At 31.8% G+C, this 72,089-nt stretch overlaps 2 protein-coding genes and 1 long non-coding RNA gene across 4 annotated transcripts; 1 reads left to right on the top strand and 2 right to left on the bottom strand.

Annotated features, from left to right (window-relative positions):
• Nucleotides 1–41,340: 41,340 nt before the first annotated feature.
• LOC102618200 (WUSCHEL-related homeobox 1) lies at nucleotides 41,341–44,303 on the bottom strand. Its single transcript, XM_006490770.4, has 4 exons — nucleotides 43,334–44,303; nucleotides 42,915–43,250; nucleotides 42,535–42,611; nucleotides 41,341–41,982 (listed from the first exon to the last, which is right to left on the bottom strand). The coding sequence occupies exons 1-4, from the start codon at nucleotides 43,485–43,487 to the stop codon at nucleotides 41,491–41,493; spliced, it is 1,059 nt and encodes a 352-aa protein (XP_006490833.2). The 5' UTR covers nucleotides 43,488–44,303; the 3' UTR covers nucleotides 41,341–41,490.
• A 1,027-nt stretch (nucleotides 44,304–45,330) lies between these two features.
• Nucleotides 45,331–50,608, top strand: LOC127903150 (uncharacterized). The gene is made up of 4 exons (XM_052443884.1): nucleotides 45,331–46,527; nucleotides 47,106–48,188; nucleotides 48,242–49,891; nucleotides 49,973–50,608. Exons 1-4 carry the CDS (start codon nucleotides 45,331–45,333, stop codon nucleotides 50,606–50,608), a joined length of 4,566 nt encoding a protein of 1,521 aa, XP_052299844.1.
• Nucleotides 50,609–68,540: 17,932 nt separating this feature from the next.
• LOC102620404 (uncharacterized) lies at nucleotides 68,541–71,830 on the bottom strand. 2 transcript variants are annotated; one of them, XR_008055724.1, is made up of 4 exons: nucleotides 71,537–71,830; nucleotides 70,603–70,656; nucleotides 69,730–69,884; nucleotides 68,541–68,745 (listed from the first exon to the last, which is right to left on the bottom strand). It is a non-coding gene; the product is annotated as an uncharacterized LOC102620404 (long non-coding RNA). The 2 variants fall into 2 exon arrangements; XR_372007.4 differs by lacking the exon at nucleotides 70,603–70,656 and having other exon boundaries at nucleotides 71,537–71,805.
• Between the last annotated feature and the right edge of the window lie 259 nt (nucleotides 71,831–72,089).

Here is a 72,089-nt window from a genome sequence, read left to right as displayed (position 1 = left end):
TTCAAATTATGGTTATAACACTTTCTCAAATTTTATATTTTGCATTTCTTTTACCAGTTAGTTATTATTACATTTAATTTTTAACTAACCATTAGTTGAAATACTATCTAAGCAACCCAAGAGGGGGGTGAATTGGGTTTTTAAAACTTATGCCAAACAAACCACACAATAATTTAATCTATTGTCTTAATAAGAACAAAAACAATAAATTTAATCAAGCACAATAATCAAAGAGTAAGGGAAGAGAGATCAAACACGTGATTTTTACTTGGTTCGGCTAACTGTGCCTACGTCCACGCCTCCAAGCTCACCGGGCTTGAAGATTCCACTAAGTAAGCCTCCATGGCTTCAAGAACACTTATAATTGACTTAACATGTGTCAATCAACCTTTACACTAAGAGATTATCCCCAATATCTTAACCTAAGTATATCCTCACACTTACAATCACTCAAAACAAAGATTACAAAAGTGTTTCTCTCTCACACAAAATATATGATTACAAATCTATGCTTAATGTGTAAATAAATCAAACAAGAACGAATTTAAAGCTTAATGAATGTTTATTCTCGTTTACAAGCTCAATAATAACGTTGCGCTCAACCCTTGTTTGAATTTGATTGAGCTGAACTTATTTATAACTGGAGTTGAAAAATAGCTGTTATTGACTTTCTGCTCAAAGTCGGATCGCCGTTAACTAGAAGTCGGATCGTCGTTTTGACTTGAGCAAGTGACCGTTGGACATATTTTCAAATTATCGGATCACCATTTTGCAAATGTCAGATCACCGTTATCTTTCAATGACTTGCAAGGAAGCTGTCGGCTTACCGTTTTCAAGAAGTCGGTTTGCCGTTAGTTTCCAGAGGCTAAACTTCAATTTTGTTTGATGTCGGTTAGCCGTTATCATGAAGTCGGATTACCGACAGTGTCCAGAGGCTAATCTTTAATTCTGTTTAATGTTGGTTAGTCATTATCAAGATGTCGGATCGCCAACATTGTTCAAAAACTAATCATCAAGTCTGTTTGATATCGGTTAGCCGTTATCATACTGTCGAATCGCCGACAATGTTCAAAGACTAATCACCAAGTTTGTTTTAATATCAGTTAGTCATTATCATACTATCGGATCACCGATAGTGTCCAGAAGCTATTTTAATTAGGGCATGAATTTGGAAAAAAAACTTTGATAAAATCATTTTTCATTTAAGTGTATATCTTTGCTATTTCAAAAATGATGATTCATTTAAAAAGTATGAAAATTGTTTGAATTTTTAAAGACTTAATCAATCTTTATCAAGTTTGTTATCATCAAAATCAATATTAAAGATATATTCATGTTAACATTAGAGATAACTCAAAAGAAAAAAAAATAATTATAGTATGTAATGTTGGTAAAAATTTGAACTATTACTTAGTATTAGTCAATTGTGTTATAAAGGCTAGAGAGTTATTTTTGATAAATTAAAATGTGTTATTAATAATGCACGTGATAGTAAAATCCTATTTGTTAAAAATAGATGCATAAATGTATAAACCATTGATATAGATTGTGACATTATCTCATGATAAATATTTTTTCACATGACATGATGATAATTGGTTACAATACAGAAGACTAGGTCATGCAAGCATGGATTTGATTTCAAAGATTTTTAAAAATGATTTAGTTAAAGTCTTCTAAAAATTGGTTTAAAAAAAGTAAAGTATGTGATGCATGTCATTTTGGAAAACAAATCAAAACATATTTCAAAAACAAAAATCATATTTCTACTTCAAAACCTCTTCAACTTCTTCATATGTATTTATTTAGACTATGTAGATATGCAGGTCTAAATAGAAAATATTATGTTTTTGTAATAGTCAATGATTTTTCTAGATATACATGTGCATTATTTTTAGCAAATAAGGATGATGCCTTTAAATGCTTTTAAAATGTTTTGTGAAATGGTTCAAAATTAAAAAGGGTATGTTATTTCTTTCATTAAAATGATCGTGGTGGAGAATTTGAAAATAAGGATTTTGAAAGTTTTTGCAATAATTTTAACATTAAACATTAACTTTCATTACCAATGACTCCACAACAAAATGGAATTGTTGAGAGAAAGAATAAGTCTATTTAAGAAATAGATAGGACCATATTAAATAAAAATTCTTTACCAAAATATTGTTGGGTCAAAGCAGTTAACACTGCATGCTATATTTTGAATCGTGTGTTAATTAGGCCATATCTTAACAGAACTCTGTATGAGCTTTGGAAGAATAGAAAATCCATTATTAGTTATTTCAAATTTTTTGGATGCAAATGTTTTACACTAAATATAAAAGGAAATTTATGTAAGTTTTATCCAAAATCCGATGTTGGTATTTTTCTTGGATATTCAAATACAAACAAAGCTTATAGAGTGTACAATAAATGAACCTTGGCTGTTGAAGAGTCCATGCATGTTACATTTGATGAATTTAATCTTTCTTTAGGGAGAAAATTGTTGTTGACGATGATCCAGATATAGAGAAAAAATGAAGAATCGCAAAATGATGATTTTTCGAAAGACAAACATGATGATCCATTACATAAGAATCAAGAGCGGTAATAAGAAGAACAAGCTAAACTGGATCAAAATGAAAGTAATTATCAAACACACCCCAAAGAATGGAGGAGTTTTCATCTTGTATGAGTAAAGAACTCGAAATGAATATGATGGGAGAATTAAAGTGCTTCTTTGGACTTCAAATTACACAAGACAATGAAGGAATATTCATCAGTCAAGCCAAATATGTGAAAGATCTACATAAAATATTTGGCATTGATAAATGAAAGACTGACAGCACTCTAATGAGCACAACAATCAAGCTTGATAAGGATGAAAAATGTAAAGAAATTGACATGAAACTATATCGAGGTATGATTGGATCTCTAATTTACTTAACCGTTGGAAGACCCGATAATATGTTTAGTGTATTTTTATGTGCAAGATTTTCATCATACCCCAAGGAATCTTATTTGTCACTTATCAAAAGAATTTTTTGTTAGTTAAATGGAACTATTGATCTTGGTCTTTGATATCTTGGAGGAACTCATATAAATTTAACATGCTACTTAGATGCTGACTTTACTGGTTACAAAGTCGATAGAAAGACCACTAGTGAAACTTGTCATTTTCTAGGGCACTCACTTATTTCATGATTTAGTAAAAAGAAAATTTCAATTGCACTTTCAACTACGTTGTTGCACATAAGCCATTTAGATGAACGAAACTCATAGAGACTATGGGATAAATCTTGATCATATACCTATCATGTGTGACAACACTAGTGCACAAATTTGTCAGAGAATCCTATTTAGTATTCTAGGACCAAGCATATAGAGATTTGACATCATTTTTTATGAAATCATAGTAAAAAAGGGGATATTGCGTTAAGATTCATTTCAACTAAAAAGCAACTTGTTGATTTCTTTACAAAAGCCCTGTGTGATGATTAATTTGTAATAATTCGACACGAACTTTGGATGATGAATCATTCGCATTAGCATATCATTATGTGATATTGATACTACTAACATGAAATTTTTTTTTTTGTGATGATCGTATGATTTTGTATTTGTTTGATTGATCATCATCATGTTTTATCAGAAAATGGCTTTTGGAGATATTTTAGAATCACATAATGATTTTGGAATCAATCAATATTTAGCCGAAAATCAAATTGGTGTGCAAAATATAGAGCAAACAGCTAGTAAGTCAAGTTTTAAGGCAAAGAAAGGAAAGGGGAAAGGCAAACAACTAGCACCGAATCAAAATAGGCACAACATGATGATGATAAGGTCGAGTACCCCGACTTCGAGTCAACACACTTTCCAATTCCACCAATGGCCAGCCATTTCTTCCCCAAGTTTATGTTGCGTATGGTACTTATTTCTTATTATATAGAATTGGATTGCATGACTTCTCTTAGGATTAATAATAAAAATTTGGTGGATTTGTTGGAAAGAGTTGATTAGGCTAATGCTTTAATTATTGAGGAGAATGTGTACCCAAACTTAAATAAGATGTTTTACTCAAATATGGATGTTTCTACTGGATGTCAAATTGAGTAATCACTAATATTGGTTGTTTTCCCATGGAATTTGTCAGAGGTGATTTGAATTTTATCCGAAAGACTCCAGGTGATATTCATGAACCTTCTAAAAAAGCTATAGTGTTTTCTAGTTACATAGATGTTGATGCTGTTAAGAACATTATTAGGCATGTTGATTTAACTAATGATGTTTGTAATATCCATCTCTGTGCCTAATGTCTATGCTTATAATATTGTGTTCTATATAGCATAACAACATGTTACTCTTAGGAAGAGGCATGTAGAAGGGACAACCCGTTTAGATGTGGCTTTGATAGATTGTCTGATATTAGGTTGTTTGGTTAATCTTGGGTACACTATTATTCATCACATGCTTAGTATTCTTACCGTCACTAATTGCTCATTTCCATATAGTAACTTTATAACTAGCACACTTAAGCATTTAGGGTGCCCATAAACGAACCTACTTTTAAGACCACTAAACCTTTAGGGGATGAGGTTGTATTTAGTTTGGGATTTGACTGAAGGAATGGGCAATGGGTGAAGATTTCCAAGAATAATATACTTTGATTTCTCGTGGTGACAAGTGTACACTCAACGATGTCCTATCTCTTGATTAGTTGCCCAGCTTTTCTTTGCCACTATAGGCTCCATGTAGACATTCAGATTCGTCTCTTGCAGCATATGATCCAAACGTATCTACTTCTATCGTACCTACTTTGGACACACATGCTCTCGAATAGGTTACCCTTCAGTAATTGCTTGACTAGGTTCCGACACTCTCTCTGCTGCAGACTAGTTTTAAGTAGCATATTCTTGAAGAGCATCAACATCTCTTTCTGCAGCAATAATAGATACTTAATAGACTGCGACACCTATTTAAGGCCCGTGGGGTTCCCTCTCCCTTTTCATCACCTCCACCACCTCAGTGGACTGTTTTATGTTTTGCCTCTGTACTTTGCTATGACAAACCAACATTTTTATTTCATTATCATTTTCTTATTTATGGATATTTAGTATTTATTTTTAGATATTTTGATGTGATCTGATTGCAATTAGCTTGATCTATGATTATATTATGAAAAGTGATGCATTTCTTGAGATTGTGATGACTAATAGGGGGACCTCTAGTGAAATTTTCTGCTTTGATATTGCGTACTTTCGGTAAATTTCTATTTGCTATATACAAGTTAGTTTTTTTGATGATGAAGGAGGAGATAACAAATATTTTTTTTAAGTGTAAGTTTATGTGCTAGGATGTATTTGTTTGAGTGTGTTTTGGATTGCATAATCATGACACACATGCACACACGCTGGGGGAGTTGTGATTTAAATTTTACATTTGTTGTATGGTTTAGTTTGAAATGCATTTGACATGTTGTGACACGTGCACATACTTGGGGGGAGTTTTTGTTATAAAATTCAAAATACATGACTTATTTTATCATCATAAAAAAGGGGGAGATTGTTAGTTTATGGTTATATAGTCAACTTTGATTTGATGACAATAAGCCACATGTCAAGGGTAAAATAGGAAATGCATATATTCTCATAAATTGTTTTTAAACGAGTAAATGAATGAATGTGTGATTAAAGCTCTTAAAATGTTTTCATTGTATTTTCAAGAAAAATTATTTTAAATGGATATATAATCTTATCAAATATGTTATTCTTAAAAATGGGTATTTTTTCAATTCTAAAAATAAGCTTGTTTAATTTTTGTAAAAGATTTCGGACAAAATTTCATTTCTTTGTAGAACAACAAAGCGCTAGATTAAAGCGGCAAACCGATTGCATCTAAATGACTTTTTGGAATCAAACGGTAAATTGGCAAACTTGAAACGGCAAATCGATTGCATCTAAATGGCTCTTTGAAATCAAATGATAAACCGGTAGGCTTGAAACGGCAAACTGATTGCATCTAAATGACTCCTTGGAATCAAACGGTAAACTGAAAGATTTGTGATTGCATCTAAATGACTATCTGAAATCAAATGCTAAACTAGTAGACTTGAAACGACAAACCGATTGCACTTGGGTGACTTTCTAGAATCAAACGGCAAACCAACATCTTAGAAGCGGCAAATTGATGAAGCTAAAATTTAAAACTCAGCCATAATAGTAACTTATCACATAAGCAAATGGAAAGTCGTTTCATGATAAGCAATAAACCGATTATGCCCAAAATGTCAACAACAACTAATTTTATTAGTCAATCTATAAATAGCCGAGTTTAAAAAAAAGAATTTTTGGTGATTTTTATCGAAGTTTAAAGAGTCTTGAGCTTTTATTTGCTTATAGCATTCACTAATTTATATTTGAGCTATCATTTGTAAACATACACTTGTGAGAGTGCAAAATTGAGTGATTGTAAGTGTGGGAAAACACTTGGTGAAGGAGGTATGGGGTCATCTCTAATTGTAAATGTTTATTGACACATTAGAAATTAATTGTAAACTTCTTGAAGCCTTGGATTGTAAGGCTTGAATAGTGGAATCCTTAAGCTCGGTTTGCTTGGAGGCATGGATATAAGTGGGTTTTGCTTAACCATGTAAAAAATTACGTTTGCTTTCTTCTCCCTTATCTCTTTAAACTTATTCATTGTTATATTTACTGTTATCGAGTCTCTTAACACATTAGTTTGATTTTTTTTTTGTGATTTCATTTGTTTAAATAAAAAACAATTCACCCCCTCTTGGCTTGCTTAGCTAGAATTTCAATAGCCATAATAAGCGAAAACACAATATACACAAAAGTGATGAGCTAGACAACAATGAATTGGAAATTTTAGATGATAGTGAAATAGACATATATTTGCAAGATTTCATGAATGTAGAAAAAGAGAAAGAATGCTTAGACTATAGTAGATGGCCTGAGGATATTAAGAAAAAAGTTGAAGAGTTAAAACAATTAAAAATAATAGGAAATAACCCAATTAGAAGAAAATAATAACCAAGTTTATAAGTTAGAAATAATTAATTGGACATATCAATGAAAACACAAGATTTAGCAAATAGTTTAGAAGATAGAAATGAATTTAAAATGTACATGTATTATTAGAATTAAAAGTAATAAGAAGTAGTACTAGTAGACATGGAAGTCCCACATTTATTATAAATAATCATAGTGAAAAAAAAAGAAAAAAATAGAATGGTAATTAACTATAAACATATTAAATGATAATATTTTAGACAACAGTTACAAAGTACCTAATAAAGATGAATTAATAAACTATATACAAATAGTTAGATACTTTTCTAAATTTGATTGTAAAAGTAGATTTTGACACATACTCCTCTATGAAAAATATGGACAATTTTTAGTCGTACAGAAGGACATTTTCAATGACTGGTAATGCCACTTGATTTAAAAATTGCTCCACAAGTATTTCAAGATAAAATGGATAAAAAAATTAAAGCCTTTTTCAAAATTCTATATAGTTTACAAAGACGATATTCTTATTTTTAGTCAAAATAGATCTATGCAAATAACCCATTTATATAAAATTTTAGATTATTTTAAGAATAATAATATAGTAATCTCTCAAAAGAAGATTTAATTACTAAAACAAAAAATAGATTTTTAGGACTAACAATTGATAAAGGAACTATAGAATTATAACCACATATAGTTAATAAAATATTATAATCTCCAAACAAAATAAAAGATGATAAAGAATTATAAAATTTTGAAGATTATTAAATTATAATAGAGAATTTATACTAAATCTCAATACATTAATTAGACCATTTTGTAATAAATTAAGCAAAAATAGAAGACAATATTTCAATAGTAAAGATATAAAATTAATACAAAAACTTAAAGGAATAGTTACAAATCACAAGCCATTAGCTTTACCAATAGACAATTATTTTAAAATTATGCAAACTAATGCGAGTAGTTTGGGTGGACAGGGATATTAGTACAAAAGCCTAATAAAGATTGTCTAAGAGAAAAAGAAGAAATAGGTATGTACACAAGTGGTAAATTTTAGAAGAAAAAAGTATGAAATCCAATATAGAATTAGCAATTTTGAGAATAATAAATTCTTATAAATTCATTCCATTTATACATACAAAATGAAACTTTTACAATAAGAATAAATTGTAGTAATATTATAGAATTTTACAAAAAGGTACAAAACTTTTGAAAGAAAAATTCTTTTAATATTAAATAATGGATATATTAAACAATGGATATATTTTTTTAAAAAGTATTACTAAGACGAGAATATAAAGTAAAATTTGAACATAGTAGGTAAACATAATAATTTAGATGATATTATTTCCAGATTAATTGTTCAATGATTTTTTTTTTTTTTGCAGGAATGGATTTTGGACCAACATTTAAACAATTCCCTTTAGAAACAAATTTGAGTCTTAAAAGTAAATTTAATTTATTAGACAGTCAGCAATGCATTTGACACAATTTGTGGAGTTGTCATAACCCATAGGATAAAATAAAAGTACTCAACGTATTTATGCATTATTTTAGAAAAATAATGTTGGAACAAGGTAGTTACTTTTCATGAACCAACTGAATACGCTAGAAAAGAGATAGATCAAATTATTATGTTAGCCATTTAATTAAGCTTTTAGACAGTGCACCATCATCTCGTTGTCATCATCATCTATACAATTTTACAACCATTGTGAAGTCATGACACACACAGTTAGAAAGCTTAATAATATTAGATATCATTTAGCAAGTGAAGTTGAAGCATGTACATAGAAGATAATTGCATTAGAAAATGCTAAAATAGAATTACAAGTGATAGGAATTTAGATCTATTACAAATAGATGTAGACAATTAAAAACTTAAAATTAACAATTTAATTAATTTTTGAAGATACTGTTCACCGTTACTGTTTACGAATATTGTTCATCCGAATAAAAGTTATTAATTTTCAAAAAACAAAATAAATTACAGAAAATAAATGACACAGAGATTTTCATGTAGTTCAAATTAATCAATCCCACATCCACGAGGCCACGTCCAGATGAAAAGTAATTCACTAAGTTGAGATGTTATTACCTATAGATTTATCAAACTTAAGATTCTCACTTACAGTTTATCACCATACAGTTTACTCAACCTTAGACTGAATCTGCTTCTCTTGAATAATTGCTACCCCTCTTGGTCCACGATCCTCAAGGCACTTCGCAAAGTGATCAATAGCAATTATTCAATTCTTCAATGTCTGGTGATCCAAGATCCACATAAACTCTCCATAGAGATGAAAAGAAGATAAAAAAACAAATCAGCACAACATCGTCTGCCAAATCTGGATTCTTTAGGGCGAAGGCCAAATTTTGATTCTCTACTTTATGCTTTGTGTTGTGCGCCTTAAATTGTGAAATACCTCTCTTTACATAGCCACTAGGGTTTCACAAAAATAGTAAAACTTAAAAGATTTGGATTCTTTCCAAATAAAAATTTCTTTCCTCTTATAATTCCTATGAATCTGAATAGGAATAAATCTGATCTTTTTACCTTACTTGTCTCCCAAGAAATATCTAGAGCATTTAATGAACTTCCTATTTAAAGCAACGTCTTACTCGAAATAGATCTCATGCGCCAATTATAGAATCACATCATTATTTGACTTGCTAAATTAGACATCTAATTAAATTAGGAAACAAATATTCCTAATAAATTGGAATCTCACTATGTTAGGGAATTAATAAATTAATCCCTATTACAATATATGCAGTAAATAAAATTCTAATTTAAATAGACTTGCCATAAGATGCCAACTCTTTAAATAATGGACTTAACAGTCTCCCCCTTTGCCATTCTTGTGGCAAAGCAATCCAACACAAGTCTTCCATAAAACTTGGCGCTGAAATATGAATCTGAAATAAGCATAAACAACAAGAAGAAACTAACCAAAATAATTGGCAATTATCATGTTAGTTCATGTAAATAAACCAAGGGAATAACAAAAATAAAATGCTAATTTTATTGATCAATAAATAGAAAGGCAACATTAAGCAAAAAATCAAGAGCAATAAAAAGATAAACTCCCCCTAAGAACTAGAAATCTGAAAATCTAAAAATTCTTGAACAAAAATAAAAACTCCCCCTAGAATGGAAAATACTACTCCCCCGAACTCATTGCATTGAGCAACTGAAGATTTGAAACAAATTACTCCCTTCTTTTGCCAAAAGATTGCAAAAGGGAAGAAGTTTGGCATGCAATTCAACAAAACGAGTAGAAAGGTCAGCAATATCACTCTCTTGTTTCAAAATGGTAGCCTCGAGATGGGCAAGATTAAGAGCAAAAGAATTAGATGGAGGAGAAGAGCGAACCGAGACTGCAACAAAAGTAGGAAGATCATGAAGAGTACTAGGAGGAGCTCCACTGGGGACGGCGCATGAGAGCGCATGTGGTGGCAACTGGTGGTCGATGACAGCAACATGAGTAATGACGCCAGTGGTGGTGATCCTAGGGTCAAAGGTGGAAGGTCCAGAGTTAAAACTATCTTCAGTAGGATCACTTTCCATGGAGTCATTGTCACTTGAATGCATGGATTCTTTAGGAGGTATTTGTCCAAATTTTAGACTAAAATCCTCATCACCATAAAGCATATGAATCCATGAGGTTGTCCATAACCAGAAGAAAGGTAGGGTGAAAGAGTGTAACGACGCTTGGAATTAGGTTGAACATGAGAGCTCTCACCTACCTTAAGTTTAGAGAGAGTGTGAGCCATGGAAGAGGAATATTAAAAACAAGGAAAAATTAAACAAGAAGAATAAAAAATTTTGGACCAGCCGAAAGAAGGAAGAAGGAATCCACAAGCGTGAATGCAATCTACATACCGTTGGCAAGCTTATTAAATCATCTTTTCTCATGATTTTACATAACGGAATTTTGAGTTCTGTAGAAAAAGTTATGACCAAAAAAACATAACATGCTTAGTTGTGATAGGCAAAAGCTTGGCAATGGACTTAGAAAACAAAAATTTGAGTTTTGCTTAAAAACATGTAACTCTTAAAATCTAAAAACATATCATCATCTAAGAACATGAGAATGCACATGCATCACGAATTTTTTTTATTTAAAAAAATGCATTAATAATGAAATTGAACAAGAAAAAAATGTGTGGAAATTTTTCACAACAAGCATTAATTCATGAAATCAAGACTCAAATTTCCTCAAATAAGTAAAGATTAGAGAACTTTAAGCTTGTGTGTGTGTGCAAACAACTCAATCTAAACATTTTTCCCAAAAATTAAGCAATTTTCATAGTCAAAGTCTTAAATATAAAATATAGAGTTGATCAAACTAAACTTATCATCTTAATCTCCAATTTTTGACCATTTCAATTGTGACAGACCTTTTTTTTTTTTATATAACAAAGCCTCTTTTTAAAAAAAAAAAATCTAAGGTCAAGAGTTTTACTCTACCCCTTAAGGTAGCTTTCTTCTCATGGTAGTTCGTTCTCTATCATATTGTGATACGCAGACTCATATTACTTAAGAATAGCTTCACTCTTAAGAGTTATAGGTAGCTATTTCTGACCATAGTGTCTATATATATTTGAGGTCTTCTGACAAGATAAGAATCAAGGCAAACAGTCACAACTCAAGTTAAATATTCTCAACAAAGACCATGTTAATATCAAAACCTTGAGTCAAAGTAAAGATTGAATTGTCATTCATGTGCATTTGAAGAAAGGTTAAATAATTTTAATCAAAACTTATTCAAGACCTTCAAATCTTTAACAACATGAAAAACTGCTTGTCGATTATTAATCAAGACTTAATTTTTTTTTTAACAAAACACAAAAACAATGATTTGAAAAAATAAAAACTCATAAATGCATGTCCTATATCTAATGCACAAATGCATGATTTAAATCTAAATGCAAAAAAAGAAAATGACTTACATAGAACACACATCTAAAGCTTTCCTTAAAGATTCAAATCGTTTGGAGTCTAAAGCCTTGGTGAAAATATCTGCAAGCTGTTTTTCTATATCAATGTATTCTAAGGACACGGTCTTGCACTCTTCTAAATCTCTAATGAACTGATGATGAATATCAATATGTTTAGTCCTAGAATGTTGAACAGGATTTTTAGAAATGTTGATAGCACTTGTGTTATCACAAAATACAGTCAAGGTATCCTGAACCATACCATAATCTACAAGCATTTGTTTCATCTAGAGCAATTGGGTGCAACAACTTCCAGCTGCAATATATTCAGCTTCAGCTGTGGAAAGAGAAATTGAATTCTGTTTCTTACAATGCCACGACACTCAGTTATTTCCAAGATAAAAATATCCTCTAGTGGTGCTTTTACTATCATCAGCATTGCCAGCCCAATCTGCATCACTATATCTTGCAAAACTTGAATTAGTGTCATTAGTGTACCAAATACCATCATTAATTGTTCCACTGACAAAACGAATGATTCGTTTGACAGCAGCTAAGTGTGACTCCTTTGGATTTGCTTGGCACCTAGCACATACACCAACACTGAAACATATGTTAAGTCTACTTGCAGTCAAATAAAGTAAGCTACCAATCGTGCTTCTGTAAAGACTAGAAGCAACATTAGAACCACTATCATCAATAGTCAACTTAGTATTTGTACCCATAAGAGTTTTCATGTGTTTTGCAGAATCTAAGCCAAACCTCTTAACTAAACTCTTGGCATACTTACTTTGATTAACAAAAATTCCAGTCTCCATTTGCTTCACTTGCAAACCCAAAAACTACGTCAATTCTCCCATCATACTCATCTCAAATACCTTTTTCATTTGACTCATGAATTCTTTCACATGAGCAGAAGAAGTAGAACCAAACACTATATCATCAACATAAATTTGAACAACTAAAATCCCTGAATTAAGTTGCTTAATAAATAATGTTTTATCTACTCCCTCTCGCTTATAGCCATTTTCAAGCAAAAATTTGGTCAACCTTTCATACCAAGCTCGAGGAGTCTACTTTAAACCATACAAAGCCTTTTTCAGTTTAAAAACATGGTTTGGGAAATGGGGGTCTTCAAAACCTTTAAGTTGTTTAACATAGGCCTTTTTCATTTAAGATGCCATTAAAAAGGCACTCTTAACATCCATTTGAAATAATTTAAAGCCTATTAAACAAGCAACTGCAAAAAGTAAATGAATAGATTCAAGTCTAGCAACAAGTGCAAAGGTTTCATCAAAATTAACACCTTCAATTTGCGTGTGCCCTTGTGCAACCAACTTAGCTTTATTTCTTACTATGTTACCAAATTCATCAGTTTTGTTCTTAAAATTCCATTTGGTTCCTAGAACATTAATGTCACTTGGTCTAGGTACTAATATCCATACACCATTTCGCTCAAATTTTTCTAATTCGTTTTGCATAGCTTTAACCCAAAATTCATCAACCCATGTATACCTAGAGAAATCACTTACACACACAAATGTGTACCTTTTTTCAGCTAAAATTTCAACATGCATTGGTCCTATAAGGTCCATATGAAGTAGTTGTAGCACCTTTGATGTTGCTCTATCCTGAATAACTTTATACGACGCTCTTTATTTTTTCCCAAATTGACATGAACCACATATTCCATGTTGTTAAGCATTGAAACCCTTTTTACAGCACCGATTTTCACAGTTCTAGTAAATAATCTGTAGTTCAAGTGACCCAACTTTTGATGCCATAATTCTGTGTCATCAAGAGTGGTCTTATGGCAAATAATCGAACTAGTCAACTTGTAACAATGATAAGATGATTGATGTCCTTCTAAAATGTAATTTCCATTAACATCGAGAACGCGACATTTGTTCCTGTGAAAGTTGACAAACAAGTTTTGATCACAAATTTGACTAATGCTAAGTAAATTTGCTTTGAAATCCTCCACATGCAGAACACTATCAAGTTTTGGAAAACCTTCCACATTCAAAGTTCCTTTTTCCAAGTACTCAATTTTTTACGCTATCAGCAAAAGTTACATTTTCTCGATCAATAGCTTTACCTTTTTGAAGATATGAAAATTTAACTGTTAGTGGAGAATCTGTAAGTTGAGAAGCTTTTACAAACACACATTGAGAATTTGAGTCTTTACCATCTTGATATCCAAGACCACGATAATCTGAGCTGGACTTGCCAATTGACAAGATATGATCTAACTTTTGAGTTCTAAAATTCATCATTTTGAGTGACTTTTTGGTGTTCTCTAATTATGTGGTCACTACAAGTAATTAATTATCTTTATCAGTTAGTAAAGACTTGTAATGAATTACCTCATTCTCAAATTTCGTCTTATCATCCAAAAGATTAGATACTTGAGTCAACAAGGTCACTTTCTCATTGTAGACTTTTTCTCATTTAGCGAACATCATCTTGAAACTTTTATGAAAAGCTTTCTTGTCATTTATCTCAATGTCACTGATGTCGCTATCTAAATCATTATTCTTGTTATCATGTTGCACAATTGTGTCAAGACAGGAATCAGTGTCTTCCTTACAAGAAGTTAAGTGCAAGACTTTAGATGTGGATGCACCTCTGATGTTTGATTTCTGTTCATTGCCATTAGTACTTTTTGACATATCATTATGGACATCAAGTCCTCCAACAAGGTCCTCTTCATCAATGCTATCATTAGAATCATAATTACTCCAGATGGATTGCATTGCTTTCTTTTTAATGAGAGTGTTATCACACTGTACTTGTATGTGCCTTATGCCTCCATATTCTCTGCATGGAATACCCTCAAGCTTGTTAAGATCAAATAATTTAGAATTAGGGTAAGAAGAACCTTCTTGAGCTGTTGGAGCTACTGATGTAAAAGTCTTCTATGGTTTGTTGAAATTCTTTTTCAATATCTTCTTGAAATTCTTTGCAATGAGTGTAAGAGAATTATCAACGTATATATATAGATCATCCTTCTCACTTGGTTTGGCAACGGGAACCTATGTTTTAGCCTGCAAAACAATACTTTTTTCTTATTTGAAATTCAAATTCAAGTAGCTAGTTTCATAAACTATCAATTTTTCTATAAGTAAACCCCTAGTCATGGTAGACATATCAGCATATTCTTCAATGGCCAAAATTTTAGGATAATATCTAGGATGGACATATTTTAAGATTTTTCTACAAATTTCTTCCTTAAAAATAGGTTTTCTAAGAGCAAAAAAACCATTAACCATAGTAAGGATTCTAGAATTAAATTCATATATGGTTTCATGTTCATGCATTTTCAGGTTTTCAAAATCAGATGTAAGTTTTTGAAGTTTAGAACGTTTTACCATATTGTCGCCTTAAAAAGTATTTTGGAGTATATCCCAAGTAGCTTTAGATATCTTACATATAGAAATTAGTTGGTGTTGAAACACATCAACTACATTGACAATGGCATTAAGTCATTTTGCATTATATCCAGATTCATCAAGTTCATCATTAATCCATTCTCTGACTGGCTTTGGAGATTCTACGCCATCTTCATCAATTTTGATAGGTGGAGTATATCCAATGAGTATACATTTCCAAACTCTTTCGTCAATAGCTATCAAATAAATTTCCATCATTCGCTTCCAATAAGCATAATTCCTCCCACCTAATACAGGAGGACGAGCCAAAAAAACCTCACTCTCTTTGCAAACTCATACCTACAAAATAGATCTAGGTTCCAAGAATCTCACTGAATAAATAGTATGTGTCCCATTCTGATACCAACTTATAGGAATTTAGATCTATTACAAATAGATGTAGGCAATTAAAAACCTAAAATTAACAACTTTATTAATTTTCAGAAATACTGTTTACTGTTACTATTCACAATTACTATTCACGGTTATTGTTCATCCGCATCAAAAATATTAATTTTTCAAAAACACATTAAATTGCAAAAAATAAATGACGCAGAGATTTTTACATGGTTCAGATTAATCAATCCTACATCTACGAGGCCACGCCCAGATGAAAAGTAATTAATTAAGTTGAGATGTTACAATCTATGGATTTACCAAACTTAAGACTCTCACTTACAGTTTATCACCATACAGTTTACTCAACCTTAGACTAAATCTGCTTCTCTTGAATAATTACTACCCTTCTTAATCCATGATCCTCAAGGCACTTTGCAAAGTGATCAATAACAATTATTCAAATCTTCAATATCTAGTTATCCAAGATCCATATAAAATCTCCACAAAGATTAAAAGAAGATAAGAAAACAAATCAACACAACATCATGTGCCAAATCTGGATTCTCTAGGGAGGAGGCCGAATTTTGCTTCTCTACTTTATGCTCTTTGTTGTGCACCTTCAATCGTGAAATACCCCTCTTTATATAGGCACTAGGGTTTCACAAATATAGCAAGTCTTAAAAGACTTGGATTCTTTCTAAAAAAGAATTTATTTCCTCTTATAATTCCTATAAATCTGAATAGGAATAAATATGGTCTTCTTGCCTTACTTGTCTCCCAAGAAATATCTAGAGCATTTAATGAACTTCTTGTTTGAACTAACTTCTTTGCTTTAAATAGATCTCATGCGCCAAATATAAAATTTCATCATTAATTGACTTGCTAAATAAAACATCTAATTAAATTAGGAAATAAATATTTCAAATAAATTGGAATCTCACTAAATTAGGGAATTAATAAATTAATCTCTATTACAAGCTTTACAATAAATAAAATTCCAATTTAACTAGACTTGTCATAAGATGTCAACTCTATAAATAATAGACTTAACAACAAGATAAATATCATATTCTATTAATTAATCATTAAAAAAACAAACTTTAACCATAAACATGCGCTAGAACAAATATTTAACCATGCTCCAGCAAGGCAATTAGTAAAAATCCAAAAACCAAAAATTTTCTCCCCTCACCAAACAGTATAGACATTGTAAAAGAAATAATAGTAAAAACCTTATACTAAGACTTCGTTTTAGTAGCCAATTCCAAATGTTCAATAGCTAGATGAATTTCTTAATTGAGTTCAGACAGAAGGTCAAAACTAAGAAACATCACCACTCTTAGACATAATTTTCCAACCATCTCATTTGATTATTCCTTAGCTAATGAAAGACTTATTATTTAAAACTTGAAGTTTTGTAAAGGTATGAACCATTTATCTTTTTAGCCTAAATAGATTTAAATTCGTTCCACCAATCCTAAACAGACCCCTATCTATTTTAAGACTGATACCATTTTTAATAAACTTTAATTCTTTACCACCAATGGCCCAAATAATCAATGAAAAGAAAACAAGTTTGATACTCCCCGCTTATCACGTCATTTTAATAAGCGAACGAGGAAAAAAGTTCAGAAGGAGATACTATGATGATAAACAAGCTTCTCTGAGAAAGACATATGCAGAAGAATTCATGAAATTGCCTTATGACAAGATCATAACTCAAGGACAAAATTATACTATTTTAGCCAAACAACATTTTGTTCATGAAGTCCAACTTATTCTTTCATTGCAGCTCAAAGTTGATAATATTAAAAAATGTGAAGAATATTTAAATGCAATAATTGAAATCAATGACATGCCATCATCAGGAATAGAAGCAGAAGCTATGATTCAGCGGTCTTTGGATGAAGCTGTAGCAAAAGCTATTGATGAAATAATGGATAAATAAAAGACAACACAAAAATAATATTTAGCTAGCCATTTCAGACAAAGTAGTCATAAAAGTCAAGTAGTTAGCTTTTTCTTTATTTCATCTTAATAGATGTCCTTCTTTTACTCACTACTTGACAAGAAAAAAAAATGTGAAGGCGTCTTTTTAGTTTTGTCATTTTGTTACCAATACTTAGTCATTATTAAGTTGGCATAGAAAGCCAAGTTTTCTACTGTTTACATTTTATTTTAGTTCTTTGGTGAATTGTTGTAAATGCAATATTTATCTTTTGTAATTAGAGTTAATTTTTGTAACAAGAGTCAATTTTATACGTGTGTGTGTGTGTGTGTGTGTGTGCGCGCGCGCGCTAAGAAAGAAAGGAGCTTTTCTAGTAAAAGCAGCACCTTGTATTCATAAGTAAAAGCAATAAAAGTTTCTTTTTTCATACACACTTAGTAAAATCTTTAGACATAATTTGGAAAGCAATTAGCAAATAAGTAATTTTAAATTTTTTATCTTATTTGTTTATCTTTCTAGACAAGAAGTCTTGCCTAGTTAACGAAAGTATAATTTATATATAAATTGTAAACAAAAGGCAAGTCCATGTTATTATTTAAGAAAAAAAGGTTTTTGAAAACAAGTTTTTGTTTCACAAAAATAATAATAATTTAGTAAAAGTTTTTGCTGAATTTCTGAAAACTTCTTTTAAATGCAGTCTTCGTTGACCTTATTTTGTTGAAAATATGTTGTTGCATAAGGTATTTTAGGCATGAGTCATGAGTTTTAAAAGTGTTTTATTAGCATATTTTTAGAACCAAGTTTAATAAACTTTGAAAGGCTAATTTTTACGGAGGCAACTTCCTTCTTCTTTTGTCTTTTTTTTTTGTATCAGAGCACCTTTTTTTATTACAAAGCAAACTTCATTTAGTTTATGAAATATTTTCAAGATGGATAACTCTGATGATGATCTTGTTCGATTTTATAAAAATTTGTTTATCATCTTTGAAAATGATTCTAATACTTGGTTACAAAATAACCCACACACAGATAAATTAGAAATTGCTTTAAAAATTGTAGAACTTGAAGTAGCAAAAATTAGTGTGGAACACTCAATTCTAACTAATTTGATAGAACAAAACTTCCAGTATACTACACATCTCTATTAGGCACCGAGACAAAAAGAAAAATTAATGTTAAAAATTATGCTCTTTCAAAATTATCCATATTAGATAGCTCTTATAATAGACAATTAAATTCATTAAATTATTATGAAAATATAAATCGATTAAAAGACTTGAGTAATTCACAATAGTTTATTAAGACTTGAAGTAGCAAAAATTAGTGTAGAACACTCAATTTTAACTAATTTCACAGAAGAAAAATTAGGAAATATGAAACTTCCAGTAGACTATATCTTTGGTAAGCCTTGAAAGACAATATAATGTCAAACATTACGGTCTTTCAAAAGTATCCATATTAGATTTCTCTTATAATAGAGAATTAAATTCATTAAATTTTTTTATGAAAATATAAATAAGTTAGAAGACTTAAGAAATTCAAAATAGTTTATGAATTTTCACATATTAGAATATTTAGATCTAGAAACTGATAAGCATAGAAATGTAAAAGTAAGTTTAACCGAAAGAATTAAAGCTAATTGTAACAAAAAAAACTTAGAAAACCAATTTAAGCATATTCCACATATTAGTAATAGTCAATAAAACGTTTTTGTAGACTTATTAATTAATTTAAGTCATCACATAGAAGTCATATTAGAAAAACTTGAAGAACTCCTAGTATGACTAGGACAATTATTTGAAACTAGTAATATAAATATATAAAGAAGAAATTTAGACTCTAGTAAAGAGTTATTATCTTATTCTAATAGTAAAAATCAAAAGATTCCCTAACAAAAAGAAATAGTAGAATTAATACTACTATTAGACGGAAAAACACCTAAACCTATGGAATTAGAAATCAGAAGTCTTATAGAAACTTTAGAATATGAAATAGAGAATATTAAATATACAAAAAAAAAGATTGACAAAGACAATTAGACTCAATAAAATTAATAGTAAGTAAATGAGTTTAGAAAAATAATTAATAGAATCCTTAATAGAATTAAGACATGCATTGCCAAATATTAATCCAATAGATTATAGTTCGAAAGAATTTAATCAAGAAAGTAATAATATACAACAATCCCAAGCTAATATTAAATTAAATTATTAAATAAAATTTGTAACAAAGTAGAATATTTAGATGAAAAATCAATTATATAGGACACTGATTTTCAAACCTTTAGAAAAATAAAAGAAATCGTATCACAATTAGAACTTAATAATTCACTAGATAATCTAGATAAAGAATTAGACATATTAACAAATAGAGTTGAGAGATTAAATTTTGGTGGACTATCGTAGTTCCTTGAAAAGTAGATATAAGAGGTATTTGAGGACCTAAAATAATATAAAAAAGCAATGAAAGGAGCAAGAACTAGTAGTGTAGACGACACTTTAGTAGAAGAATTAGAAGATCACTGCTGTTTTCCAGTTAAGGTAAAAAAATCATAGAACGGACAAAAGATATTATAAACGAAGAAGGTTTTGAAAAAAATTAAAAAGAAAAAATTAAGTAGTGATGGATTAATGTAAAAAATTAATACTTGTTTATATAATATACAAATGAAACTATGTTAGCAGTAGCAAATAAAAGAGAAGAATTAACATTAATTAGTCTAATAGGAAGAGATTGTCTTAGAAAATAAAATTTTACATACATACATATGGGACTAATAATCATAGGAATTCTTAGCCAAGTAAGAGAAGGATTAGGCACCAAGGACATTTATATTTATATGAAAGTAGATTTTATGACTATGAACAAACAGAAATAACTGGTGCAGAGATAGACATAAAAAATAAAGTAGTAGTTATAGGCTATATACTTAATATTGAATAGACATAAATGAATTTTGTAAGCACATTAAGGCTCCATTCAGTACAACTTTTGAAGTAGAGCTTATTTAAGTAGATTTTTTGTTACTAGAGTTTTTATAAATAGAGCTTTTACCTAAGAAATTTTAGTTCTTTGGTTGTGAATTAAAGTCTTTTATTAAAACTTTATGAAATTACTTTAATAGGTAAGTTTTTTAAAGTTATGTTATGAAAACAAATAAAATAAGATTGTCAAATAAGTAGAGAATATTTTAAATATTTTAACATTTAAAAAAAAAATTCAACCTCTACTCTCAAAAGTCTAAAATTTGAGCTTTTACTAGTAGAGACAAAATAGCTTATTTAAACTTTAAAAGCTCTACTAGAAAACAACCAAACAACAATAAAAATTATGATAAGAGCTTATGGGATTAAATAAACACTTATGGCCATTAAATAAGCCATACCAAACTAGCACTAAGATAAGTGTACAAACTAAATGATATAAAATGAATGCAAAATACAAGAAACTTATAAAAAAAATTCTTGGGAAAATTATATAATAAATATCATAAAAAATTTAGATTTGAAAGTAAAAATGTTGTAAATTTTTTTTAAAAAATCAATATATAGAAATGATAGTATCAAAGAAATTAAATACAAGTGAATTAAATGGATTAATATGGACATTAACTAAATTAGAACAGGATAATATGTTAGAAGTATTAGACACTAGTTACATATATATAAATAGACATAATTAAGTTACACATAGATTTATTCATTATAGAAAAGGAAGTAATCTTGAAGTAGAAGAAGATGAAGAAGAAATAGAAATACACATGGCAATAAGCAATAAACTTTACTTCATAATAGAAATAAAATTATAGAACTAACATTCAATAATCCTAGAAAATATTTAAAAGAAGAAATATTTGAAGAGTTATGAGAAGAAATATGTGAAAAGTTATGCAATAATGATGAATTAACAGATAATGAAGTAGACTATTGTTGTAAATTTTATTGAAGTCACAAGCGCACGAACCTATTCTAGTATAGATTAATGGTGTCGAGTATCGATCCGAAGAGAATGTAGATTTAATTATTTATAGGGTCAACTTTTCAATTTAGTATTTGAATTGGTTGGATGGTGATTTATTTTATCCTAAGATTTAAAATAAAATGGGGGAAATGAATTAAGGATGAAACAATGTGAAAGAAGCACTTAAGTCTCTAGATTCACACTCAACAATGCACGTGGGATTAATGTTCCTTTTTAGAACTAATTTAAGTTGGGAAGGTGGGATTTCCATTCCTCATAAAGCCTTATTCTAATAAATATGATACCAAGCACTCATTGTGCTAGAGAGTAACGATCTTCTATTAAATTTGGTATTAAATACATGTTGTGCCAAACGATAACCAATCCTTCTGTCAACAACGTGGTGGGACTGTCCACTAAATTCACTCTCTGTTAACACCGAGTCAAGATGACCCATACATAATAGGGGGGAGTCTCTCTGTAATAAATATGGTAAAAAGTTTTCATCGTGCCAAACAGTAATGATCTTTCACTAGAAGCCGATCTACACTACCATGCATGTAGTAGATAGGAACTATATGTTAGTAATGAATCAAATCAACCTACATAAATAAGAGAAGGGGAGTGAATAACTTATCAAGTTAAGCCCATGGATCATGTTAAGACTTCACCTTCAACTAAAGTTAGAAATTAAATTAGCTACTCATATTAAACTAGGGTAAAATGGTAATTTTATACTAAAATATTTTATACATAAAATACTCAAATTATAATAAAGTAGACAATCAAAGTTTAAGTGGCTTAAAAACATAAAAGTAGAGATGTTAATGAGACTTGGGATGCAAAATGATGATTTATCCTTTATGAATATACACTTTCCAGCACTCAATATGGATAAAGAACTTATAAAACAATTAGATTTTAAGAAATTAGAAATTGATGAAATTTATTATTTACAACAAGAAAATGAAATTTTAGTAGGAGACGAAGACATGAAACGAGAGGTAGGAGAGAGTAATTATCGACCAATATTAGAACTAATAACCGAATCATCTAATGTAGAAAGTTTTTTAAGTGAAATAGGAGTCCCAAATAGTAAAGAAAAATACATAGAAGCAAAAAGAGTTTTTAGGGTTAAAACAAAATTAGAAAATTGGAAATTATTACTACAGGTCAAAGATATATTATTATTAGAATTAGAAGAATATAGACTAGGTGAGTGGAAACAAATATTTAATCAATAGGAAGAAAATTTACTTAGACGTTCAATGGAAGCCCAATCAGTAATAGTAGACCCAATTTATAAAGTAATTAGGAGCCAGAGAAAAACAAATATATTTAGGATGGAGAGATTAGATAAAATGAAGTAGAATAAAATAGAAGAATTATATAGTTTCAATACAAACATTATGATAATCAGTATTATAGACCTAATGAGTAAATTAACATTACGAGCAGATGAAAAAGACGATCTATTAGAAATATAGAGCAATTAAAAATTTGTGATTTAAAATATTTTGATGAGTATACTAATTATTTTTATAAATATTCAAGTGAAATAGGAAGATCTTTTGATGAAATTTTATTACTAAAATTTGTTGACAAATTACATAGAAAAAATGTATTTTGAGGTATACCCCAATGATCATCTTGTAAATCTAATCCCTCGCGAATAGTGTGTCAAGTGGCCCATTACTCCACTTTAATTCTGAACAATCCAAACCCAATTTAGGTAGCTTATCAATAACTAAATTGCCGTAACGATAAATATGCAAACAATGGACGTGAAGTTTTACAATTGTAAGATTCCGTTTGGTATACTTTTATATGTAGAACCTAATTAGATAAAACTTTCAGTAGTTTAGTTTTTATAAGTTTTTATCAAAAGAATTTTTAATTGTTTGGTTTGCTACAAAAATATTGGTCATTTGCAATGACGCTTTTAGCGACAAAAAAAAAAATTGTTGCAATAAGTGCTTTTTAGCGAAAAAAATTTTGCGCTAAATTTTTAGTTGGGGAAAGGCAAAGTTAATTATCACCTTTCGCGACGAAGGATTCATCGCTAAAGATTGGATATGGAAACCAAAATATCATTTTGTTGCCAAAAAATTTAGCACAAAAAAATGTTGGCGCCCGGACTTTTAGCGACCAAAAATATACATTTTGCGACTAATAATTTCCTCGCTAAAATGACATATTCGGCGGCCACCATATGCGATTTAGCAATAATTTATTTTATCACTAAAAGCATATTATAGCAATGACCATTGTTTTTGTTTCAAAAAATTGTTTTTAGCAACGAAAAATAGAGTTTTTAGCGACGCTTTTTGTTGTGTCGCAATAGATTCTTTTAGCGACGGATTTGTTTCTTCACTAAATATATTTCAATGCTCATTTTCAATCGCGACGGACATAAATTCATTGTGAAAAATAAGTTTTACCAACGAAAATAATTTTCGTTGCAAAATGCCTCTTTTAGCGACGAATTATTTGGTCATCACGAAATGTATGATTTAGCGATGAAACTGTTTCATCGTTAAATGTGTTTCAATGCCATTATCAATGGCGACGAAATAATTTTCATTGCTAATTACTTTAGTGGGAATAGATATAATGGCACCTAATTTTAAAATATTAAGAAAATATTTAGCGCCAATAACTTTGTCACTAATGCTCTTGTTTGGCAATGAAAGTATTGTTTGTTGCTAATGAACTACTAAATTAATTCAATTTTATAAATTTAGAGTGCATTTCAATTATTTGAATTAATGTCCATGATTAATCTTTTTATCAATTAACAAGTAATATGATTTTCATTGTAATAAAAAAATTATTAATATTATGAAAAATTAAGAAAAATAATATGTGTTAGTTGTTAATTCTTTGTGGGAATAATGATAATTTCATATTCACTAGGAAAAAGTGATAAATTTTAAAAAAAAATTAGTAAATTGACTTATTATTACTATCATTTTTATTTTTATTAAAACTTACAAATATAATTTGATAAGAGGCTTATGACTACTCTTGTTAGAAAACTTTTAACTGGAAGTGACAAATAGTTCATTCGATCGCATGCTTCTTAATTTTAATATAATGATTGAATGATAGGCAGTTCAATTTACCTCAAAGTTTAAATACTTGCATATGTTATGATTAAAATTACGAGGTAGTATTTAATATTATATATCTTTTAAAGTTAAAATTAAAATTGACCCGTAAAGTCAATACAATGTATAGTTAAAGTTATGAGCACGTATAATGTAGTTAATTTTATTTTTAAAACAAATTATCATTTAAACTTGAAATAAAAATATATTTTCACATAATATCGATATAAAATAATGTAATTGTCTATTATCAATTCAATTTAATTAGATTAATATAAAAATGTAACTAAATTTTAAGAACTGGTAAGAACCAAACAACAAATTGGGTTTTTGGATTGGGTAAAACTGAAGTAAATATAATCCAAAATTTAATTTGGGTTCAATTCGATTTGTTTTGATTTTTTTTTTTCGATTTGGTTTAAACCTAAAAACCCAATCGATTTCAAACTTAAGAACTGATTAGTTTTTATTTCGATTCAAGTTGAACTTGAAAAAAATTGAAAAACCGATTAGGTTAGCCTTTGCCCTATATATATTAATGTGTGCATGTGTGTATATATATATATTTAATAATAATAATAATAATAATTTATTCAAAACAATTTATTTATTTATACATAAATAAAAATATCTATGTATTTTTACATTTATAATATATATACATATAAATCAATTTATTTAAAATAATTTGTTTATAATTTATCCATATATATTTATATATATAGACAAAAACCTTACGCAAAACCTAATTCCCCTTTTGCTTAGTTCACTTCTTCAGTTCTTCTTCTCTATCGCGAAAGAAAGAGAGAGATTGAATGACAATCAAACTCACACACACAAGCTTTTGCCATCGCTGACAATCACTCACGTCCACGCCCGCTACCGCCGTTGTGACTTCCATTCAAGTGTGCCGACCCCACAACTTGTAGCCGTTCTCAATTTGGTTCCTCGATCCAACTGCTGTTCGTTGCCTGTGACTTCATTCGCCATCGTTAGCTATCAAAACTACATTTCCTATATGAGCACAAATCTTTCATTTTACATTCTTTTCTTATCTAATTTTTGTTATAATTTTTTGGATTTAAGTGTCCATGGAGATGGTAATTTTCCCTGACTATCTAATTTTTATATAATTCTGTAAAAATATTTTGTTTTGCTTGTCTGCTTTGGCATAATTGTGCTTGGTTGAAGCTGTGATATAGTTTTATAAGTCTACATTTTTTCATCTTTTGTGCACTCTTGCAATTCCAAGTTCTAGAAGTGTCTATATTTTTTTTTTTTCTCGTTATGATGATGTGTCAATTTATCCTTGTGTGCTTTGCTGTCTGTTGATAAAGGGAGGTAGTCTATGTTATGTGGTTATGTGTGGCAAGTTTAGGGGTTTGGGGATCATAAATTTGTATTGGAACTCTCTCCACCCGCCCCCCCCCCCCACCTTTCAGTTGTTATTTCTTCTTTTGTTCTTGTGTATGTGACTTGGGTGTTTTTGAATTGTATGTGATTGAGCTGCTATGGAATAAAATCTATAACCATCAAGTAAAAGTGGTAATTATATAACTGGCCAAAATTAAACCCTGATAATTTAGGAGATATATTCCAAAAAAAAAAAAGGTAGAAGATGTATTTATTAAAAATTTAGTTACATGGCAGTGGGCACTAATGGTGAAGTTGAGGAAAACACCATGGAATAGTGAGTAGGTTCTTTGACTTGCTTTTTGAAAGAATGCTACCCTTTAGAAGAGTTTGCAAAAACATAGCAACCGGCCCAATCAGTTCTTCCTTTTAATAACAATAATAATAATAAACAAAGAAGAGGATTTTAGTTAGGTTGTTCTTTCAGTAATTGGACCTAGACAATAAAAATCATTGGTTCACACCTGGAACTCCACAGCAATCCATTTGGTTCCATAAATCTCCAAGCTTTTGCTTTCCAATTCATTGACTCTTCTGCACAATAATGGAGAAATCATTTTAAAAAATGCGTTAAATCTTGAATTAGCTTTTCATTAAATCCAATTTTTGCTGAAGCCTATAACTCAAAAAATTTGAAGTGGTCCACTACTCTAATAGGCTTTTCACCATAGCCTATTGGCATGTGTTTTTATTTTGCCGTATTACTCTCACTTTAAACTGCATTTGTTTGCTGTTGTTTTTGCTATTTTTTATTGTTTCTATTGTTATTTGATATCTTTTTACTGTTTTTGGGTAAATTTTTATTTTTTCTGCTGTTATTTGCATTGATTGTGTTGTTTCTACTGTTATTTAATGTTTTGTTTGCTGTTTCTACTGTTATTTGCTGTTGTTTTTGCTTTTTTAACTATTTCTACTATTATTTCAATTTTTTTACTATTTTTGTGTAACTTTTTAGTTTGTTCTGCTGTTATTTGTTTTTTATTCTACTGTTTTTACTTTTATTTATTGATGTTTCTACTGTTATTTACCGCTATTTTTTACTGGATAAATATGTTATTTGTATTTTTCTGCTGTTTCTAGGTAATTTTTTCTGTTTTTCCTATTATCAATAAAGTTTTTGCTTTTCTTAACTGGTCTTAAGTTATTATAAACAAAAATTAATTATTATTTGATCTTTTTTCTGCTTATTTTTTCTATTTCTACTATTTTTGGCATTTTTTTATTGTTTCTAAGTAACTTTTCTTTTTTTTTCTACTATTATTTTGTTAATTCTACTGTTTCTACTATTATTTGCAACTGTTTTTACTGAATAAATCTGTTATTTGGTTTTTTTCTGTTATTTTTGGTTAATTTTTTATTGGTTTTGATTTTTTTGACTGTTTTCACAGTTCATGGAAACAAAAAAATTGATTACTATTTGCTAGTTTTTTACAAAGAAGAGGAGGATAGCCGATTCCAAAGTTGGGACAAATTTCTACTCAACCTCGTAGCTATTATCGAGTGTATCACGGAGAAAATTTCAAGTGAATTTTTTAGGTGTTACATATAAATCAATTTTAAATTTCTCTATAAGATGTTAAAATCAAACATTGTTGTTTTGATATTTATGTCACATGATTTATTAGAATTAAATTATTAATTTTTTTCTGTGTGGTATATGATCTTTATTGGGTGTTTATTTATTTATTAATGAAAGGTAAACTGACTTTAATAAATAAGTTTTATGGTCATTTTATATAAGAATATAAAATAAATAATGGTCATTTTAGACAACTAAACTTTTTAAGAAAACTATCCAATCTTTACTCCCCAGATTAAATTTGAGCTTTTGCTAATACAGGCAAAATAACTTGTTTAAACTCTAAAAACTCTACTAAAAAAATAACCAAATAGCAACAAAAATTTTAAAAAGAGCTTATAGAATTAATAAGCACTTATAGATATTAAATAAACTATATCAAATAGGCACAACTATTAGACAAATCAACCATCTAGTGCGGAAACACTAGAAAAACTTAAATGAGGTGTTGTTTAGACACAGACCGAAGGGCTGATGTTGAATCACTTTTGGCCATACCCACTACAATGCATTTGCACTATATATTCAATAGCGACAGCTAATAATCGCAAATATCTCAACATAAAAGGAAGTACTAATCCCCAAAGTCATAGCAAAACAACTAAAAAAATAAGCCATTGAAACCCCAGAAAGAATGATAAATATGGCCTTGAAACTTTTCAAGGACAACATAAAATTATATTTCCTCTTAATATGGCTCAAAAGCCCATCCATTTATATGAGAAGAGTAATGCTACACATTCTAAATTTTTTATCTAAAAAATCCTAAATGATGTGGCATTGATTAATTAGTTGGTGAGATAATACAGTTAATTCACTTAGATCTATAAAGAATTTTCAAACTCTTAATAAATAACATGTCATTTACAATAGAAGTGAGAATAAAAATTTGTCATGTTTATCATTGGATGAAATTTGGGATAAAAAATAAAAGTATACCTAATTATATATGAGCTTTAGATGATCCTTTGACACATATACACTTTTGTTTATGTATGGTCAAGATTTACTTAATTACTATATTTCTAGTTATTAACTACCAATCATGCAAGCGTATTCACACAAGAAAAGATCAAATTAGCTGAGAATTCCAATCGTCTGTCATTACTGTATAAAAGCAAGAGATTGCTATAAAAATAACATGATCAATAAACATAATTTGGATATATTTGCTTCAATATGGCCATGATACTTGTTGTCACCACCGTAAGTAATAGCCTGGTGACACCTGCCCTATATACATTTCATAATGACAATAATACTTGACATAAATGAATATCATTTTGGCCCATTGGTAAATGGTTTTCATCGTCTTAATGGAGAAGATGAGTGATTCTTGAAAATATATCATGCGATTCTTATCGGATCGTCAAAGAAGCATCTAAAACGGTCATAATGCCCAATGCAAAGCAAATAAATTGGCCTTGCAGGCCATAACTTGCGCAAACTTGCACTCGACTACGTATAAATATTTGAACAGACTAAGTAGAGAAAGTAAATAAGATGTTGTACAGAGCTCGTGAAATGTCAGTCGTCCTTGTTAAAGGGTTAACTCAACTACGACTAGGTATTGGGCGACCCCATAATTGTCAGGTAGGTCATTGCATCGTTTGTTTGGCTGATAAAATTAGTTACTATTTCATTTCTTTTAAATATCAAATTTTGTACAATTGAGATCTTTCTGAATATAAACCCCATTAAGATTTATAAAGACAAAAATAATGGTCTTTCTTTTAAAAAAATGAAATTATAATTATTGTGCTCTGGTGTCAAATCATACTTGCCCTCAACATATGATTTTGATTCTAGTCCTATAATCAATATACTATTGGTCTAACCCTAACCCATTATCTTGTTGTTTCACGTACAAGGTGATGTTGTGTAGTTAACTCGGCCCGTTCTATCACTCTACGTGAGTCTATGACGTCGGGTACATTCCAAGCCTTTCAATCATGATATGGGCTACCCCTTTAATTACTCTTGGGCTAAATGAGCTTTATTTACCATGCATCATCTTGAATGGGCGCCGCCCCACTCTGACAAAGATATTTCCACCTTCTCATTTTTTGTGCTCCCCACCCACACAAATAAGGTAAAAGTATTTATTGTTATGAGTTTATTAAAAAAAATATGGATGTTTATAACATATATCTCTTAGTCTTTTCATTATTTCCTCATTAACAATCTTTGACTTCTCTTTAACTCCAACTACCTCACAAAAACTTATAATCTATAATGTTTCCATTAATTTCATGTAGTAATTGTGTAAGTATAAAAGGAGAGCTCATTTCTTTATTTTGCTTACACTTGAAATGAATAAATTCATTCTATAATATATTGCTCTCTTATTTTTCTCTTTATTTTGTGTTGTTGGCTAATAGCTTTTCTAATATTTATTGATTTATTAAAAAGTTACAAGTATTTTTAATTTTTTTAAAAGTGCAAATAAATTTATAATTTGCACAATCAATCAATTAAGTCATTCATAATGTTATATTTAGGTCCTTTCACTATCATTTTATATGTTAAAAAAACGTTACAAGTATTTTTAATTTTTTAAAAAGTGCAAACAAATTAATAATTTGCACAATCAATTAGTTAAGTCATTCATAATGTTATACTTAGGTCCTTTCACTATCATTTGAACCCACCAAACAATTCTTTACACTCACTTTTTAGCATAATTTTTTGTTACAAAAATATCCCTAACTGAAATTACTATTAAAGCCAAACATTATAACTTTTTAGCATGTTTCTCTCTCTTAAATTATTTTTTCTTCCTAATTCTTTCCTTATTTTTCTCTCTTTGCAATCCTTTTCCAGTATTGTTCATATTGTTTCTAATATTTTGCGAGCTTCTTCGAGTTAAATCCATTTTAAACTTGGTCTTCCCCTTCCCCATGTTTTATTATCTGTATGTAGAGGTGGCCAATGGGCTAGACGGCACAAGGCACGGCACGGCACGACACGCACGTGGGCCGTGCCGGGCTTAGATTTTAGGCACATGGGCCTTAAAAGCACGGCACGATTAGAGATGGACCAAAACACGGCACGTGAAAAAGCACGCAATAAGCACGTTTCATTTTTTAATGAAAGTAAACTTAAAATTTTATGATTTTATAAATAACTTGAAATTGAATCTTTTAATACATTTTATTGGCTCAAGTTTTTTAAATTTATTTAATTCTTAGTTTCAAAAAAATTATAATTGATTTATGTTTATAATTTATTAAATAAATAATTAATATCATGATTTTAATAAATAAAATTATAAATATCATGATTTTATAAATATGTATTAATATTATTATAAACTATGATATATGACTCTACGTAACTCCAAGTTAACAATTAAGTTAACCCTTAAAAAAAATTATTATTGTTGTTGTTGTTGTTAAGTACTAAAAAAGAATTCTAATACCATAGAGTCAAACTCAGCAACTAATATTACATTCTCTTATTATTATTAATTTATTATTATTGAATATGGACTTGAGTTTTGAATTTTTTATTCTATTAAATTTAAATAAAGGCACATGGATCCAAAAAAAAGTACATAAGATTGAAAAAAAATAAGACAATAACTTGACATGCGCTCTTAAACAAACAAAAAAGGAAAAAAAGCTTAGTGGGCTATTTTTCCTAGGCACGACACGGCATGTGTAGGCACGGCATGAGTGGGCATGAGCACGAGCACGTGTGGGCACGGCACGAAACGCATAGTGGGCACAGCACAGCACGAGCACGAGCATGCGTGGGCTTCCTTTGATGGGTCTAGGCCAGCACGGCATGGCCCGTTGGCCATCTCTATTTGTATGTGCACTCTAAGAAATTCCATGAAATATTTTGTTTAGAAAATGTTTCTTTGACAAAGCAAGATAAAGGTTACTGTTAGATTTTCTAATCCATTATTGTTAGATCCTTAATCCAACTTGGGCTTATATGTGAATAATTATGTGTTGTGGCTATCTTATAAGATGAAGCCCAATTAAAAATGATCTATTAAGGTTTTCGGTAATATGGGCTCTAATATATCTAATACGGAGTGAGTCTTTAATGTGTAAAGACTTAATAGTAATTTCTATTTCTATGATTGGCTGAAATATAAACACCTAAAGTCAATAGGAAAAGTTGTCAATATAAGTGGTCATAGTCTCATGTCACACGTATCGTTTTATTCTTTTTGACATCCCATTATGAGAGAGAGAGAGAGAGGGCATAGAAAAATTAAAAAATTCTCTAGGAGAATGTGTTGATTTAAAAGGCCAACCATACTACTCCAAAAAGCAATTAAGCATTATGGATTTAGGTACGCTTTCACATTTTTTGTTATTGATTCTTAATGATACAACATGAATATTCCTGGTTTATGGGTGACGGTTTTCACCAAAAAATTTCTTGTTTTAACAATTACTGCTAATCATTTATTGTATTGGTAATAAAAGGTAAATTAAGTCAAAAAATTTAATGTTTTAAATAAAAATTTATATTTCTAATTGAAGTTGTAGTTTAATATAACTCAAATTTAGTTTAATTACTTGTGAAGTATTTTCCACTATTCTATCTTATGTTTCATTACAACACTTTAAGGGGGGGAAAAAAGAGTAAGTTACTGCAACATTGGAGGATTTGATTATAAAATCATGATAAATAAAGACTTAATAATCGTCTAAATAAAACTTGAAATATAAACGGTATATTAACTATATAGATGGGTTTATAGAGTAAAAGGTTAAATTTTAAGTTTTAAATTACAATGATGGGTTTATTGAATATTATGGTGGCCTAAATATCCCCACTCTTACAATTGCTGTTATGTGAGAATAATTTTATTATTTTATCCTTATAGTATAAAAAGATTAAATTACTCACAGAAAAAGTCATAAACTGAGTAGTTAAAATATAATGGCAAAACAACACATTTTATGAGAACTTTGATCCTTTATGTCGTAATAGTAAAATAGTTAAATCAGCCTAACGTTAACTATCTTAACGGTAAAAAATGGTCGATTGACTTAAAAGACAAAAAGAAAACTAATAAAGATTTAATTGATGAGAAACGAACAATTAATTCCATATTGTTTCTCACTTTTATCTTGGGTCCCTAATTTTTTGGTTACCTAGCTATTACATTCGTTGCTTTTGAACTGTCAACTGAAAAAATATAGACTATTAAAATTTGAAGGAGTTGGGGCTTGGGATTTTCTGGTGGAGGAATAATAGTATATTACCCGGTACTATAATAGCACCCCAACCATCAATGAATACACCCCATTAATTTTTAATAGGATTTGCTAATTATTTAACCCAATTTAAACTTCATTATAACTATAAATTCATCTAATTTGATCATATATCTATTACATTAAAAAGGTCTAATATGATTAACAACAAATCTGAAAAATAAATATTAGGAAAATTAATAAATAAAAAAAGCATTCTCATATGATGTAAAATATTGTAGATTAACATGATGATTTTAAAAGAAATTAGATTCGTACATATAGATAAGAATTCTTTTGACAAGGGGCAAATTGGCTAATTAAACAATGTTAGTAGCCATTAATGGAAAAGAAAGCAAAAGCAATTCCTATTGTAGCAGCGAGTGAAATGGGTGCAGCCTAAACTGTGAAAACGAGCTCGTGTGGGACCTGGTGTTTATGACCTTAGAGCATTAAAGATTCTTTTTTAGGGTCCAGCTATGGTGTCGATCCAGCTATTGGATCTAATTTTGGTGATAATTGTGAGGGTAAATTCAATGGTTGAATTTAGTTGTGGTGTCATAAAACTGTGGTACCATAGGTTTGTTCTCTTTTTTATTCATTTTAAAACTTCAATCTACTAAATGGGCTGTCATTGCACAAAAATTGTATAGAAGAAAACAAATATGCTAATTTGCTTAGGTAGATTGTGTACATGCTGATTTGGCGTGTGACTTATCCGGGCAAAATTACGTGAGCTAAACTGTTTTTAATATTATGGATGGGAAGTTATACCTTAAAAGCTTATTAATTAAAATATTTAGTAAATATTTATTATGTGATTTAGAAGTAAATTGATTTTATAATCAACACTTTATAATAAAAAAATTAAAATGTTTTTATTATTTTGATCACAATTATTATTTTAAAATCATATTTGTTTCATATTATCAACTTTCATTTTATAATTATAATTTTTTTTCTACTACAACTGTAATTTAAAAATTATAAAATAATATTTTAATACTAAATATGGCCTAAATAGCATTGTTGGGGAGAAAAAATCACTATGCATCTTGAATCTTAGTTCTAGCTCAGTAGGTCCATTTTATTATTTTATGCTCGAATTAATTTTGATCGTGAGGTTAATTTTGATCGTTAGGGGATCGAACTAGTAACCTCACGATCAAAATCTTCCTTATGTTAACTTTGAACGTGTAGCAGACGAATTATATTTTACCGTCGGTTAAAAGTTATTGTCAGGACAAATACAAATTAAGAAATATCCAGAAGCATTCATGGCCACATAATTCAAGTCCAATTCCATTATATATAGCAGTTGCAGTTGCAGAGAATCATTGATATTCAAGTGGACATGAATGATGACCTCATGATGAAAGAGGAGAAAATAATGGATGACATGGTGATATTGATAAATGATAATGAATAGACGAATGAAGATGATCACATGATGGATGTAACTGGAATAAGGCTAAAAAATGGTCCAGTACCTGTCTGTCTTTATCTGTCTCACTGCCCTTAGGAGTTGTCAATTTTCTGCAGCAGCAGCCTGCGTGTGTTCTCAGCTCAGTCAATTCACTCTCCACGCCAATTCCAAATTCTAAATTCCTCATTCTCTATTTTATTGTTGTCGTACCCAACAACAACCATAACACTTTGTGCCAATTCCTTCCCTTTTTTTTTTTCTTTCCTCTTGATTTCCTTTATGAAAAGTAGCATATTCACCTTTTGTTTTCTAAGGAATTTAATACCATGCCTAGGGTTTTAATCTCCCATGTGATTGTGGGACAGAGTTTGTACTAATTAGGTATTTGTTTCTCTATCCTTTGGAATAGACAGGACTAAGCTTAAGACAGATTTGATCAAGGCAAGTCTTATCAAACTTTTAATTGTAATATCAGTTCATACATATTTTTGGACTAGAAGTCAGATGTACTTGATCAAAATAAGTCTTGGCGGACTAGTAATCGTAATATTAGTAGACTTATATTATAAGATTAAATTAAGAAAAAAAAAACTTAATTGATACGCAAACACATGTATGCGTAAATATGATCATGCATCTAAGTGGACTTTCTCTTTCGCATTCTCGAAATTGCATGAATGAATACATACAAACATAGGTAAACAAACCTTATATATGAATAATGTATACACATTTTTCGCATTTGAATCATTAAAAGTAAAGATTTGACAAATTGGTTATAATATTATAAGCAAAACCTATGCTGATGATTAAATGAAACTGTGAGAGTGAGGGTAGTCTTGTAATAGGGTCAAACAGATCAGAAAAAGCTTATGTGTTGACTAATATCTTGGGTATTGTGGTTAAATATTTAATAATGTTTTTCCTATATGTTGACTAACATCTAAGAGTATTATGGTTAAATGTTTAATAACGTTTATTGAGAAAGGCAAAGCTAGTTAGGGTTGCATTGTTGACTAGCTTTTTTTTAGAGGTATCATCATCTCTTCTTTCAAGGAAGCAAGAGAGGGAAAAGGGTGAATGCACGAAAGAGAGAAAGAATCTCTCATCTCATCTCGTTTCATCTCATCATCTCTTTCAAAATCTCTGAGTTCTGTTGTGGGTGCTATTATTTATTCAGAAAGTACTGAAACATTTATTCAAAATCAGGATGTGAAATTGAAATGAGAAAGAGACAAAGCGTATTGTCTCTCTGAGGAACCGACCGCGTTATCTTTTGTCAAAATATGAAGATGTTAGGTGTCTCCTCTCAGTGTTAAGCATTGATTGCACCCTTCAAAAGTAAGTCGGCTGATTCTTTGCTCTGATTTTTTTTTTTTTCTTCCAGTTTCAAAATTCATGAGGCAGCATGAACCTCAGGCTACAGATCAGAGACTATCCATACAAGTTAAATCTGTTTCCTTGAAAAGTCCACATGTCCGTGTTGGGTAGTTACATATTAAATAGCTTAGCAAGGTCCTTATTTTCACAAACTGAATTGGCTCTACATTTTATCGATGTTCATATCCGAAATTCCCAATATTAGGATGAGGGTAAAAGTCTTCCATATACATAAATTATAGATGTGACAAAATAACCTCCACCGTTTGGGGAAAAAAAAGGAGGAAAAAAAAACAACCACTGTAATCTCCAAAACAAGATTTAGAAGCTATATGGATTTAGTATTAATTTGTTGATCTTTTTGGAAGTTATGATTCGTAGTTATTGATCAACAAGAACATTTATGTAATCAACTTTGATTGGTTGTGGAAAGATGCAAATTGTTAGGGTTTTTATTATTAACATCATGGTGTCAATAACATTGTAATTTATTTATTCACTGTATTGGAGATTTTTCTAGTCTTAGATATCTATTAAATTTGGTTACGTGAATTAAACAAATTGCTACTATGCCACTGCCGAATGATGATGATCATCATTATTTTTTTTTTTTGTTGATGATGAGTAATAATAATAATTATTGTTGTTATTATTATATTTTGTTGTTTGTTGATGATGATGATGAAGAAGAAGAAGAAGAAGAAGAAGAATTCTTGTTGTTATTGTTGTTGTTGACATCGCTATTATTATTTTTATTATTGTTAACAATAAGTTTTTTTAATCATAACATTAATAATAATCATAATTATTATAACAAATAATAATGATAATGATGATAATTAATTAAGAGCATTTGAGTAACTTATGATAATTTTATTTCGATTCTAAGACATGGTAAACACATCAACCGTAATATAATTCAATTCTGATATTGATTCGTAAGCTCAAGTGAATATTTTATTTTAATTCTCATTTCTCATTTGATTCCAGCCCATTTTGATTTTAGTTCATTCTAATTTCAGTCCATTCCGATTATTGATTAGTAAATTCACCCTCAGGGTGAATGAATAGTAACACATATAGTACTATGAAAAGTAATGGTGAACAATATTGCATGGATAGTAATATGTGTGGTGATTTCGAGATAATTAATTTAGTTTAATAAATGTTCTAGAGTTTTAATTTGCGTACATTTGTTAAAATAGATCTAAATTCTTAACACAAATATTGAGCTTTCTTTTACAAGCGTGCACACACATTAAAGCTGTAGATTACTCTATATTTGAATTTGATATACTCATTGTTTAATCTATGACATGTGTTGCTCAAATGGCTTTCATGTTATGCTGAATTTAATTAATTCCAAAAGTTTAGGCCTTGTGTGTTTAGGAGCAATTTCTTTAATTAGGTTAATGTTTAAAATGTGTTATTTCCTTGTAAATTTTTTAGTGACAAGATATGGATCCACAAGATTTTGATGGTAAGGATAAGGTTGATTGCTCTATAAGGATTGAAATTACTTTTATTCATAATGCATGACCATGTTGAAAAGGATGACTTATAAACATCAACTTTCACTAAGAAAATTTGGACCACTATAAGTGAAAAGTTATTTGAACAAACTAAAAAAAGATTGAATATATTGAGAAAAAATCTTTCTTGTTGTATATTGTACAGTTACACATGAAAACAAACATTTTTGTTGGTTTTATACACTTATTTTTTTTCTACTAAGAGTGTCTGAAGTGAAACCATATCATAAGAAAAGGTTAAAGAACTACCAAACTCTAAGGAACATATTCAACACCACTACAGCTTCTGGCCATTTATGTTCTTCTCCTTTGTCCTCAAATGAGGATCGTGACTTGGAGGTTTCCTTAGCCATGAAGTTCATGTTGAAATTAAGGATTATGTCGATTTAATGGAGCCTCCTTCTAAGGGTAAAACAGCAAAAAGATCTTGTTGGCTAATTACTCCTTTGAATGTGTGTGGTTTAAAAAAATAAATAATATTGAGTTTGATAGTTACTTTCAAATGGTTCGTTTGATGATGAATGCTATAATGGAGATGGTTAATTTTATTTTTGTATGTTAGTTTTATCGTTTTGATCAATTATGATGTAACTGAAATATAACTTGTTATTCTTTTTTTTTTTATATAATTAGAGCAGAAAAATAATCAACAATAATGAAGATGATGATATTGAAAGTTTATAAGATATTAAAGAAGAAATTTTAGAGTTGGTCATCGCTATAAAAGCATATGAGTAACAATAATGTGTGATAAGAAGGCATTGCTATATAGGATAATTGTTAGGCGTTGAATTTGTTTAGAAGCTATTAAATGGTCTTCTTGAGAGGATGTATAACATCTTTCGTATGGCTAACAAAGTTTTCACTCAATTATGCTATACACTTAAACATTTACATTTGTTAAAGCATGATAGACATATTTCTAGTAAGGAGGCTTTAGTAATGTGCTTACATATATTATCTTATAGTGCAGTTGTGCTGGTTATATCTAAGTGTTTTCAATTTTTAGTTGATACTACCTTTACACACTTTAAGTGTGTGTTAAATGCATTGTGTTATTTGGCAAAAGGTATTATAAAAATAAAACATCAAGGGGAAACACAACCAGAGATTAGAAACAATCCAATTTTTTTTCATATCTTTTTTGTAAGAAACTTAATATATGAATGCCTTAAAATAGACCAAAAACTAGATTTCCATGTCTGGAAGAAGTTAAGAATATTGCTAATATCGTTAGGCTATTCTTTTTATTAAGTTTCATTTCAATATTACTATTTTTAGGATATTATTATGTTGCGGACTCTACATACATAAATATGAAAGGATTCTTAAAACTATATAGAGGGGAGCGATATTATTTACGTGATTATAGAGGACCAGATTGAGCACTTAGAGGTCCCCAAGAATTATTTAATTATAGACATTCATCATTACATAATGTAATTGAGCATTGATTTGGAGTTTTAAAAGCGCAATTTTTAATTTTAAGGAATGTGTATAATTATATTTAATGTAAGCAACATCTAATTCCAATTACATATTGTGTTTTACATTATTTTTTTCAACAAGAAAATGCAAGTGATAGGTTGTTTGAAGACCTTGATGTGCAAGATATGATTACCAATTAAGAAAGTGATACATGTAGGCGATTTACTAATATTGATTTATCCCTAGCAAGGGTTGCGGTGATGAATACTACAAAAAATAGAATTGTAACTTCCATGTGGCGTGATATATAACTCATGTACTTCGTGATGTCTCTTATGTAATTTGATATAATATTTATCTTAATTATAGTGTAAGAACAATGGCAATATAATAAATTCTTTTTTTTATTAATGCTAATATTGAATTATTTATGGTATATTTGTGAATGTATTTTATAATTTAATAACTTGTTTCATTTTTTTAATGAATTATTTATATATTTAAGGGAGATTAAATAAGTAAAATTTATATAAAGTATTAGTTAAAAAATTATTTTTTAATTATAAGTATGACTTAAATGTTTAGTAAAAAAATATTTCTCAAAAAGGTACTACGACCGAACATATATAATACTCCATCTGAGCGTTATTAATAGTTATCAAATATGTTCCTATTTAACGGAACACTATTGGATCAAATGACAAAAATGTTATTTAGACAAAGATGGTTTTATTAGTCACGGAGTTTGAAGTAAGAATATATACTTTTAACATTTTCAATTATGTCTACTGAACACATAATATCTTTGTCAGTTTTAAAATATAGGATACTGAAATTATTCCAAACACAGTATTCAACTTTGAAACACATATTATATAACATCTTCATTCTTATGTTTTGTTTACAGAGTATACCAATTCAAAAACAATACCCAAGAGCCCTTTGTTTTTATACTTTGTCGTGATCAAAGAGCCAGCTTAAATGATGTCAGTGCACTCAAATAATGGTAATCATATCTATCTATCTAATCTATATATATATATATATAAAGTTGGGACTTGAGGAGGTGATGTGGCATCACCATTTCTCATTTTTGTATATTCTCTATTATCTAATAAATAGAGAATTTTTCTTTTAGATTTGGTTTTTCATCTTCTCATAATTAATTTGATTGTTATTATATAATAACAATTATGTAAAGATTTTAATGAGGCATATTCTTTGTAATGAACATTCAAGGGGGAGTGTTATGAATTTATTAAAATAAATGTAGATGTTCATAACATATATCTCTTAGTCTCCCAACTATCTCCCATTAGCAACCTTTAGCTTCCCTATAACTCCCACTATCTCAAAAGGAATTATGATCCATAATTTTTCATTAATTTCATAGAGTGATTATGTAACTATAAAAGGAGAGCTCATCTTTTTGTTTTGTACACATACAATTGGAATGAATAAAATCACTCTATAATATATTCTCTCATTTTATTCTTTATCTTGCGTTGCTTCTTTATTTGTATTGCTGGCTAATAGTTTTTTTTGTTTTTTATAAGACTGCTTCATCTTAAAAAAAATCAATTTATATTTTTTTATCAGTTTCATCAAGTGTAAAATAAGAAAAAAAGATAATACTAAATTCTTTTTTCAAAGCAGCGTGAAACGCGGTTCTCTTTTCTAGTATATATATAAAGCTGGGACTTGAGAAGGTGATGTGGCATCACCATTTCTCATCTTTGTATATTCTCTATTATCTAATAAATAGAGAAATTTTCTTTTAGATTTAGTTTTTCATCTTCTCATAATTAATTTGATTGTTATTACACAATAACAATTATGTAAAAATTTTAATGAGGTATATTCTTTGTAATGAACATCCAAGGGGGAGTGTTATGAATTTATTAAAATAAATGTAGATGTTCATAACATATATTTCTTAGTCTCCTCACTATCTCCCATTAGCAACATTTAGCTTCCCTATAACTCCCACTATCTCACAAAGAATTATGATCCATAATTTTTCATTAATTTCATGGAGTGATTATGTAACTATAAAAGAAGAGCTCATCTTTTTGTTTTGTACATACACAATTAGAATAAATAAAATCACTCTATAATATATTCTCTCATTTTATTCTTTATCTTGCGTTGCTTCTTTATTTGTATTGCTGGCTAATAGCTTTTTTTTAAAAATTTTTTATAAGGTTGTCTCATCTTAAAAAAAAAATCAATTCATATTTTTTATCAGTTTCATCAAATGTAAAGTAAGAAAAAAAATAATACTAAATTTTTTTTTCAAAGTCGCGTGAAGCGCGGTTTTATTTTCTAGTTACTAATAATAAAGGGTCAAGTAAATTGAATATATAGGGTAGGAATGGAGCATACATAACGCCATATTCTAATTGCCAAATGTGTAAACAAATTAGCATAAATAGGCGCTACAACTCTACGGGTCACTTCAACATCAAAGATCTTTCACATCTAAATTCTAATTACGATTCAGATTCTTGTCGAATTTTACATCAAAGAAGCCCAAGTTACTCTCTCTCTTCCTCATAGATATTGCTTAAACAGGTCTCCAATATCGACATTAGCCTATTTAATATTCACTCATATTTAGACACCAAGTCCAATAAATATATGTTGATCCACAACAAATAATAAAACAGTTCCAATTCCAACAAAATAACAAAATCTAAATTGTAAGTACCGATTATATATTTTACATATAACATATTTTATTTAAATTGAAATTGGACCTTGGTTTAATTCTTCAGCGGAAGGAACTCAAAAAACTGGCAAGGATTCGAGTTATTGGCATCAATGGCTGCAACTGAAACGTCTGTCGCCTTACCTAAATTGTCATCAATACCGTCGTCGCTACTGCCTCCGTTTCGAAGAGGAAACAGTTGTAGGGTTTGAGATTCTCCACATCCATGGTCCTCTTCATCATTGACAATATTGTGGTTTAGGCAGTTGTTAAAACCATGGCCATTTTCCTTGTAGGGTGAAATGAAGATACTTAGGTCATGTGCTCCCTTAATGAGCTGTATTTGGTCCATTGCTGTTGGTGTTGGAGCTGTCTGATGAGGACAAGAACAGTACTGCATCATTTGCCACGTGGCATTCCTTTCTACAAAGCACTGTCTTTGTTGTTGTATTTCTCCCACTGCTGCTTCATCAAATTGGACCCATCCACCCTGTCTATTATATTCTGCAGTTGCTACTTTTGTTGACCTTTGCGCTGAAACAGATTCCTGTAATTCAATATGCACTGTATTATACGTGACATGTAAATTTGAAGGGAAATATGGTCAGCGTTGACAGAAAGAAAGTAAAAAAATATTGATTTTATATATGCCACGAGCTTAAGGAAGCCCTAATATGTTAAACGTAATACTAATAGGGTTAGCATTGTCATTTCAGTCAAGGTGCTCATTTCAATAGGAATGTCAATTTGTATGTGAAAGGAGTGCCCAAATCACTGGCCTAAATGCTATGAATGCATAATAAGCACAGAAACCAAAAAGAGACCCAGCTAGTATCATAACAATTAACAGCAGCCCCGACAGAAAGGACGGAATGCAGCTTTTAAACCCTTTTCATTTCCCAACGAACAAACAAAGCTTTTGTTGTTGCTTGCTTCTTCCCTATCCCTTTGTAACTTTTGAAGCTAAAACCCCTTGAAAAAATGAACTTGTAATCATATAGGAATTATTAATGCTTAATTGCTGATTGTTAAGTTATGGATTAAAAGCAAATTAAAAAATTGTATAGAGAGAAAGACAAAGGGTAAGATGAAAATAGACCTCTGCTAGTGTACTGCAGTTTGTAGGTGCTGCCCAGTTCTTGGTCTGTTCAATTTCAAAGCCTGTCTTACTTGCAGCTGTAGACAGCAAGAAAATTACAAGAAAAAGATTACGACTTTACATCTCAATTCTCAAACAACAAATGGAATAATGATATGGTTAAAAAAAATTAAAAAAGTAAAGTAAACAACATATATAGATATCAAATAATGGGAAAATATGTGGTGCAACTGTACTATTGTGCCACAGTTGCATTCAGTCATTGGATGTCAGTAGAACCCACTTATTTAAGTACATTCAACGGTTGGATAAAATTGTGGCACGGTACCACAATTGTACCGTAGCCAGACCCTCAAATAATATTATTAAGTAATTATTACCTGACTCTTTAAAAATTTCGATATCAAGATTATTATTATTATTGTTATGATGATGATGATCAGCAGGTGATGATTCCATCTGACGGCGACGTTTTTGACGTTCTCTAGCCTTGTGGTTTTGAAACCAGTAGAAAACATTCTTGCCTTCAATCTTGCCAAATCTACGAAGCTGTGCAGTGATGTGTTGAATTTGATCGGCCGATGGTGTTCGAGTGCCTCGTCTATACAGGTCTTCAAGTGTTCTTAACTGCTCAGGCGTCGGATTCCACCTGGAGCTAACAACAACCGGAGGTGTACTACTGAATTCTCTCTTGTTTTGTTCACCAAAATGAGATCCTTTCATAAAATATATATACACACACAAAAAATTAGCAATGAAAAAAGAAGAATTAAAAAAAAAGAGGAACAATTATTTGTACCTAAATGGTGATTTAGGCCAAAGAAGTCGGCGCCATGGATTCTTGAAGGGTTGTTATTAATAGCAGTCGTAGTAGGCAGTGGTCTTGGAATAAGAGGCCTAAGTTTGCGGCCATTGAAGGAGTCACCACTATCATTGTAACCCATCATCCACATTTCTTTAACAAAATAGAAAAACTTGAAAATGGGGGGATTAGTTTTAATGGGTTGTTACGTTGTGGGCATGAGAAAATGCAAATGGATAGCAAACAAAGGAATGGTTTGGGTACGGGGAAGGTGGGTTCAAATAACAAAATAAGTCACTAACTTTTCAAACATTGGGATACCATACTAATAGGTACGTAGCTAGCAAGCTAGTAGCTAGGTTTATGTTATGTCTCAAATAGTGAGTGAGATGGGAGCTGATGGATGGATGGATCTCTCTCAAAGCCATGGGGAAAGAGAGAGAGAGAGAGAGAGAGAGAGAGAGAGAGAGAACGAATGGGTAAATGTTACTTCAATATGAAACAAAGTGAGAAGACATGAAGTTGACTAATGACTAGGGCTATTTTTTTTTAGGAGAGGAAGCAGCGTGTGTGTTTATGTTAGGGTTTGGGTTGTGGGACAAAAAGCAAATAAATAAAAGTAGAGAGAGAGAGAGAGAGAGAGAGAGAGAGAGAGAGAGAGAGAGAGAGAGAGAGAGGAAGCGTGGAATTCTGGGAGGGGGGATATCGGGAGTAGCAAATGAAAAACGACGTGACGATCATGAGGGTTATCATAAGCCTCATCAACCCCTCAATTTATTGTTCTTCTTATGTCTCGTGCTTTTCACACTTATTCTCAATCCGAACTGCCCCTCTCTCTCTCTCTCTCTCTCTCTTCATCCTTCTCTTCTTTAACTTTTGTCTCTACTAATATTTTCTTATCTGTTTTTTTCCCCCTTTGTACGGATTTCTTCTCTATCTTGCAATCCGTTCTTACCCTCCTCAAACCTCCGCCACTCTTTGCAATCCCATCTACTCCTTTAACCTTCACTGCCGGTGCAAAGATTTTGTTTATGTGTACATATTTATATGGATGTTATGTTAACAAGGGTAAACACTCCTTTGTCTTCACGTTTGAAGCCAGTTATCTTTTTTTTATTATAAATAATTATCCTAAATGTTCTGGTTGTCTATATGTTTCTATTAAAATATACATTATTGTTGTCTGCTTTTTCTATGTTCATGTTAAATTTATTTGAAATTTTGGAAATATTGAAAAAATTATAACACCATGAAAAAGGAAATATGTAAAAAAGTATATATGGAAGGGTATTAACATCCGTAATTTTGATAAATTTTAATCATTCAGTGATTAATTAGATAATTGGCCCAAACTATAATATATCTTATTGTTAGCGAGAGAATTCTCAAATTAATTTATAATCTTTGGGTTCTCAAAGTTGAAGAACAAAAACTTGGCGGTCTGAACTCTTGAATTCGGATGTAGAATTTTTAAAGTCTAGCAGAAGATTGAAATAATAATGATCATAATAAAATGTCACTATATTATAATCAAACAAATGTCTGTTGTGACTATACGAATTACAAAAACAGAATTATGTAACAATTTTCGGTACTCTCAAAATAACAGTGGTCACATTTGGAATCTTCCTTCACTTTATGCCATATTACTATTTAATTTCAATTTTTTTGCATTCATTGTCTTGTTCATATCTTTGTCCGAATTCTAATGCGGTTTATCATCCACAGACCTTCAACATTTATATAACATATATATCATACAAATCCATTTCTCAATTATTAGCAAATGATTTTATTTTCGAATTTTAGTGTCCTTAAAATTCAAAATTTTTATCTTTTACTTGTGTTAAAAAACTCTTTGTTTAAAAGAAGATAATTCTGGGAAAAACTCATCTCTTGGCAAGTTAGCTTCGTCTTGTCTCACTGACACGTTATAGTGTTCTTAGCTGGTCTGCTTTGCCTTCTTTTCCTTGATCTAGCTCCCTCGATTCCCTATGGCTGGTTCAAGCAATCAAGGAGCGTTTGACTTACAGAATGAATGTGCACGGTTGCAACTAGATGAAGAGGAGGAGGGTGGTCTTGAGGTGGCTATAGAGGTGGATGAAAATCAAGAGAGCATAAATAACGACTTTCGTTATTGCCTAGTGGGGCGTTTTTTAACTGATAAGGTGGTCAACTTTGCTGCTATGAAGAATACTATGGCGGCATTATGGAGACAGGGGAAGGGTGTTTGTATCAAAGCTCTATCTCCTACTCTGTTCTTGTTCCAATTCTTTCATGAAATTGACGTAAGGAGGATTCTCGATTCGGGACCATGGACATTTGATCAACACATTCTCCTTGTCCATCGACTAGGTGCTGAGGAGCAACCACAAAATGTCCCTTTGTTTCATACGAATTTTTGGATCCAAGTGTATAATCTGCCCCTTGGCTTCCAATCCGAAAGGATCTTGCAAAGTTTAGGCAACTATATTGGTTCGTTTTTGGAGTCGGATGAAAATAACCTCAAAGGAGTTTGGCGGAATTATATGCGGCTGAGGGTAACTCTCGATGTAAGGAAGCCTCTCAAGAGACGAATGCGACTGAAACGAACGGGAGGGGAATGGTTTTGGGTGGATTTTAAATACGAACGTCTCAATGTGTTTTGCTTCATATGTGGGCTTCTTGGCCGTACTGAACGCAACTGCCCTTCCTTGTACGACGGGGTGGATGTTAATGCTCCTAGACCCTATGGCATGTGGCTGAAAGCGGCATCTAGACGTGGTGTGCTGAATTCCGGTGACCGTTGGCTGAGGACAGCACCTCCAGAGAAGGAGGAAGGAAATCTTGACAGCTACTCCAACTCAGGGTGTGAAAAGGTAGTGGGTGAGATTAGGGCCACAATATCTACGAAGACTGGGAACAAATCTCGTGGGAAAGAGCAGGTGGGTGGGAATGTGCCTACTTTTGCAGAACCCCCCACTCTTGTCAGAGGTTGGAGTCAAATGGAAAGTAATGGCCAGAATTTGAGGGATCCTACAAGTGGCATGCCCATAGTCAAGGCCAATGACGTTAATTACGATTCTCAACTCATTATTTCAGATGCTAAGCGCAGAAGATCGAGTAATGGGCCGCTTCCAATAGTGGGTCACGAAGAGTTGGTTACAATTCCCATAATGGAAATCTCGGATGTGTCAAAAAACGGACCAGCGGTGGGACCTGCAAATCAGGCCCACCGAACCAAATAAGTTGCTTCAGTTGGAACTGTCGTGGTTTAGGCCACCCACGAACAGTTCAAGTTCTTGTTAATCTGGCCAAGTAGTATAAGCCTGATTTTATTTTTTTGATGGAAACTTTGTGCCGAAGAGATAAATTAGAGAAGCTTAAAATTCAGCTGGGTTATGTCGGCTTGTTTGTGGTAGATAAGGTTGGTCGGAGTGGTGGGCTTGATTTATTTTGGAAGCCCAACTTCATGGTTCAATTGCTCAAGTTTGGGAAAAATTTCATTGATGTGGCTGTTAGGGATTCATAGGGGAGACAGTGGCGTATCACGGGTTACTATGGCTTTCCAGAATCTATCCGTCGTCGTAATTCTTGGAGGTTGTTGCGGTCTCTGGCTATGACTTCCTCTCTTCCTTGGATTTGTTTGGGCGATTTTAATGACCTTCTCCATTCTAGCGAAAAACGTGGGAAGATTAAGCATCCGCAGTGGAAATTACATGGGTTTCAAGAAGCAATTTCAAATGCGGGTCTCTTCGATTTGGGCATGAGTGGTTACCAATTCACTTAGGAGCGATCTCGGGGCTGCGAAGATTGGGTTGAGGAGCGGTTGGATCGAGGCCTTGCCTCTAGTTCTTGGATTCATCTCTTCCCGACAGCGAAGGTAACCAGTGTGGAAGCTTCCTGCTCGGACCACCTCCCTATTTTCCTTGAGCCTGTTCCGATGGTGAGATCCCCGAGAACTAAGAAGTTTCGTTTTGAGAATAGTTGGCTGCGTGAGCCCGATTGTTGTGATGTTGTGAAGGTTATTTGGGCTTCGACTTTAGGAGTGCCTATTCAAAATAGACTTGCTTCATGTGGCACTGCTCTGCTTCATTGGGGCAATCATCTCACCCAAGATTTCCAAGCTCGCATTTTTTATTGCAAAAGGAAGATGGCTTTGCTTCGGGGCCATCGCGATTCGGCAAGTGTGGATAGTTTCTATGAAGCTAGGAAGTGCTATAACGAGCTTTTGCACAGCCACGAAATCTTTTGGAAACAGAGGGCAAAATCTATATGGCTTAAAGAATGTGACATGAACTCAAGATACTTCCATGCTATGGCCTCAGCTCGAAAGAAGCAATATATGATTGAGAAGCTTCGGAATGCTCAGGGGCAGTGGTGCACTACTCCGGAAGACATCAGCGAAATCATTCACAAGTATTTCACTCATATCTTCTCCTCAGAACGTGGCTCATATGCTGCGGTCCTTCATTATGTTGAGCCACGAATTACGGCCGAGCAGAATCACTCTCTTATGGAGCCTTTTAGTCCAACAGACGTCCGTGAGGCGATCTTCAGCATGCATCCAGAAAAATCACCTGGTCCTGATGGTATGAACCCTGCTTTCTATCAAAATTTTTGGTCTATTGTTGGTGATGAAGTCTCTGCTGCATGTCTAAGCTATATTAGTCATTGTGAGTTTCCTGCTAACTTGAATGAGATCACTGTGATCTTGATCCCTAAAACTCCCAACCCTGAAAGCATAACTGACTTTCGGCCAATAGCATTATGTAACGTCCTTTACAAAGTTGTTGCTAAGATGTTGGCTAATCGCCTAAAGTTGATCTTGGGGTCCATCATTTCGGATTCTCAGAGTGCTTTTATTTCGGGCGTACTATTATTGATAATATTATGATTTAAGCCGAGCTTATGCATTTTCTTAAGCGGAAAAGACAAGGTAAAGAAGGGGCAGCTGCTTTTAAGATTGATATGGCCAAAGCCTATGATAGAATCGAGTGGGGATTCCTTTCTGCTATTATGCTCAAGATGGGCTTTACTCTGACTTTTGTTGATCTGATTATGCTCTGTGTTTCCACTGTAACCTACAAGTTCCCTTGTGATGGAGTGGAATTAGGCCCTATTGTCCCTAGCCGTGGTCTTCGGCAAGGTGACCATTTATCTCCATACCTCTTTATTATCTGTGCTGAAGGTTTAAGCTTGCTCATTAACCATTACGAAAGCGCAGGGCTGTTATATGGGGTTCGGATTGCTAGGGGTGCTCCATCCCTCACTCATCTTTTCTTTGCTGACGATTGCTTCCTTTTCTTCAAAGCTATTCCTCAAGAGGCTCAAGTGTTGAAGACTATATTATCTTTATATGGGGCTGCCTCGGGTCAGAGGGTTAACTACAATAAATCTTCCATCTCTTTTAGTGCAAATGTTCACCATGAGGTTGCTCACTCGATTTGTAGCCTCCTTGGGGCTCAGGGCACTGTCAACCATGGCTCTTACTTGGGTATTCCATCTTACATTGGTAGAAGCAAGTCAGCAGCCCTTAGCTATATTCGAGATAGAGTGTGGAAGCGCCTGCAAGGCTGGAATCAAAAGCTGTTATCTAGAGCGGGAAAAGAGATTTTGCTTAAGACAGTAGCTCAAGCAATGCCCAATTACACCATGAATATTTACCTCCTCCCCTTGGAGCTTTGTAGAGAGCTTGAAAGAATGATGAATTCCTTTTGGTGGGGTAAGAAAGGGAATGGCAGTGGGGGTATTACATGGATGAAATGGGATAGGCTTTGTAAGCCGAAGACTCATGGAGGCATCGGGTTTAAAAGATTGCATTTGTTTAATGTTGCAATGCTCGGAAAACAAGGGTGGCGTCTCCTTACCAACCCCAATACCCTTGTGGCTCGTCGATTCAAGGCAAGATATTACCCAAACACTTCTTTTGCTGAAGCCCAGCTGGGGAGCAATCCTAGTTATGTTTGGAGATCAATTTTGGCTGCTCAGCCGGCTATTCGTCAAGGTAGTCGCATTCAAATTGGAGGGGGCCAGCAGACTTCTATTGGTAGTGCCCCTTGGTTGCCTGACAATGACAGCGGCTTCACTACTTCTAATCTTCCAGCAAGCATCAGTTCTGCAACGGTTGACAGTCTCATGGTCCCTAACCAACGTCGTTGGGACTTTGATGCTGTCGATGATATCTTTAACACTAGAGATCGAGACCTAATTCGTCGGATCCCTCTTAGCTCAAGGGTTGACAAGGATAATTGGTTCTGGCTGCCTGATTCCAAAGGGCTTTACTCTGTTCGTAGTTGCTACAAAATGCTTGATACATTGCATCCTCCCCCTAGCAGCAGTGCTTGGCGAAAACTCTGGCTTCTTCCTATTCCTGCAAAAGTCAAGAACTTCCTTTGGCGAGCTTTGACAAATGTCCTTCCAACAGCCGACAATCTCTTGCAGCGCCGTGTAGAGGTACAAGCTTCCTGCCCCATCTGTCACACTTCTTCTGAAACTGTTTTCCATGTCTTGGTCACTTACCCTTTTGCTAAAGCATGCTGGATATCCTCTGTTTTGGGCTTCAATGGGAGTTGTGTGAGCTTTGTTCATTGGCTAGAGGACTTATTTTCTTGCCGTAATATTGATGATTGTAGCCTATCTGCCATGGTCTGCTAGGGTTTGTGGTTGAATAGGAATAACAAAGTGTGGAATGATGTTAACGGGAGGGTCCAAAATGTGGTGAATTCTGCTGGGCAGAATCTGTTCCTGTGGCAGCAAGCCCGCAAGAGTGTCTTTGTCCCCTCATCTTTGGACTCAGCTGCTCATGGTTTTGTTCGCTGGCTTAAACCTAGTATAGGGTGGGTCAAATGCAATGTTGATGCAGCCATTGATAACTCAAGAGGCTTGATTAGTTTTGGGGCTGTTATCCATTCAGCTGGAGGTGACTTTATTGCGGCAAAGAGTGACATCCTCCCTGGTAGTTTTGAAGCTCGTGAGGCTGAAGCTTTTGGTGTAAAGGAAGCTCTCAGCTGGCTCAAGGAATTTGCTTTCCATTTTGTTATCTTAGAGATGGACAGCCTTCAAGTCTTTAATGCTTTAAACGATAAGGTTGTTTATCCTAATGGTTTTGGGTCTATTATTGTTGATTGTAGAGCTTTGGCTCAATCTCTAGGAGAAGTGGCTTTCTCTTTTGTTCTTCGATCTGCGAACTCCGCTGCCCATACTGTTGCTTGGGTGGGGCGTTCTATGTCAGGTTTGGGTGAGTGGAGTCTTGTTCCCCCACCCTGGTTAATTGATGCTTTATCTCTTTAATGCAATCCATGCTTTCTTCAAAAAAAAAAAAGATTCAAAATTTTTATCATTCATTATTGTTTAATAATCACTATAGTAGTTTTATAATAGTTTTTTATTAGAGGCTAGGCCTATTACTTTATGCCATATTACTATATAATTTCAATTTTTTTGCATTCATTGTCTTGTCCATATCTTTGTCCGAATTCTAATGCGGCTTATCATCCACAGACCTTCAACATTTATATAACATATATATCATACAAATCCATTGCTCAATTATTAGCAAATGATTTTATTTTCGAATTTCAGTGTCCTTAAGATTCAAAATTTTTATCATTCATTATTGTTTAATAATCACTATAGTAGTTTTATAGTAGTTTTTTGTTGGAGGCTGGGCCTAGAATTTCTATGTATCCAATTCAAAAGATTAATCTATTGGGTACACTTATCTTACTTATAAACCCAAATAATATCCTTTTAATAACCAAGGTGGGACATGACTTAACAGTCTTCTCTCATGATGAAATCATCCCCCAACTCTAGTTCTTTTGTCCAAAAAACTTGAGTTATTCCATCACTACATTTTGACTACTAAGGGTTTTTCTCTGATACCACTTGTAGGAGGTTGGGCTTAAGATTTCTAAGTACCCAATCCAATCCAAAAGACTAGACAATTATGTGGAGGGATTTATCCTACTTGTAAACTTAAGGATCTCTCATTTATTAGTTAATGCGAAACACAACTCAACACTTTTATACTAATCCTTTAAACTAGTATATACAAAATAATGAACTAAGCATATTAGTATTATTTAAATAACAGTACCACATAAACCACATGATTTATTCTCATTATTTAGTATTTTTATTTAATCAAAATTTTAATGACACGATCCATTTGTAAAAAGAATTTATGGGTCTAGCATTACTCAGTTTTGATAGAATAACAAACTAAGTTAATTTATTTACTTACTTATTTTTATTTTTATTTTTTTCTAGTACTTCTATAGTAATTATCATGCATATACTCAACTTTAGAGAATATCCAAGTAAATATCTTCAGGATATATTAACGTCCTTAATTTTCTTTTATGAGCTGGGCCGGAGCTAGGACTAAAATTTTAGAGGGGCCAAAATTTTATAAAAGTAAACTTTTGGAGGCTAAAGTTGAGAAAATATATTAAGTTACTGATTTAAATTATTAAAATGTTAAACTTGCAGGAGCGAAATCATTAAAAAAAAAAACTCTATTTTAAAAGTTGAAATTATAAATATCTTATATGTATGGCACTTGCGAGTCTCAAGGGAGCTCTGCCTTATTTACGAGATAATAGAATTATAAGGCCGGGATGACACGTAGCTAGAACTTTTAACTCAAGGTATATTTTGTTTTTACATAGAAACACTTACGGCATACTATAATTCTTGCCTAAGTGCATATATCGGCACTTATTTTATGATATTCACAATATTTCTGTATTCTAATTTGTAATAATTTAAAAAGGATGTATTTAATTAAAAAAATCTTATGACATGCTTCTATAATATTTTATGTTTATGACTACGGTCGAAACAAATTTATAATTAATATGTATACATTAATTTCATTTTAACATAAAGAATAATAAAAAAATCTTATTCAGTTAATGACTTTCTTGATGCCGTAATTATATATAGATACGCTATTATGTGAATTGACGTACTAATAGGATGACATTATTGTTGTTGTTGTTGAGTGTTAGAAAATGCATATTTATAAAGGAGAAAACCGTCATTTTACATTTCAAGTCTTACTAACAACCCTTACTTTTATGTATTTAACCTTCTTGTGATTTAATTACGTGTGTTTTATTTTAATTAAGTATTTTATGTATTTTAGGGGCATTATAGTCATTTCATAATAAAGGAGAGATCAGACGGCAAAACAAACATCACTTTTGAACTCAGGACGGTCGAAAATCTTAGGAGGAGCATAAAAGGAAAAATGGCACTGTTCACATGTAAGGAACTATTCACGTGTATGGTACTGTTTACGTTACTGTTCATGACACTGTTCACATAGACGGATCGATGACGTGGCATTGACCGATGATGTGGCATTGACTGATGAGGTGTCACGATCCTGTTGGACTAAAATTCTTATGTACTGTTGATGGTGACGTGGCAGCATATCAGTGGACCAAAAATCTCGCGTACGGTACATGCATCACACAGGATTATTTTCAACCAAACTGCGGTACTGTTGACTGATGAAGTGGCGCAATCCTGAGCGTCCAAACTGTTTTTAATCCGATGGCCATGATTTACTCTATGTATCTATAAAAAGGGGGTCTCTCCCCCCTAATTTGATATCTCTGAATCTATTTTTGGGATCCATTTTCTGTAATTCCTTCTCCATCTTGTATTTTCTATGTATTTTAATAAATTTTTATTTTGCCCCTAGTTCAATTATGAGTAGCTAATGTTCTTTCAAGCTTGGGTTAAAGGTGAAGTCTCAACATGTGTCATGGGCTTAATTTGGTAAATTTATTTTCTCTTCCCCTCTAATTTTTATGGATGTTTTGACTTCTCATCGACAAATAATAATAATCTTGTCTAGATACCGCCTTGGTTACACCAGCTCTCTAGTATAAGGTTATTATTATTTGGCATGATAAGCCCTTAGCACCATATTGATTAGAGTGTGGTTCATGAGGTGTGGATCCCCCCTCATGATTTAATTGGTATTAATAAGAAATATTTAGCCCATGGTGCATGTTGATACGGATCTAGATACCAAAGTACGTCATTTCAATAGAATTTTCTTCAATTTATTCTCGCCATTTCAATTCTAATTTTAGAATTTATTCTTGCCATTTTAATTTAAGTTTTAGTATATTCCAAATCATTTCCACCACAAATCCAACCACCCATTTACAAAAATAATTCTATACATAATTAAAATCCACCTCCTCGTGGGATCGACACTCGTCACCATTAGTCTATTCTACAATAGATTCATACACTTGCGAGTACATTAAAATTTGCACAATAAGTTTTTGGCGCCGTTGCCGGGGAGGTAAGTAATTTTAATTCATAAAATTAATTTTTATGAATAATTCCATTTAATTATTTTCTTGTATTTTTAAAAAAAAAAGAAAAAAAAGGTGAATCTACATTTAAAGGTTAGTATTTCTTTTCTTTTTGTCTTCTTTAAAATTCTGTAATTTAATTTTCAATTTATTTTTCTTTGTAGATTTTTTTTTGTTTATCTTATTAAATTATTTTTAGTTAATTTATTTTCATGTATTTTTTTTAGTGTGTTTTTATAGTAAGGTTGTAATAGCGCAATAAGGTTAGTATCGTAATTTCTCCCTCTTCTTTATTTTTATTTGTTTTGTTCCCATCTTTATTTTTATTTTATTTGTTTTGCATGCATGGTCGTAGGTCATTATTATCTAATCTTGAACCTATAGACCTTGAACTAGAAAAAACATTTTGCACACACAAGCACGTTAAAAATAAATTTGGAATGGATTTACAAGCACCACAGGAGAGGCTATTTAAGGACTATTTTAGTCCCTTAGCTAATTTGAGCACATCATGTATAAGATACCTAAATGTAGCTGCTAGGAGCTTTGAACTAAAACCTAGTGTGCTAAATTGTCTCCCCACATTCTATGGCTTAGAAAATGAGGACCCATATAATCATCTGAATGATTTTCATGCTATTTGTCAAACATTTAAATATGAGAATTTTTCAGACGATGATGTTAAACTTAGATTATTCCTATTTTCTTTAAAGGATAGAGCTCGTTCATGGTTAAATACTTTGCCTGTTAATAGCATTACATCATGAGAACAAATGGTAACAAAATTTTTGAATAAATATTTCCCAGTGCATAAAACCAATGCTATTCGCAGGGAAATCTCGGAGTTTACCCAGAGAGAGGACGAGCAGTTTTTCGAAACATGAGAGCGATTCAATGGGCTACTCTTGAAGTGTCCACATCATGGGTATGAGAAATGGCACCAATGCCAATACTTTTTGGAGGAATTATTGCCGAATGTGCAAGAATGACTAATGGCAACAAGTAGAGGAGAGCTAATGTCAAAAAGTGCATCAGAGATTTGGGAATTCTTCCAGCGACAAGTAGATAATTCCCAACAACGGAGTCGGTCACTCAGGAATACTAGAAGAATTAAGGGAGTAAATGAGGTTCACATTGGCGAATCCACTTCGGGAATCAAAGAAGTCAAGGAGATGGTTGAAGGACTTGCTCGACAAATAGCATCGTTATCGACTGCTAAATCAACTGAACCACATGACCTTGACTCATACTCAGATCAAGCCAATGCCATAGGTGTAATGAGAAAACCATCAAATTACAACCCATACTCCAACACATATAATCCTGGATGGAGAGACCACCTTAATTTTTCATGGTCTCAAGGATTCCAACAGAATGGACCAGCAGCTCCAGCTCCACCAATGCAACAAATTTCTCAAATTTCTCAAGCCTCTCAACCCCCATTTAGACCATACAATCAGAACCAGAAATACACTCAGCCCAAACCATGGGAGGATTCATTTCAGAATTTCAAGAATGTTACTCACTCCACGATTGAGCAACAGAACCACACCATTGATGGACTACGAAATGAGTTGAGAGCAGGCTTCAACTCACAAGCCCAATCAGTTTCAAGCCTCGAGAAGATGGTGGGACAACTTGTTTCTTCAGTTCAGACCTTGGCAATGACCGTTGAGAAAGGCAAGTTTCCAAGTCAACCAGTGCCTAATCCTAAAGGAGTGCATGAAGTAAGTACCAGTTCATCACAACAGCATGGAGAGGTCAAAGTAGTCATGACCTTGCGAAAAGGAAAAGAAGTTGACAGCAAAGTGGAGATGCCGGTGACAAAAGAAAATCAAATTGTACTTGTGAGTGTTGAGGACTCATCACCGGAAGAGAGAGAAGAAACTAACCCACGAGAATACGTTCCCAAAGCTCCATTTCCTCAGAGGTTAGCGAAAGGAAAGAAGGGAAAATCCACAGGTGAGATTCTCGAAATCTTCAAACAGGTAAGTGTTAACATCCCTTTACTTAATGCTATAAAACAAGTTCCATCTTATGCCAAATTTCTTAAAGACCTTTGTACTAAAAAGAGAAACATTCATGTTCAAAAGAAGGCATTTTTAACAGAAAACCTTAGTTCTATCCTCCAATACAAAATTCCTCTAAAATGCAAAGACCCAAGCTCCCCCACTATTTTATGTAGCATAGGGAACCACACAATTGAGAATACTTTGTTGGATTTAGGAGCTAGTGTAAATTTGTTGTCTTACTCAGTATTTTTGAAACTTGGACTTGGAGAATTACACCCAACTCCAGTGGTGTTACAGCTTGCAGATCGGTCCACGAAAATACCTCGTGGTATTGTGGAGGACGTGCTTATCCAGGTAGACAAGTTTTATTTTCCTGTTGATTTCATTGTAATTGACTCTCAACCAATACAAGATTCAAGGAAGCACATCCCCATTATCCTAGGCCGACCTTTCTTGGCAACTGCGGATGCTCACATTCAATGCAGGACTGGAAACATGCAGTTGTCCTTTGGCAACATGACTATGGAGCTGAACATCTTCAACATTGCCAAACAACCTCACAATGCAGATGATGGAATTGTTGATGTGGATTTAATAGAAACAATAGTTGATAATACTTTTCTTTCAAACCTTAGTGATGATCCTTTACAAACATGTTTAACTCACTTTGGTTTGGATTTTGATATTGACAGATCGGTCGATGAGGTCAATGCCCTACTTGACTTAGCACTATCCATGGACACTAATAAATGGAAGTCAAGAGTTGAATAAGTAGCACCATCAGAAAAGAAACTCATCCCATCATCAGAATCACCACCAAAATTCGAACTCAAACCATTGCCCAACACATTGGAATATGCATTTTTGGGAGAAGAAAGTACTCTACCGGTAATCATCTCATCATCCCTAAATGACGAACAAAAAGGTAAGTTGTTGGATGTTTTAAAAGAGCACAAAGGAGCATTAGGATGGACCATAGTAGACATTAAAGGTATAAACCCAGTAGACTGCATGCATTACATTCACCTTGATGAAAATGCTAAATCTACTAGGGAAATGCAATGTCGGTTAAATCCTAATATGAAAGAAGTTGTTAGAACGGAAGTCCTTAAGCTATTAGACGCAAGTATCATTTACCCAATTTCTGATAGTTCATGGGTCAATCCTGTACAAGTTGTCCCCAAAAAGTCAGGAGTCACAGTAGTTACGAATGACGATAATGAATTGATACCCACTAGAGTGACTGCAGGATGGCGTGTATGCATTGATTATAGAAAGTTGAATTCTGTCACACGTAAAGACCATTTTCCTTTACCATTTATCGATCAAATGCTTGATAGATTGACAGGCCATGAATTTTATTGCTTTCTAGATGGCTACTCAGGATATAATCAGATTCCCATAGCACCAAAAGATCAAGAGAAAACTACTTTCACTTGCCCTTTTGGCACTTTTGCATATAGGAGAATGCTATTTGGATTATGTAATGCACCAGCTACATTTCAACAATGCATGTTAAGCATTTTTTCTGATATGGTTGAATGATTCCTTGAAGTCTTTATGGATGACTTTTCTGTCTTTGGTGACTTATTTGATCAATGTTTACATCATCTAACACTAGTTCTGCAGAGATGTATCAAAAAGAACTTGGTCTTAAATTGGGAAAGTGCCATTTTATGGTAAATTAAGGTATTGTTCTCGGTCATATCATTTCGAGCAAAGGTATTGATGTTGACAAAGCCAAGGTGGATCTCATTTCTAATCTTCCTCCACCTAAAACAGTCAGAGAAGTAAGATCTTTCCTTGGGCATGCTGGTTTTTATAGACGTTTCATTAAAGATTTTAGCAAAGTTTCTAGACCTTTATGCAATCTACTTGCTAAGGATGTACCTTTTGTCTTTGATGATTCATGTCTTGTGGCATTTGAAAAATTAAAGCAGTTGTTGACATCATCACCCATTATTCAGCCCCCAAATTGGAGCTTACCATTTGAGCTCATGTGTGATGCATCTGATTATGCAGTAGGAGCAGTATTCGGACAAAGAGTTGATCGAATTCCCCATGTTATTTACTATGCTAGTATGACATTGAATGATGCACAGTTGAACTATTCAACTATTGAAAAAGAAATGCTAGCAGTAGTGTTTGCATTAGAAAAATTTCGATCTTATCTCATTGGTTGTAAAATAATTATATTCACAGATCATGCTACTCTGAAATATCTTCTCACAAAGAAAGATGCAAAAGCTAGATTAATTCATTGGGTGTTACTTTTGTAAGAATTTGACTTAGAATTCAAAGATAAGAAAAGCACAGAAAATGTTGTTGCGGACCACCTCTCTCGTCTCCATTTTGACACAATTACAGAATCATTACCATTGAATGAGTCATTTCCAGATGAACAATTAATGAATGTGGAAGTATTACCATGGTATGCTGACATCGTGAATTATGTTATTACAGGTCAACTTCCAGAGCATTGGACCAAGCAAGACAAGGCTAAATTCTTTACAGAAATAAAGAATTTCTTTTGGGACGACCCGTATTTGTTCAAGTATTATGCGGATTAAATTGTTAGACGATGTGTCCCAGAAAATTAAATTCAGAATATTCTTTCATTCTGCCATGAACAAGCTTGTGGAGGCCATTTCAGTGCTAAGAAAGCAGCAACTAAAGTTTTACAATGTGGTTTCTATTGGCCAACTATATTTCGAGACACCTACACTTTCTGTTCTTTATGTGATAGGTGTCAACGAATAGGGAGCATTACGCGAAGGAACATGATGCCACTAAATCTAATTTTAGTGGTTGAGATTTTTGACGTATGGGGTATCGACTTCATGGGACCATTTTCCCCTTCTTTTGGCCATCAATACATATTGGTTGCTGTTGACTACGTCTCAAAATGGGTAGAAGCAATTCCATGTAGAACCAATGATCACAAGGTGGTGATAGGATTTTTGAAAAGCAACATTGTTTCACGCTTTGGATTCCCTCGAGCAATAATCAGTGATGGTGGTGCCCACTTTTGTAACAAAACATTCAAAACTCTTTTGACACAGTATTCAATCACTCACAAAGTGGCGACCCCATATCATCCGCAAACTAGTGGCCAAGTTGAGATCTCCAATCGAGAAATAAAGCACATATTAGAAAAGACGGTAAGGCTAGACAGAAAAGATTGGTCATTAAGACTTGATGATGCATTATGGGCATATAGAACGGCTTTCAAGACCCCGATTGGGATGTCACCCTACAGGCTAGTGTATGGAAAAGCTTGCCACCTACCTGTGGAACTCGAGCATCGTGCATATTGGGCCATCAAGAAATTCAATTTTGACATGCAGCAAGCCAGGTCAGAAAGAAGATTACAGCTGGCAGAACTTGAAGAAATTCGTAATGACGCATACGAAAATGCCAAGATTTACAAGCAACGAATGAAAGTCTTCCATGACAACCAAATTATGAGAAAATCGTTCACTCCAGGTCAGAAAGTACTTTTATTCAATTCTCGCTTGCACCTATTCCCAGGTAAGTTACGCTCTCGTTGGTCTAGCCTATTTATTGTACATACTGTTTTTCCACATGGGGTAATTGAAATTAAGGACCCAAAGAACGGTGTCACGTTTAAAGTTAATGGTCAAAGACTAAAGTCATATCTAGAGTACCAACCACATGGAGAAAACACTAAAATAAATTTGAGTGACCCACCAGATTTGAATTGATTTTTTTTCTTTTCGTTGATTTGATTTTTCTTTCTTTCTTTTTATTATTCTTTTGCTAATTGAAATTATTTTTTCATAAGTGTGTTTGTTTAACTATTAAGTTTTTTCTTATCATTTTTAATCATGAGTACCTTACTTAGACCGTTCCTCCTGAACATTCTTAAACCACTTCAACATGTCAAAACTCATCTCAAAAGGTAGATTCAATTTTGTAAAACACATCGCATTTGGGCTCTACAGCCACCAGCGTTAGTAGCCTATGTTAAGGGTTTAGAAAGCCAACTCAGAGACATTGAGAGAAGTGTTTACGACATCCAGTTGGAGCTTGAGGTAAATTCAATAAGAGGACGATTTTAATTTTCTTTGTGTGTTTTAATTTATTTTTCTGTTTGTGTGCTTTAGTTTGTTACCCCGGTGAAGTGGCGGATAACGGTACTCCGTGACAATCAAGTCGGTTACTTCAGTTTCCCATAATAACTGATAATCTGAGGCGAAGGTATGGACAGAAACGAGATTCTAGCAAAGCTTCACAAGCGATTCCCTTCACTTCCTCAGAATGCCCTCCTTACGATCTATAAAGCTCGGTCCGAACGCATGCGATTACTCATGAGGAATAACATACCTGCTGACATCCGTTGGTTAATTGAGGCTAAAGTACGATCGGCAGGTGAGTTACCTTCAAAATTTATTGCATACATGCCTGGTTGTGGTAAAGGAAATTATGCAAGAAAACGACGAGCTCGAAGAATTTATGTTGCTTGTCGTAAGTGTGCCAGAATGAGTTGCGATAAAAACCCATGTTCTTTAGTAATGGTGTCTGATAACGGGGAAGATAAGATTCAATTCATTAGGGGTGGCTTGAATAAGGAGTCATTGGATGATATCCTTCTGTCTCTTGAAACGCATCCCAGTGGATATGTGTAAGGAGCGATTCTCCAGTTATGGCCATTATTCCAGACAGAGCACACACGATATAGTCTCGGGAATCTGACTATAAACGACCATGCTTGCCAGTTTATAAGAAAACTGGATGGGAAGCCTATCCTCGACCCATAGAGGGCGTTCAAGCCGTTTCTGGACGTAAAACTAGAGGAAGATGTGAGCCACAGTCGCAACTACCTGTAAATATCCTTTTACTTTACTATTATTTTATTTCACTGTTGTTTTATTGTTTGTATTCTTGTCTTTAATAATTTTATTACTGTTTACTTTTTCATTTTTACTGTTTCCTTTTTTTACTCTCGAGCCATGTGCTTTACGCGTATTTGACATTGACACGTTACCTCATACACAGCTGTGATCCACTGTCACCAAGATTCTTAAATGTGATTTCTTTTTTGTCAAGCACTCACAAATTATTTTTGAGAAGTATCACAATGGCAGCTACTCCCAATAGACAATTCAAGAACATTTGTGTGCTTTCTGGATTTAACTATGGCAAATATAAAGAGTTCGTTGAGGCAGCCATAGATCTTGGTCGAAGCATAGCAGTGAGAAAATTACACTTGGTGTATGGAGGAGGTAATCGAGGGTTATCAAAAATGGTCTCAGAAGCAGCTTTTGTCAGAGGAAGTCAAGTGTTAGGCATCATCCCAAGAGTCCTAAAACCTTTGGGCAGTTTTTTTGACTCATCGACTGGAGAAGAGTTAGTCGTCTCAGGTATGCAAAAAAGAATAACTGAAATGCTTAATCATGCTGATACTTTTATTTTCCTTCCAGGAGATCTTGCAACACTATAGGCACTTATTACACTAGCATCTTGGGCCCATCTGCACATTCACCAGAAACTCATCGGTTTGTTAAATGTCAATAATTTTTATGATGGCTTTATTGCATTTCTTAACCATGCAATAAAAAACTATTTCATTCCTTCCAATGCGAAAAAACTTTTTATTTGTGCTCACACTGCTAATGAGCTACTTGATCTATTACAAGCTTATAAACCGGAGTCAGACCCCTGGACCTTTGTGTTGGAGCGTCCAAATAATGATGGTAATAATAGCCGTAGTAAGAAGTACAAATTAGATTTAACTCTCCGCTTGTAAATATTTTCTTCTGTGTGTACTACCCATGTGATGTCTTCTAAACTCTACTTCTTTCCTTTCAAACATTGAGGACAATGTTTCATTCTGGTTGGAGGGAGAGAATAGTCGACAATTGTGGAATCTTGGTTAAGTTTTTACTGATTTTTTGTTATAGAAACTAACTGTTTCTAACGTTTTGTGTTGAAGATGGCTGAATATGGAGTGTAGTGACTCTAGAAACGCATCTTCATCGTTTCAAAAAAAAAAACAAAAAAAATTCAGACATTTTCTTTTTCTTTATTAAGTTTTTGTGTTCATTTTTCTTTTTCTTTCTCCTCCATAAATATACATTTTCAAACTTTTGAGCCTTTAAAAAAAAACCATTTTCTTTTTCTATCATTTTAAGTGTAACTTTTCTAATTAGTTTTTCTGCATCATATTCATATTTCTGCATGCATATTTTCCTTTCATGCTTAGAATAGGTTGGGGGGTAGGATGTTGTTTTAAAAAAAAATATGTGATTTGTTTTAACATTAGATGACATGATTAATTTCAAACTTTAGTATTTGTATTATCTTTGGTCTTAAGTGATATTACATTATGTTTGCTATTCTACATGTTGATGTCGGAGACAAATATGAGTTGCTTGAAGGAATGAACATGTCATAATAAGTACCAAGTAAGTTTTTGAGCCTATCATTTTTCTTGGAGAGTAACCCTTTTGCCCATTCTTTATATAGCTTAACAGTTTATTATTGTATACACGATCTCTAGATTTCTTTTGAGTTAACCCTTTAAAAAAAATTTATAAAATTAAAAAAAAAGAAAAAAATGTGTGTTGCTACATTTGGAGGCCCATCTAATTAGTAGATATGGAAGATTATTTAGAGCCCTAAAAAACGATGGAAATGTCATCTTTGATCCATTTGAGCCTTTCTATCTATCCCTTTTATCAAATATCCATAGTTAACCCTTTTGAGTCTTTAAAAAAAAAAACTTTTCTTTGTCAAACTTATCATCTTGACCCACTCCGATTTGGAGTATTACCCAATATCTTATAAGTTTCATCACCTATTTATGTTTGAGAAAAATGTAAATAATTATTTTATTTAGTGACGTTGTGCCAAGCAAAAGCAAAAAAAAAATTGTTTCAAAAATAAGAAGAAAAAAAATAACAACAATAATAGGTGAAATCCACCTTGCAACTTCTAAAAAAAAAAAAAATCTTCTGCATTTTTCTCAAACATATACTTTGTTTCCCTTATTTCCCTTATTTCCCTTTTTTGTTAACCATGTCCCTAGCCTATGTTACATCCTAATAAAAGTCCTTCTTGATTTTAGGGAACTATAATCTGAAGTACAAGCTAGTTATGTGGGCTAAAAAGATGTAGTGGTGCATAATAAAAAAAATAAATAAAAGAAAAATAAAAAAAAGATAAATAAATTGGGTTGACTAGCATTTTTGTTTGACTTGAGATCGTATTATTTCTAAGCTGAGGGCATATTTATTTCATCTTGGTGAGAGTATGTGATATCACTTCTTTATTATTTTCTCTCTCAATTACCATTCATTGGAGTGACTATTTTTATTGGTTTTAATTTCTTTGTGAGAGTGTCATTACTTCCAGTGAGATTTTGGGGTTTGACATGTCATTCTTGAAAGTAACTATAACAAAGTCTACTGTGCTGATTCATGTGGATGGTTGATGTGGGTGTGATGTTGCTTTAGACTGGAGATAATGCTTATACTTTTATTTGATTGCTATCATTCATCTGATTGAATAAACACGAGTGTTTCTAAATAAATAAATAAATAATCATTTTAAATTTGAATTTTATTTTCGCTTTTATTTGCTAGGGGCTAGCAATAAGCTGGTTGGGGGGTGTGTTGAGTGTTAGAAAATGCATATTTATAAAGGAGAAAACTGTCATTTTACATTTCAAGTCTTACTAACAACCCTTACTTTTATGTATTTAACCTTCTTGTGATTTAATTACGTGTGTTTTATTTTAATTAAGTATTTTATGTATTTTAGGGGCATTATAGTTATTTCACAATAAATGAGAGATCAGACGGCAAAACGGACATCACTTTTGAATTCAGGACGATCGAAAACCTTAGGAGGAGCATAAAAGGAAAAATGAACTGTTCACATGTACGGTACTATTCACGTGTACGGTACTGTCTACGTTACTGTTCACGACACTGTTCACATAGACGGATCGATGACTTGGCATTGACCGATGATGTGGCATTGACTGATACTAAAATTCTTATGTACTGTTGATGGTGACGTGACAGTATATCAGTAGACCAAAAATCTCGCGTACGGTACATGCATCACACAGGATTATTTTCAACCAAACCGCGGTACTGTTCAACCCGGGTCAAACCGTGTTACTGTTCATCCGCGTGGTCAAACCGCGTACTGTTGACTGATGACGTGGCACAATCCTGAGCGTCCAAACTGTTTTTAATCCGATGGCCATGATTTACTCCATGTATCTATAAAAAGGGGGCCTCTCCCCCCTAATTTGATATCTCTGAATCCATTTTTGGGATCCATTTTCTATAATTCCTTCTCCATCTTGTATTTTCTACGTATTTTAATAAATTTCCATTTTGCCCCTAGTTCAATTATGAGTAGCTAATTTTCTTTCAAGCTTGGGTTAAAGGTGAAGTCTCAACATGTGTTATGGGCTTAATTTGGTAAATTTATTTTCTCTTCCCCTCTAGTTTTTGTGGATGTTTTGACTTCTCGTCGACAAATAATAATAATCTTGTCTAGATACCGCCTTGGTTACACCGGCTCTCTAGTATAAGGTTATTATTATTTGGCACGATAAACCCTTAGCACTATATTGATTAGAGTGTGGTTCATGAGGTGTGGATTCCCCCCTCATGATTTAATTGGTATTAATAAGAAATATTTAGCCCATGGTGCATGTTGATACGGATCCAGATACCCAAGTACGTCATTTCAATAAAATTCTTTTCAATTTATTCTCGCTATTTCAATTCCAATTTTAGAATTTATTCTTGCCATTTTAATTTAAGTTTTAGCATATTCCAAATCACTTCCACCACAAATCCAACCACCCATTTACAAAATTAATTCTATACATAATTAAAATCCACCTCCTCATGGGATCGACACTCGTCACCATTAGTTTATTCTACAATAGATTCGTGCGCTTGCGAGTACATTAAAATTTGTACAACAGTTGTCGCTATTGGTATTTTGCCATTCTAAAACTACAATCAATTTTCTATCAATCAAGCAGAAACGATACAATGAATTAGTAATTTTGTGTCAAGATTTTTGTAAAGATTATTTCTAGTATTATGGGTGTGTTTGGCAAGAGGATTAAAAGTGGGAGTCAGACTATTTTTTTAAATTCTACTTTAATCTCATGTTTGGTGCTCTTATGCGTATTGGGGTTAACTTATTGTAGGCCCACAATATAATCTCAATTTTGTGAAGGGAGTTATCCCAAGGGGGCCCATAGGATTAGTTAGGTTAGGATTATAGTGTTAACTCAACCGAACATAATAATTTATGAATATTAAAATTATATTAATATTTAATAAATGTAAAATAAAAATATTTATTTTAATAATGTAAATAATAAATTACACTAAAAATCAATATTAATTTCACATTAAATGATAATTTTATTTTAATTTATAATTATTAATGTTGATCTGAATGACCTTACAACTTTGATTTTAATGATAATAAATCACGTGCCAAGGGTTTATTGGTAAATATATGTTTCAAATCTCACTAACTCTTGAAGGACTAAAAGCCAAAAATCATCCATGTAAGAATTAGTTCGAACCATTCAAATGGACAAAGGCTCAAAGCTGATCAAATCAAGGATAAGCCTCAAGTGTACCAGCTTAGGTGATTTTTCTTATTACTTTTCTTGTAAAGATAGTATGATAAAATGAATGCATATTTAAGCATGTAAAAGCACAAATTATTTTCATAACATTTTCATAAGATAAAGGTTGTATATGTTAAAATGAAAATTGATTTTATGAATGAGTTGTTTTAAAAGTTTGTGGACTAAATTGATGAACGTTTTTAAGAACTTTGAAATCCTAGAAATGTCTCTATTTGAATCCTTAAATTATTTTTAGGCAAAATTATGATTTTGAAAAACTTAGTGTTGAAACGTATAGTTCAAGCAGCAAATCGATAACATTTGGAAAAGGTTCTGGACGAAAACAGTGAACCGTTTATTGCAAACGGCTAATCGATAATCTTGGAAGAGGTTCTGGATGCAAACAATGAATCGTTAATGGAAAGTAGCTAATCGATAACTTTTGGGAGAGTTTCTGAATTAAAACGGCTAACCGACAACTTGTAAGTGGTAATTTGAATTCGAAAATTTTTCAAATTCTTTCAAAACGATAATTTGTCTTTTTAAGCAAACAGCGATCTGTTTGAAAATTAACGATAATTCAATTACTACCAAAAATAAAACAACATCTACTTTTCTTAGTCAAACTCATTTAAAAACAACTTGTTCGTTTACTATTCATTATGTTCTTCAATTTATTAAGCTTAACATTGTTCATACAAATCACCTTGAGTTTTCATTTATTTATTCATATACATTCATGTATCATTGAGCTATAATTTGCAAATATACTCTTGTGAGAGTGCAATCTTCCTAAACTTTAATTTCATTTAAAAAATTAAATGCTTGTGAGTGTGGGAAACATTTGAAAAAGAGGTATGTGATTATCTCTCATTGTAAAGGTTTATTGACACCTTAGAAGTCAATTGTAAATATCTTGAAGCCTTGGGCTGTAAGACTTCCATAGTGGAATGCTCAAGTGAGGTTGGCTCGGAGGTGTAGACATAGACGAGTTTTGCCGAACCACATAAAATCCTTGTATTTGCTCTCCTTTCCATTACCTCCTTAAATTTACTCATTGTTGTATGATTGGTGTTAAAAATTGTATGTTTATTAAGGGGTAAAAATGTTATTTTTTGCTTATATTTATAATTTACATTTGTATTTGTGTAACCTATTGTGAATTTCTAATTATGTTTTTAAATATTTAATCATGTGTATTTGTATTGTTTATTAGGTATAAATAATAATTTCATGCAATTTGAGGCTCCAAACAAATGTACGGATGTCAAATTTGAATTCCATAGGTTCGATGAGTTAAGTCATAGTCGAGAAGGATCTGTGAATTTTGTTGTAAAATTATAAGTTTTTACCACTTTTACTCTTTTAGTGTAGTAATTGGCAAATTATAAGTTCTTACTATATTAAGTGTGATAATTGTTAGTAGAATAAGTTGAGTGTCCTTGAGTGCATTGAATTAGATTTATGTTTTGGTAGTGGAACAAATGTATGGCCGTGATATGATTGGCTTTGTTTATATGTGTGGTGTGAATTGATTATAAACTAGTATAAATAGAGAGGGGGTAATACATCTCTCTACACACATTTCTTCACTTCTTTCCTCCAAATTCTTCTCCTCTTCTGTCTATATCCATTATGTTTTAATATTTTATAATATATTTTTAATAAATAAAATTAGTTTAATTTTCAATTTTCAAAAACCATTTTTTAAAATGATGCATAATTTGATTTTAATAATTACCTTTATTTCAATTATGTTTAGCTAAATACTAATAGTTAGGATAAGGTGAAATTCTTAGTAAAAAAAAAATGATTGAATCAAATTCTATTTCTAATTATATAAATTAAAATATTTTCTATCTAATTTTATCCATATTTTATATTTTAAAATTTTGATTTATTGTAGACAAACATAGGAGTTTGGCACAATAAATTTTTAATATCTTAGTATAAAGTATGGTGAAATGGTATTTTAACTTATTATAGACAAGTTAAAATTTGGCACACTAAGTACTTAATCCATAATAAAATTAATGGGAAAATAATTTTAATTTATACAATTAATCTTTTGGGTAATAAAATAAAAATAAAAAGAATTTATTAAAATGTATTTACTACTAAGAGTGAATCCATAACTCTAACTAATTTAATTCAACAGTTACACTTGAATTAAGTTACATATATTTAAATTCTATTTTCATTTCTTAGATAAATTAAAATAAACAAATTAAATATTTTCTCTATGAATCGACCTCGGACTCACCGATCTACATTATAACTAGACATTTTTATACTTAAGAGTAAATTAAACACTTTTGAGTCATGTCACTGTATTTATTGTTATTAATTATTTGGAGTACAATTGTTATTAACTATTGTTATTAATTATTTGGAGTACAAATTGCTTAGTTAGAATTTTAATTCACTATTTTATAATTTCAAATTTACATTTTAAATTAATTATTAAATTAATATTCAAAATATAAATTTGATAAAATAATAGAATAAAAAATAAAAATAATATAAATATTATAACTATATTTACTAAATAAAAAAATGTATTTAAATTATGATTTATATTTAATTAATATCATTGAGGTTGATTGGTATAATTAATAATACAAACTTTTTAGTTATAATAATGATGATAATGATGATGATGACAGCTTGTAAATTGTAATATTATAAATAAAAATACTAAAATATTTTATAACTAATTTTTTTAATTTTATATTAAAATAATTTTCATTTGTATTAATTCAATTAAACTATGATTAACTAAATATTTATTTATTTTTAATTAATTTTGATAATAACAATATTACAATCAAATCTAATCGTGAACTATACCAAATACAAAATAGTATTAAATATAATCATATCTTATCACATCCCTTCCTATGATATCATGCAGACCAAACACACACACTAACACTACCAGAAAAATGGCCTTCACTGATACTATTTTAGTGTCAGCAATATGTTTCACTGACACTGAGTTTTAGTGTCAGCATAGCCCATGCCAGTGTTACAGTGACACTAGAAAATAGTATTAGCAATTTATGTCACTATAGTATAAAACAATTTTGATGCTAGGACATCACGTATATAACAATACTATGGTATCAAACAAATATTGATACAAGGGTATTACAAAGATAACGATACCATAGTAACAATGTTTATTCGAAAAAAATTAAAAAAAAAAAAGAAATAGAAATTTACAATTGGTACTTGAATTAAAATACTCATTGAATAATTTGAAAATTTATTACATTGTGTAGAACTACATGAACATTGAAATATAAAAAGCCAAAACATTGTGTCAAACTCAAAAGACTAAAGAGTTTACAATAAAAACTACTCGAAGGGTCAACCATCACCAACTATAATCTTGTATTTATTTCTATAGTCTTGCTCAATCCTGAAAACCTATTGAAGAAAAAAAAATGTTGTGTTAACTAAAAACAGGTTTTCTCAACAAAACAAATCTTAAAAGAGAGTGAAAACTAGCAAAACGGGTTTGGATTCATCATCATGACCAGCAAAAATAGCAACCCGTTTAGCTAGCTTGGCTGAGAACTCATCAGCTATCAAATTATATGTGCAGAACCAAAGAAAAAATAAAAAATAATTTAAACATAGTGATATTATTACTTCAGGCAACAAGAATCAATACTTGTACTTCAGTGATATTATTACTTCAGCTAACAAGAATCAATACTTGTACTTCAGTGATATTATTACTTCAGCCAATAAGAATCAACACTTGTACTTCATTTAACTCTTTCTTTTTTTCTTTTTCTTTTGCCGGAAAAGAACTCTACTGAACTTAAAAATTCTTATTAATTTTGATGTACTGTAAATAATTTAGTCCATGATTTAAATAATTAGTGCAACACCGAAATGCCATTAGCTAATCTTGATGCTGAAGTAAAGAGCAACTTTAAGCATATAGCATAGTCATAGAGTCATTAACATTAAAGCCAATGCTTGGCAGCAAGCATTTTGTTAAGACACCACACATGGAATAATATATGGATTTATTCTGTCCATTAGATTATTTATTCTACATCGACATTAAGTATAGTTTTTTAAGAAGATTCACCAAAGATCAATTTTTCAAAAATATTTCTTTTTTTTTTGTTTGATCTCTTTAGGGCTTGTTCAATCAGATAAAATATGCAAAAGCAAAGAATTAAGACTTTACAGGATATTGTTATCTCATTCTACCATGGCCTAAAAACAAAAATGCATTCAATAAACAAGGCAGCCCAGATTATGCAAATATATTTTCCTGATTATCCAATACTCAGCATCATGGCTTTGATGTAGACTCAAATCATAGCAATAGATGGAATCCAAAAAAAGAATAAAAAAGAACTCATTCGAAATTTAAGCAGTTATGTTAGTTACCTCAACATCAGATGACCTTCAACTGCCCTTGCCATGTTTCCTGAGTATGATGGAATAAACACATCACTTTCAACAGATACAATGTAGTCAAGTGCAGCCATTTGAGATGCATGATTGACAAATGGTTCCAGCTCCTCAACAGATGCCAACTTTCCCTACAAAGAAAGCAATCACAAACACAAATCAACATACTACTATCAGCCAAAATAAATAAAAGTTCAAAACTTGAGCTGCAAAAATTATAACAAGATAAAAGTCATTTTAGCCCTTTTGTTTATTCTAAGCAAGAAAAAGCGGGTGAAGAAAATTTGTTAATGATCAGAAGCAAATGGTGAAATTGAACACTGGCACAATGAATTCCACAATTAGCCAATGACTGAAGTTGATTACAGAGAGGTCTTTCTATTATAATTGACATTACTTGCATGGTTATGAGACTTATGGGCTAAACTCATCAGCACAAGATAATATGACTAACTGGATTACAATCTCAGATGAGCTGCACATCATGTTTAACAGGGCACACATGAACATTCTACTGCATTTTCTGTTTTGAGGTTTCACACGGTCAATGTTCACAAAAAACCTCATAAATTATTTTAGGACTATTTCAAAATCAAGCACCAAAATTTACTTTTTAAGACAAGAATCACACACCATATAAGACGAAAGTAATACATATGCCCTAAACATGAAATTGCAACTTTGAATATATATTAAATTTGTAATTTCTCATATCATTAACTCTCTCAAAAGAAAAAACTATTATGAACTTAGAAAAAGTAAAATACTTATATAGAAGGCAAGCTTATACATATAGATAGAATACAAGCATCATACAAGCAAGCAATAGGTTATAAAAGGCACAATTACTTGTTTAGCTGCAGATGAGTAGTTTCTCAAAGCGAATACCACAGGGCAAAGGCTCTGGATTAGAAACGCATTCGCAAGAAACAACAGTCAGCAGTCAAAAAGAAAAAAAAAGGCAAAATGAATACTATATATGCATACTGCAATAGGAGAACCTCTTCTAGTAGCCACTTTCTGCCTAATAATTCCCCATATCTTTAATTGTTTCAATTAAAATACTGCCCTACTCACCATATAAATCGCCAATAACAACACTATAAATAACACAATCAGCAAACAGACAAAAAAAAAAAAAAAGATGCATAACATATCCTATTTAAGTGAATGTAAATCAAAGGGTATAATCAGTTAGTAGACAATAACATCATGTTTACGATATGCGAATCAAAACAGATATTACATATAATTATTTTTAAAAAAAAATTACTACCCGGCTTATCTCAAGCAGACATGTAATAAATCATGCTTTCCATCAAATCAAGCAAAATTAATCAAAATTAATCAAACTACAACTATAGAAACAATAAAATCACAGTTGAAGTTAAGAGAAAATTAGAAAATTTTCAAAAAGAGAAAGAAAATCAATGAAAGAAATAGAGCAAACACTAACCTTTGTTTCTCTGCCAATGAACCCATATCTTAATTAATTGAAAAAATCACTATCAATAAAAATTTTATTAGTGAGGTTAGGGTTTGGGTGAATGGCTTTTCAGTTAGGGATTTGAGTTTTGGTTTCAACTGTGAGAGAACGAACAGCAGAGAGGGAATTTTTGGTGAAAAATAAATGAAAGGGAATGACCAAAATTTTCGAAGTGTTCAGATAATTTATTTTCAATTGAAAATTTCTTATCTTCAAGCCAGGACAACACTGGAAAAATTGAAGTTCAAGGTTTAAGATACGAATCTAAAAAGGAAATTAAAAAATTACGATGATTACCTCAATAGCTTCGATCTTCGATCGTCTATTACAATATTATTTTCAATCTTCAATATGTTAAGGCTTTTTAGGTATTCTTGTCTTCAATCTTTAATCTGCAGTGCCTATTTTTGTTTCATTTACTCTAGCATAATAGAGAGAGTGATTAATTTATTTAGTTTAACTAGGGTTTGGTTTTGGTGAAGAGAGAAAAAGATATGGTAAGAGATGAGAGAACAAACGTTGCGAGGGAGGGAAGATGAAACACAAAATTTTTCGTTAAGTGGTCAATTTATAGTAAACAAATTAAGACAAAAGGCCGATGTCGTTTAATAATAAGGGAAATAAAAAAATTAAAATTAAAACTAAAACTAAAATTACGCTTCTAAGTATCAATGAAGGGTTTTGATACCATAATGTCAATACATGCTTACACTTATTTGTTAAAAGCACTAAAAATAGCTTAGGTCATCAAATGCTGATACTTTTTAATATAGTATCAGTGGGCTAGTATCACTAAAGCCCTTTTTTCTGCTAGTGTAATAATATTTTTCACCTATATATACGTATGTGT

The sequence above is a fragment of the Citrus sinensis genome, chromosome 1, assembly GCF_022201045.2.
Source record: "Citrus sinensis cultivar Valencia sweet orange chromosome 1, DVS_A1.0, whole genome shotgun sequence".
In the NCBI taxonomy this organism is placed as follows: Eukaryota; Viridiplantae; Streptophyta; class Magnoliopsida; order Sapindales; family Rutaceae; genus Citrus; species Citrus sinensis.
The sequence above is the reverse complement of the archived record's forward strand: the minus strand, read 5'-3'. Positions and strand labels throughout refer to the sequence as shown.

Excerpts from the sequence above, each read along its gene's own strand:
- LOC102618200 (XM_006490770.4), bottom strand. The coding sequence starts at position 43,487 with ATGTGGATGATGGGTTACAATGATAGTGGTGACTCCTTCAATGGCCGC. Across the intron at positions 42,612-42,914 it reads CGAAATTTTTAAAGAGTCAG|CTGCAAGTAAGACAGGCTTT; the intron begins GTAATAATTACT and ends TGCTGTCTACAG. Across the intron at positions 41,983-42,534 it reads ACTGCAGTACACTAGCAGAG|GAATCTGTTTCAGCGCAAAG; the intron begins GTCTATTTTCAT and ends ATTGAATTACAG.
- LOC127903150 (XM_052443884.1), top strand. The coding sequence starts at position 45,331 with ATGGCTGGTTCAAGCAATCAAGGAGCGTTTGACTTACAGAATGAATGT. Across the intron at positions 46,528-47,105 it reads TGTCAAAAAACGGACCAGCG|GAGCGATCTCGGGGCTGCGA; the intron begins GTGGGACCTGCA and ends CAATTCACTTAG. Across the intron at positions 48,189-48,241 it reads AGAGTGCTTTTATTTCGGGC|CGGAAAAGACAAGGTAAAGA; the intron begins GTACTATTATTG and ends CATTTTCTTAAG.